We start from the raw sequence: 71,511 nt of genomic DNA on the forward strand, positions 1-71,511 counted from the left end.
ATTATTCACACCGCCAAGCTCTTGTTTTATCTTCATTTTTATGCCACAAACATGCCGGCCGTTAGAGAGAAATTTGGCTCTGGTCTTGAAAAGAGTTTCACGCTAATGGACTATTTTTAATAACAATTACAGTGAAATGTTTTCTTACAGGCCAATAAAATAACATTTAATTAAATGAAATTAACGTTTACAGGTCAAAAATCAACTGGGTGAGAGTTTGCATTTTATTTTACCGTCCCCCATCTCAAATCCTTTTTATTCCCCGTAAATTACACTGTGAGTATTCACTTCTCATCAACAAACCCCAAAACGTTTCCGTGTATTTGTAAATTGATCCGAAACTATTAACAAATGTATTTTATTTTAATTTAATTTAATAATACTATTGTTAAAACTAAAACAAACTGGTGTTGCCTATTTTAAAAGCACTGGGCTATTTTCCATATAGAAATATGACAACAACAATAACAACAAAAACAACAACAACAACAACAACAACAACAACAACAACAACAACAACAATAATAATAATAATAATAATAATAATAATAATAATAATAATAATAATAATAATAATAATAGCTGGGTGCGATAGGCTATTTCGCGCTTCCCCCAAATAATTATATCAAAATATTAAAATATTTGTTTTAAACTACACAAAATATGTAAATAGCAAAAAATAAAATTAAATACTTACTTAGATAAACAGAAAAAAAATCATAAAAACCATTCCCATCTTTCCTGCGTTAAACTGTGGTGCAGCCAATGTCTCCCTAGAGTTCCCAGTGTTCCCAGTCAGGCTTCTACTTCCAACTCGTCCACATTACTTCGTTTTATACCAATATATAATTAATATTGCATCGTCATTACTTAATAATTTCAAAGCCCATGCACGGTGACATGAGGGCATCCATAATTAAAACCGTGCTAATTAGAGAAAGGGGCCATAAGTAGCGTGTAGAGGGCGCACACAGTCAGCGCTCTGCGGTGTGAACATCGCTGTAGAAACGGAGGCCCGTCTCTTTCTTTGGTCCTTGTCGGCTATCATATACGACGATACATATTTAATTCCAGCAGAGGTCTGGGGATTTATAAATAAAACAGTCTGACGAGGTCCCATAAAAACAAACTGTTTACAATGAAGTTATGGCCCATTGGTGAGGATTTCGGCCTGCGATTTGTTCGTCACGGTAACGGCTCTTGCGCTGTAACTTCAAGAGTAAAATGAATGCAGCTTCATAAGTCACAGAAATAAAGTCGCCCCAGTGGGATTTTAAAAAATAACCGATAATTTATTAAGTTTAAAATTCACACATGTTTTTTCCAAGTGAAATCAAGAGTGAGGAAAAATAAATACTTAGATCAGGTGATGGAGGCCTGTATACTGGATATATCTCACCAATATGATAAATATACAGCTCACCTGTAATGGTCCAAAACACGTTCACATCAAAATATTAAAATATAGCAGCAGCCAAAGCCACACGTCTGTGCCTCATATATATGTAAGACGGTGTCATTTTCATTTCTAAATAATTAAAGATAGCCAGACTCACAGTGTCATATACCTTGTGAAAGAGTCACTGTTGCTTGTGCGTAAATTACCTTCACACAGTTCACGAAGAGAGCTGATTAGTTCGCAAAAAAGAAAAATAACAAGAAAAAATAGTGATTTAAAAAGGTGAACACATTGAGGACACATTCCACTGAAGTTTTCAAAAAGAAAAGAGGTGAAAAAGAAAGCGGTGAAAACGACATGTAGTTCAGTGTATATAAGCCAGTGATGTGGAGGACACTCAGGTCTCAACCAATTATCTTACAAAATCTTATTTTTTCTTTTCTTCTCGAATTCCGGAAGACTCTGTCTGTCTCTTCAGATAACATCAGTTTAACATTTAAACAGCCCATAAATTCAGCCTCCACGAACTCCAAGTAATGGTTTATAAAAAAGTGAGTTAATAATCCCTGAATGTGACAAATTGTCAGGGTGAATTTCCTAAAAATCCACATTTAGAGTGTGCAAGATACAAGACAAACAACATCAAAGTCATCCTCCTTACAGATCTATAACACATTTATCAGTCCCGTATTAATAACAAAATCGAAAAAGTGCAACAATGAAGAGGGCGTGACACGAAATGGGGATGAAGTAAAAGTCTTTCTGGGAACAATCCAAAATGAGACACGTTGCAAAATCCCTGTTAGTTAGGTTACTTAGGCTATTATTAATCACTCGATCAAAAATGTAGTAGGCTATTTTATTCATGATCTGTGTAACTCAGTGCACCGCAGAGTATTTCATTCGTTTCTGTTTTTGCCGCTGGTTGCAAAACCACACTCGAACCACGTTCTTTTTCAGGTCCAGTTTTTCGGCGATCGCCGCAATTTTTTCCGAGGAGGGTCGGGGCTGAATGGCAAAGTACGCTTCCAAAGAGCGCTTCTCCGGCGCGGCGATGGACGTGCGCTTTCTTTTCCTCTCGTTCCCGTTGAAAAGGTCCGGCTTGCTGCTTTTCTCCCGGTAGGCAGCTTCGGCTTCCTCCAGCCAGGCCTGGAGAACCGGCTTGAGCGCGATCATGTTGTTGTGGGACAAGGTGAGGGACTCGAACCTGCAGATGGTGCTCTGGCTCAAAGACCCCACTCCTGGGATCTTGAGGTTGGCCAGAGCTGAGCCGACGTCCGCCTGGGTCACCCCGAGTTTGATCCTCCTCTGTTTGAACCGCTCGGCGAAGGCTTCCAGCTCCCTGGGATCCGACTCTACGTCGTTGACGCAAGCCATACCGCCGTGAACGGACAGGGAGTGAGGGTGGGCCATAGTGGCCATCGCCTGGTGCAGCTGCCCCATAGTCTGCAGGTGGTGATGAGGGTGCTGGTGGTGGTGCGCCGGCGTGTTCATCCCTGGAGGCTCTGGGGCACCCATCCCGGTCACAGCCAGGCTGGTGGAGAGGTGGTCCAGGAGGTCTCCGGCCTCCAGGGTCTGTCCGAGGTGGTGGTGATGATGAGAGGCGATGGTGGAAGGAACGTGGGAGATGGGCACGGTAGTAGAGGAAGAAGATGAAGCTGAGGTGCAGGGGACACTGCTCATGGTATGGTAAGTCACGTCTGGTTTGAACGGGTGACTTTTGCCGTGAGAGACAATGCTGTCAGCAGCCGCCAGAGCCTCTGCCCGTGCCAGCAGGCTCTCATCAAAGCCTCCGAATATATTGCCCTGCAGCTGCAAGCAAGAGTGCGCATACTGGAGTCAGTGGGGAATTCTGTCAGGCAGCTCTTAGGATCTAAAAAACATTTTCCAAAGGCAAGCAGCGCCGAGGAGAGAAGAGAACCCTCCTCAAAGCGCAGGTCATAAAAATTAATATGAAAGCAAGAGCATTGCTTGAATAGACATGTGGATGAGATGGGGAGGATGGGGTTGGGAGGGGGAGGGGGTACAGACAGAAGAGAGAGGGAGAGATAGCGGATAGAACAAAGTCCTGTCAAATCAACTTTACAGACATTTCCAGTGTGATATTTTCCCCTTTCTCTCACCCAGTATACTCCAGTCATTCTCCCCTGACCTGAACGTACCTGTGGGGCGGGCAGACAGACTCTGCGCATGCCCTCCGAGCCTGAGTGCAGGCCGGGATACTTGGGCTCGTGCAGAGCCGGGTGCATGGAGAAGTGCTGCTTGCCGTTCATGGTCATCATCATCCTCCCTGCAAGCACCTCGCTAGCAGTGTAGCCCCTGACATGAAAGTCGGGGCACGGACAGCTACACGGCTCCTTTGCTCTCCTTCACCAGACTGAACAGTTAACACCAGCAGCGCCTCCCGGCATTCCCCTCTCCCACTTCCTCCCCCTCCCCTCCTCCTCTTTCAGTCTCCCTCCTCCCACCCACCCTCTCTTCTGCTCAACTTACAGGTTGCAGAATCGTGGACTCTGTGCGCAAGCGTCTAAGAATAAGCAAAACCAAAAAGCCCCACAATTCTTTAATTAAAATGCTGTTTATCGACGGCATCCTTGATATTTGGAGTCGTGTAATTTCCTTTCCCCTGAGATATAGACGTGTATTATCACACCGACATTTACAGCCTATGTTATTTTTATAAATCCAGTGTTAAGTTCATGCAGGATACCCCCGAGCCCCGCACCATTGCCAACGATGAGGTCATAGGTGACAAGCAGAGTGAAAGGCTTACAGCAGGCTGCAATATAGCAATTATTATGCAGCACAAAGACCGTTTCAATCATTTCAGCACCGAGGACAGCGCAGCATTTTGAGTAGTAGTACTGAGTGTGTATTAAACCGTGGATGGATATGTTTGGATGACTTTATGGATGGATTTGGTCCTGCGTGCTCCAAACTGTATCTAAGGCCTGCTGGTTGACCGGTCGACCCAACGGCCTTGGCTTTGTCCCATCCACTGTGAACGCCAGTCCTCGGGCTGTTTTACGGTCTTCTCATGTGGCTGCCTGGATAAAACTCACGAAGCCGGCCTGGACGGTCCGAAAGAGGAGCCAGGTTGGCAGAGGCTCCCGATGACACAGCCTAGTCTATCCGATCCTGCTGCCTCTCTGGTTCCCCAGACTGTGAATAATTTAGCACCACCGTGGCAGGCATCCATTACCACACTGGCAGGTTCTTATACATTACACAGATTAAAACAGCCAAGGACTTCTCGATCCGGGCAAACTTGCAGACTTGGCTGCAAAAAGCATGTGGCCTTAACTCATATTTGCGAGTGTTGTGTTCAAATAACTCAACACAGACTCATAGAGATACATTTAATGATCTTCTTCTGGCGTAATTCAAACGCAGATAAACATTCTTTGAACGATAATTTGTTGTATATTCTGGTATTACATTGCAGGCATGCCTCTAAAATATTAAACTAAATCTTTTTTAGTTTCGAAAATGTAACTATAATCTTCTGCATCATTGACAGACTATCCACCCTGTTTGTGAATACAGGCTTCAAGTTTCCACATAGCTCTGCAAGTCGCCTTTTCAACCTGGATTGGCCTCTGGCTGAAGCGTGATGTCACAAAGCACGCCTCTCAGACTTTGAGAAACTTTTCACTTTCAGCAGAAGAAAACACCCTCCAAGTTTCTTCCTTTTAAATGCGTTAAAGAGATTGACCCCTGATTGGCTTTTTTGAGTCTGATCGCTCGTGGGATACTTTTAGTTACCCAACATGTTATTTAAACTGAGTTGTGAACACGTGCGATCTCACCAGAAGATATCATTTTTCACCAGCGTGAGAATAAAAATCAGATACAAGAACCTGAATCTCCGCATTAGTCTGTAGAAAGCATGAAACCCCTGCTTGCTATTACACTGCTGGGGCTATTCATAATTTAGTGGTCATTGTACTATGTCATCTTTGCACTCTTCATATTCTGAAGATGGCCCTGACATGTTTTATAAAGAGCTTTGTCATATTTGCAGCACCACCTCTCCAACGTGTCCCCACACCACGCCATCAGCACCGTCCATCCACCTGGCCAGCCTACATCTGGAGCTCAGTTCCACCAGACGATCTAAATACTGTCACAGCCTTCATTACACACCGTGATGAATCATTTCAGGAAAGCAACAATAAATGAATAAGCGCGCTACCAATCAGCAGCTTACTTTTGATGATATAGTTAAATACACAAGTCAATTCTCCCAGTGCTTGTTCCTTAACCTCCCAGTAACCAGGTCAGAATGAAATCTGGTAGGAATGTTGAACTGTCAAGCCCTTCAAGTCCTTTCCCCTGGGACGAGCTGGAAGTTCTTGCATTAAGCTAAACAGATTCTGAGTGTTTTCACTTGACTTCCTAAAGTAAGAAATGGCTATGCATTATTCAGTGATATTTTAATATTTCGCAGCTGCTCTGTGGTGTCTTCACTCAGATGCGTTGGGATTTGCTTGGGAACGTATCAAAGTGGACGCCCATGACCATAACGGCTTGTCTTATTGGCTAATTATTAAGCCATAAATCAGCTTTGACCCCACTTTTATGTAACTCGATCTCCTTTACAAATTTTCTTTTTAATATTACCCTTCATTATGTAATATTACAAAAATAAAAAATGCAAAAGTTGTTTTCATGTGTTCTGGAAATTCATGAAAAAAAAATCCCATCTACTTATTCGCATTATCGTTATCACATAGTGACGCTGGGCGCCGACCCATCTTACTTTAATTAATGGTCTTTAGGATGCTTCTCAAACTTGACTGTTCTTTAAATGAATTACTTTACTCTGAGGTCGCACAGTTAATGATCTGTTAGAATCAAACTACTTTTGCAATTAATAACTTGAAGTAATCGTTTTCCGTATGATTTCAGTTTCTCATTTCGTCATTTTGGAGGAATTTTTGGCCCGCTCGACTTTACAGTGCTGCTTCAGTTCATTGAGGGTTGTCGTTTGTTTATGCATGACTGTACAGTTGAGCTGACATCTGGACTTTGACTGGGCCGTTGCAGAATCTCACTTCTTTTTTTCCTCAGCTTTATCTGTTGGGCAGATGGCTTCACATTGGGATACAGAGAAGTGACTGCAAAGTGCACAGACAGTTGGTATGCTGTTAATATGTCGTGCTTAATTATGGGCACACACTCCACTTTTGTTTCCCCTGGTCAGAGGACTTTTTTTTTTTCCAGAAATCTTGTGGTTTGTTCAGATCCAATTTCTTGCAAACCTAAGCCATGCTGCCATCTTCTTTTCAGAGAGAAGAGGCTTTCCCCTGGCAACCCTTCCAAACAAGCCACACTTGTTCAGTCTTATTCTTAATTGTACTGTCATGAACTTTATTATTTAACATGCTGACTGAGGCCTGTAGAGTCTGAGATGTAGCTAGTGTTTTTTGCAGCTTCTCTACGTATTTCAGTCTGACCTTGGGATAAACTTGCTGGGACCTCCACTCCTGAGATTAGCAGCTATCTTGAATATTTTCCACTTGTGAATAATCATGTTGATGGCATGATGGACTTCAAAATGCTTGGAAATGACCTTATAACACTTCCCAGACTGGTGGCACGCACTGTTGCCTTACAGGAAGAAGGTCGGGAGTTCGACCCCACAATCTGCCTGGGGTCTCCCTGTGTTTGTATGGATTCTCTTCTGGCTTCCTCCCACAGTCCAAAGACATGCAGTGGAGATAGGTTAACTGATGATTCTAAATAGCCCATCGGTGTGAATTATTGTCCATGTTTCTGTGTTAGCCCTGTGTCAGGCTGATGACCTGTCCAGGTTGCAGCCTGCCTCTCACCCTATGATAGCCGGGATAGGCTCGAGCTCCCCCACCCCCAATAAAAACAGCTAAAATTTTGACCTAATAACACTTGGATAAATGTGAATACACAAGTAGAGTAGAATTTCAAAGTAGGTTCTACCATAAGGAAATTCAGTGTTATAAGGGGTTTAAGTGTCATTTGTGATATACTTTCCTGACACTTGTACGTCATCAGTGCCTTCACCCCGAACTTTAAGTATAAATTGCAAAAAATGCCAGATGTAGCAAATATGATGTAAATTAAAACTCATACATGCAAAACAAAATTGTCAGGAGGTTTGATAAACACACCATTTAAAAAAAAGGTTAATGCACTCGTGCATCAAAGTACTTAAAGTATAAGGAAAAAAATCTAATGGCTTTCAGTAATTCCACTGTTTAGTCATAACATTTGATGTGTTTTAAGCACAGGTATAATCTTTAATGCTATGCTTAATTGTAAGTACTAATACCGCAGTGTGAATTATTTAATTACTGAGCACGTGCAAGAAGAATAAGCCACACAAGAGAATAGGTTCATATTTTCTGGAATGCTTTTGCCTGGAAATTCCCCCCCCTTGCCAATGCCGACATGTTTTCATTTTCTTTGACTTTTCTTTTCCCTCCCAGATCCAATTTATATTTATGTATGTTTTCTGTTTTTTTCCCCTCTTCTTTTTTTTTTATGGCCTTATAAGCACCCAATTCCTCCATCTTTATTGGCAAAAGCAAACATGCTAGTAAATTAGAAATCCATTTTTACAAACAAAATACATGAAGAAAATACATCCACATCCTGCAAATATAAACAGTAACAAATCCAAAACTATTATCCAATAAACACTTTACATTTTTTACACCATTGTGTGATAGTACAAAAAGTGGGAGACCTTCTCTGAATCCTCACTCACACAAAGCAAGAACCTCGCTAGTATAGGTTTATCCCTTCAACCTGCCAGTGACCTCATTAAATTAAAAAAATAAAATAAAAAAAAACATCACATGAGAAAATCATAATGAAGTACAAAGGGAAAAGCAACAGCCTCTCTTCGCTCACACACACATCATTCTGACGCTAATGCTGGAGGTAAAAACATCAGCTTTGGGACAATGAGGTCGCTGGCAGGAGGCGTCTGAGTATCAGTCAACAGTCAGATATGCAATCCACACAAGAGCACTACCAACATTGTAGGTGGGAGGAAGACCTGCACCCTTTTAGATGCGGTGCCAGCGTGCATTAGGGAGCAAAGAAAACCAATTGTAATCACTGACTGAATATATGACCATGCAGGCCAAAATGTGCATATTATTATATATATATATATGTGCACATTTCTACACGCATGTCTTGTGTAAAGTCTGCACAGTAATAAGTTAAAGTCTTTCTTCTCCTATGGTGCTTCATTCAAACTGGATATGATCAGTTTAGCTGAGTTACGAAAAGCATAAATCAAACAAAACGTCATTAAGCTGCATGTAAATGTATCTGGTGGAAGGGAAGCAACAGGACTAATTCTTTAACCAAATACATTTGTGAGTTTTAATGGTTTTAGATTCCTCCCACCTTGAGGATTCTAAAATACAGTATATGGGCAAAAAAAAAAAGGCAAAACAGAAAATAAAAATATTTATCATGAACTCACACACTGTGGTTTTACTCACAGAGTGGCTTCGGAGCACAGTTTGACAATATTCAGATAGAGGCAAAGCTGCACTTAAGCTAAATCATGTTGTTATGGGCATGACTCAGTGTCTTTCAGAGTGTTTTCCACAGCTCGGAGCAGCTCTTATATTTCGTAAAAAAACAAACAAACAAAAACCTACTTAAATGACAAGTTTAGTCAAATAACAATATGAACTGGTTGAACTGAAAATACAAAATTCTTGCGACTAAAGCAGAGATGCTAAGCTCTCCTGCTCAACATTTTCTACCTGATACAACCTCATCAGTCGTTAAAACCAAAAAAAAGGGAAAAAAACAAAAAAAAAAATTATTAAACTTAAAGAAAAAAAAAAAAAGAACAGTAATTTCTCTTTCAAGCATTTACAAAATTTACAAAAGTAAATCACGTCCTGTAAAAACTCAGCAATCCGCTGACTGTGTAAGGCAAAGAAATTATTTATATATTCTTTTTTTTCTTTTTAAGCATTACATTCAAACACCTGTCTATGGATCTCACATTTTTGAAATGGGTGATCTGATCTTTGTCCCGTCAGGGCCTCTGAATGACCAAGTGACAGAAGAAAACAAGTGAAAATGTTACGCACTCTTAGCAGATGAACATTACAACATGTGTTTGGGTGTGTATTTACACAGAGTGGCACTGGACAACTGAGTGAGCAACAAAATACAAGTGTGTGGGGGCGATTTTTTCCCGAACATGACTACATGACTGTATGTGAAGTGCATGGAAGTTTGTAAACATTGATTGTGTATTTTTTTTTATTGCACTGGTATCCTACTGTACCTGCACTGGCTGTATGGCCACGGTACAGCATCTCTATGGGTCTGTCTGTTTATTAGGAACACCAACATGCATGTGCACTGGCAAATATTCATACCAGCACACATTTAGGAAAAAAGAAAGACACAATCCTTTAACACGTTGGGCTTTACCACATCAAAACTATGAGCAAAGTGAAAACTGTACCATACTTTGCCAATATCGGTACGGCACAGTGCATTTATGCAGTGTGGAAAAAGAATAAATAAATTTCTCTGTGGTAGCGGCAGAGAACGTTCTGTTGGTGATGGAATGGCTGTCCCTGAACGGAGGACAAGATTCTACAAAAACTGGTGAGAAAAAGAGCTTAAATACAGTATGTATAAAAATACCTATTCACAGTCGACACAAATGTTGTGCATTACTGATATTGTCCATCTGGTAAGCACACAGAAACTTACATAAGTTTTTCTAGCTATAAGAACAACTAAACATGTATCTTTCTCAGCAAAAGTGAGATGTTTTAAACAACTGTTTAGTTGAGGGATACAAAAAACTGTTGACCATCTACACTTCTTTTCATGTACAATAAAGTAAAGACGTTTTTTTCTTTTACTTTGATTAGAGTCTAAAATTACTTTGAAAATACTGGAAAGGGGGGAAAAAAAGTGAGTTCCTTTACATCAATTTTAATCTGCGTGGGAGTGGGAGTGGGGGACCACTGATTCTGCCGGAGAGCAGTTAATGATAATGACGAATGTCATTATCGCCTCCAAGATCGACTCTCGTACTCATCGTCTTCATCGTCATCCTCTTCCTCCTCCTCTTCTTCCTCTTCCTCACCAGGTAAATAAGAGCTGGCTTCCTTCTGTAGAAATAAAGACCATGTTAGCATTTATATTTATGCTTTTTATGGAAACTTTAAGTCAGCTTTACTCCTGGCAACATGCATGTTTAGAACACAGCAAACAGAAAGTGATTCAAAGTGTAGCAGAGGGAAATTATTTAGCCTGATATTAGCAATTTTTAAAAAATGTTAGGTAACTGTTTAAAGAAAAAAAAACAATCCAAAAATATACTGGAATATCAGATTTTAAAATCACCAAATATTGGTACTGGTCTTAAAAATCCTATAGTGGTCAGACTGCCTGCTTCTGATATTTCTTATGCTTTAGATTTAGACATCCTCCATTCTATTGGTTAACCATCGGTGAATCCACCATGACGGGTGACTAGCTGATCAGTCTCAGGAAATTAATTCTAATCTCTGCCAGTCAAACTAGTCTGTAGACCTGTCCAGAAATCTGTCTGTTTCAGCTCCTGTGAGAAAACGTGATGAGCATGAAGTGGCTATAAGTAGATCTGCAGTCAGAGGAAATCTGACCACAAATCTAAGCACCACAAATTTCTACCTGTGCACAGACACATTTTCAGAATGGCAACCGTACCTTTAAAAACAAAAGTTACATATAAGAAATGGCACAACCTCAAAGGGGGAAACAAACCCCTTAAATAAATACAGCATAAGGATTTCACCTGACAGTAATGCAGTTTTACTCATGGGGCCAAGATGCTCTTAGTACTGAGAGGCTAGCACTCATTTTCCTTTGGGAGCTGCTGTTAAAAATTAACAAGCAGCAGAAAGAAATAACCAAGTAAAATTTTGTGAATGTAACTAAAACTTCAAAAGTTTCCCCAACTCAGATTTTCAAGTTGTGTTGTACACAACGCCCTTTCCTTAATTTGTTTTAGTTACTGGGAAAACATGAAGCTGTGTGTGTATTTGTCATACCGCACTGTCATCATCTTTAGCCTCTTCTTCCTCTGGCTCCGTTGTAACAGAGGGTGTCTTGGGCTTGTACCAGGAAATCTGCAGAACACGACCTTTGAACTTAGCTCCCTGGTTTGCTGCCTAGAACACCAAAGAGAGGTACAGCTCTTTTAGATGCTATACTGGAGTATTTTAATCATTTTAATTTATTAATTTATTCTATTATTATTATAAGAGGATCAGAGGAAAAGCAGCAAGATTAAGAGAACATGTAGCCCATACACATTTGGAGCCATGTGACTTACATTCTCTGCTTCACTCCGTGTCTTAAAGGTCATGACGACACTGTTGGCGTCTTGGTCACGGAGATCCTCGATTTCACCAAATTTCTAGGTTTAAAAATATCAGTTGGCCAATCAGGATATAGTTATACACATCAAAACATTTATGACTTATCACAGGGAAAATTATTCACTTAACATATGTAAAAGATATAAGAGGGAATAAAGTGGTATTTATTACTACAGTTTTTATTACTTAGCAACAACATCGTGCTGTATTACTGGAGGGAGAGATCCTGTCATATTCTTACCACAAAGTGCGGCATTAGCTCTTCTTTTTCCTCCTGAGTGACCCCTAAAATAGCCAGGGCTCTGGGTCTGTGATCAACCACCATGCGGTTCACAGCCCCACCGCGCGCCATCATTTCCCGGTTTCGACTCCGGCCACGGCCCACGTGCATCGCACCAGGATCTGGGCCCAGCTTTCCTCGGCCGCGACCTCGTCCTGCTGGAGGCCGGATCAAACCCAAACGTGTTGCCTAAAGGAGGACAGAAAGGGCGGCTGACTGGATGCTGTTTGATTTCAGTACACAATTACACACCACTGTGTGTCTAATTTATATATTGAATAACTTAAAAAAAAAAGGTTTATGGAAAAGTACAAAAACAACAAAAAGGAGCAGGCCATCACAACCCTTCAGAGCTGAAACATTTCCTACACACCCTTACTCTCTCACTTTCTGCCCTTTACCACTAGTTGTCACTCCTCCATTTTTTAAAAACATCTCCTTCCTTCTCAGACACTCCACAAGCTCACAACCACTCTCCCTTTAATTGTCATCCTGCGATTTTCTTACAAGGACCAGTGTCTCAAACTTTAATGAGGCGCAGCTCCATCAGTGTAGGACGTGTGTCTTATTTGGCTTCGTTAGCAGATGTTCCTCTGGGCTTGCTTAAGTGGCTCCAGTTTAATGTGCAGAAGGCGGGCTGAGTTTAGATGGATGGGGGATGCATATCCATTTTTAAACAACTAGCCAATTTAAGACCCTGGGGTTAAAGGAAAAAAAATGCAAAGCAGGTTGTTGCTAACAAAAGCTATGTTGTTGTTAGCCTGATCTTAAGCAACAGCCGTCTGCGTGCACAGCAAATTTAGAGGATAAAGAAGACGAAAACACTTTGTGTGTAACACCAAAAAATACAAATAAATAAATGTATGGGCTGCATGACCTAACCTGAAACCTAATTAATGACTTTTGGCAGAATCACTGGGAAGATGTGTTATTTATGTGTCATTGCTCCTTTAACCAGGAAACCATGCTAACTTACAAGAGACCTGATCCAGAATGAATGCAACAAAGATGAGGTTAAATGCAAGTTATAGAACATGAAATATAATGTACAAATACTCCAAACAAAACTGCAATACTAGTTACCTCAAGAAAAGCCACCAATTCAGTAGATAAGTGTGTGTAAGTCTACCTCCTTACACGTTGATGGAGTGTAGTAATAAAATGCTGTTTAATCTGATGTGTCAAAACCCCGAGGGGACTACAAAGCAAGCATCTGGAGGATGGCGACTACTGGAGCCGACTAAGATAACAGTACAGAGGTAAACTGAAAATTTACCATAAACCTCTTTTTTTTAAATTACTGAATACAATTCAAGTTTATTTATATAAGGCCAGTTCTCAAAAACAGTCGCCTCAAGGCAATTATGCTGCAAGGTAAAGACCTCGTGACGATAGTGTGCAAACCACAACAGTCAGTTGGTCCCCTATGAGTAGCGATTGGGGTAAGCGGGAAAGAGAAACACCCTTTTAACAGGAAGGAAGCACAGGTCATTTACATCTTGTGTAGGTGTCTTGTGGTATCACCAAGACGTTAGCGTCAGATTCATTAGGACTCTTACGAAGCTTCGAGCTGAGCGAATAACACTAAACACAGCGGATCTGGAGCTTGTGCAGAAACTGCAGGATCAGGTTCCAGTTATCACAGAGTCAAATAAAACAAACAGAACATAGATGGTTTAAAAAAAACCTCTTTCTGGCTGACACATCTGACAGAACACAAATAAACTAATGAATTCAATACATTGTTTGATTTATTTTATTGGTGGACAGATACCATCTCTTTCCACCCCTTGCAGAACAGGCTGCGACTATAATCTCATCTGCACACTTCCTCCAAGGCATTTCTTGGTATCACATCCTCTAATTCAGTTCTCAACAAAAGTGTTGATGATGCAAGATGCTGTCAATGATTAACTTTGTGTCTGTTTCTATCCATGTGTATTTTCTGTGCGTGTTTGTGAGTGTGTGAGAGAGAGAGTGTATTACCTCCACCTGTAGCTGCCCCAGTTTTCTTTTGAGGTCTGTTGTATCCTCTCCAGAGCTCATCTTCTTGTGAAAGTCCAGCTCAGCATCTAGCAGCTCCTTCTGGGCCTGATCGCATGTCATAGAAAAGAAATTTGTTTACTTAATCCAGAGTAGCAATTAAATACACAAATATCAACTTGTGTTTACAAATAAAGGAGGGGGGGGTGGAGTGTGCTGTTGGTCTAACAAGGTCAATCAAGACAAAACTGTGTGAATCGAAATTGTGATAAAAAAAACAAAAAAACTTTATTCCTATGCACCCAATATTCAAACAGATCCTCTACTTCTGTCCTGTTCAGAACCAACAATTACTTTTTGATCTTTTTTCAGTTTTTGCAAACCTAAGATTAGTGTAAGAACCGTTTCTTTCAATATGGATTAAAAGATTTGTATAAGCATTCCTTGGAATTTCCAGGAAAAATAACAAACCCCCCCAAAAAGAACCAATTTTTTCATTGCATTCAGACTAAAAAGGACCCAATCCCAGGTATAGGAACTCAACATCACACAGCTGAAATTTGAAAAGGGCCTAGGACTAGGACACAACTAAATGCAAAGAGGAGAAAACAAATGTGAAAACAGCAAAGATTCGTTGAGGCTGAGCAGTTGGTATATAGGACAGCCTGTGTGCACATATCCTGTATATACGTAAATGTCTATACATTGTGGTCAAGTAGTTTTAGAGCCTTTAGAGAATGTTTTTTGACACGTTTTGGTTTAACATCAGTGGAATCCTACGCACTCTCACCAACCCTTGATGCGGTTAGCACACTCGAGGCAAGCTGTCTAACCCTAAAAAGAAGAAAGGAATGTACTCTCCCTTCCCTTTACCAGTGGCTCAGAGATATTATATAGTTCTTAAACTTAGAAAACACAGAGAAAATATTTTTAAGATATTATAAATTGAGATCTGGAGGTTCTTTCTTTCTACTGCTTAATAAAGACCCCATAAATACCTTAATACACCAGCATCTAAGGTTTAGAGTACACAAAATGTATATTAAAAAATTAAAACTCATAAACATCTACCTACTCAATGTATGCAGTTTTATTCTTCATATAAAAATGTTTTTTATGTGAATAAACGCCTTTTTAAAAAGGACCTGTGAAGTGTGAAAAAAGGCAAATAAACAACTCTACCAATGTGTGATATAATTTTCGGCCTAAATTTTCCGCCCCTACTCTCAGTTACGTACAAAGACAAAAAGGAAGCCAAACTTACATCAGTCTTGGTTTTGGGCTGGTTGTGGTTAGTTTTGGCGCTTGAGACCTGGGAGGCAGGGTTCATTTCATTCTGGAGCTGGGTGATCTTTTCCGTTAGTTCTTTCAGCGTTTTCATGATGTTGGCCCTCTCTTCAGGTTTCATGCCTCGGTTTTTCTCCAGCCGACTTATCAGCGCCTGGAAGGGCACGAAAAATGGTATCAGAAAGAACGTTGACAGTACACTGGAGAAAAAGAGGAAGGATTACAGATAAGAATAGTTTCAATGTTAAATGTCTTACTTTCTGACACTCAATCTGTTTCTCTAACATCTCCTGTTTCTTCTTTCTCATGTCTTGCTGGAGTTTTAGTGCCTCCTAAAGGAGGGGAAAAGAAAAAGGAAATCAAAAACATTCGCTGAGATGAAAAACCCCCAAACAGTTTTCTCTCTCAGTGGTAGCCTTCTTAGCTGTGGCTCCTGAGAGAAGGAAATGGCTTAGCTCTGCTATTCTTTTAATGGTCAAAATACGTAACCAAGTTAAGCAACGTGCCTGCTTTTTCTTGAGAGCTTCATGTGCTTCCAGTGCTTTTCCCGTTTTCCCAAGGCTCTTTGAGGAAGACTTGGCGGCTGTGGAAGTGTAGTGGCCCTTCAGGGTGTTTGTAGGAGCAGGCACCACCTAAGGAGAAAGGTGGAGGGGCAAAAAAAGGAAATTAATATAGAAGTAATTTCTTTACAAATACAATTTTAGCTAACAAACACACATAAATCACTGTGAAAATGTTGTAACACACATGCTATCATAATATTATACTTTTGTATATTATATAATATCCACTTTGCCTGATATTGTCTGCAAGATAAACTTAAAACATACAGCAGCCGTGTCCGTGTTTGGATTCAGGTTGTCCGACTTGGCATTTGTCGTGGCCCCAGCTGTTGCAGACAGATGATGCTTGGGTACAGTCTTGTTCAACACATAAGCAGCTGGATTGTGCTGCTTGATCCCCTGCAGATAAAACGAGTGAGGGTAAATCAATGGATATTTAAAAAAAAACATATAAAATTGTCATCAGAGGATTCTCAATGTCTCCGCTGTTAATACCAACTTTATGCATGTTGCTGTGCTGCAGCCCCTGGTTGGGCACTGACCCGGCCACCTGGCTCCCTGAGCTCTGCTCCTGCTGCTGAAGGCCTGTGGCATTAGCACCAAGCTCGCGGTGCCAGTACACGCGGATAAAGCGGTTGTTAAGGACCGCTTCTGTGCTGGATATGGCTCGTCTGGCTTCTTCATTCTTTGTGTACTGGATCAATGCTGCCTCTGGGTCTCCGCCAAACACAACCTGGATTGAGAGTGCACGTGCAAGTCCGTAAATGTTTTGAATTCATTCTCCTGCAGGCCTAATCTCTATGAACTTTGTGGGGAGCACTCATTAAAAAAAACAAACAACAACAAACAAAAATGGATGCATTTTACCTGTATATTGACGATGGTTCCAAACTTGCTGAAGTGCTCGTTGAGTTTGGTGATGTTGTTGAGCTCGCGCGGGATCCTGCGCACCTCCAACTTTGTGTTCACGTAAAAAGTCCTCTTGGGAAAAGCACCCTTATGCTGGTTGTTGAAGCTCGGCCTAAAAAGAACATTTCAGTGCTAACATCACTAATTTGGTAGTTTTGTTTTCATAAAAAAAATAAATAAATGAAGGAAAAAAGCAGATGAGTTAATCAAAATTTAGCGATGATTGATGATCTGGGATTCAAGTTTCGGCCATATTATGGTTTTATTTACAGAAGACTACTACCAACCTACAACCTGTATGACAGTTTAAATGTACTCCAAGTAGAGGTGGTGCAAAGAAATCCTCATGACTGGGATGCTTGTATCTACCTGCTTACAACTTGAGACAACACTTGCTGCTGACCTGACTCACCTCACCTTAAAACAAAGCTCCTTAGCAGTAATAAGTAATGGGGTGAGGCTCCAACTTGATTACATTTCAGCTGGCTACCGTACTCCAATTTCTTCACAGAAAACAAAACACTGTGCAGAATAAATGACATCCTAAATCAAATATGTACATTTTTTTTCTTTAATCTCTTACTTTTCCATCCAGGGTTTTTTAGGTGCTGGCCCTTCAGCTGTACTGGGTCCCATGGTCCTCTTCCTGCTGTCCTGCTCTGTGTTGAAACGAGACACGTTACTTCCAGGAGTGCTGGGTGCAGTAGCTGGCTCTGTCTGGATCACTATGTTGGCAGCTAGAAGATACGCAAGAAGTCAAATCAGTCTGAGAAGGTCAATTTCCCAGGATCAGGTTGAATTAAAACACTGTAAAAGAGTTCGTTACCTCTGGAGCCTTGACCTTCACTGGAGGTGAGGCCAATGAGGTTGGAGCGTTGAGTCTGCACCCGGGGAATAAACTGACGATATGGGTTACGTCCTGCTACAGTCAGGCCTGGAGATTCTGGGTTGTAGCCTTCTGCATCGTAGTTGTCTAATGTGTAAAAGTGAACAGACGCACATACCGTTAGGGGGGGAATATGAAAAAATGTAAAAATATGAAAAAGTGAATACAAGCAAACATATTAATAAAAAAAGAATCTTTGACTTTAAATGTAACCACTGAATATATAGCAACCTGTGACATGAGTTTAACATAACATGTAGTCCAGGATAAAGACACATTTTAAAATTGAAAATTTATGAACAAAACCTACAAAATGTGAGAAATAAAAATTACAGTTATTGTAACTGCGCAAAATAACCCAGCAAGAAACAAACAAAGATAAAAATTAACAACCAAGATGATGCTTTTCATTCTTATCTACATTTGTGACACACAAGTGCAAAATTATCAGAAAGAGGCCCTTCGCGGCAGTTGTGGTAACAGATCACAAACCCAAAGTTTGCAAATACCAAATAGACCAATTTCTTTTTAGTTCTTTAAAGTCTTTTAAAGAGTCTGTAACTGAAACCCTCATGTGCATAATCATAGCAGGAAGCACTCAACTAAATGGGTCACGACAAAATTTCCCAGAGATGCTTGGTTTTTTTTGTTTTTAGGTTAATACACAGCGCTACCTTCTGGTCCACAACTGTTACTGCAGGCTCAAGAAACACATGCCAATTGTGCACAAACAGCACGCACGCACGGCATACAACAACTACTTTACAGTGACAGGAAACAGAAACAGAACCAAAAAGTGTTTTTGTTTTAAATAACCCTGACCATCTTAGTTATTTTAGATATTTAGTAAACTAACCTTTATTATACTGTAACTATTAAAGCACAGAAATGAGAAGTAAAAAATAACAACTCAACAACATAAACACACTAAAAGGAACACCCAAATAAAAAGCAACACAGCAAAATCTCTTCCAAATACACAGTCCCAATCTGAAAAGCAAAAGCAGCCCTGCTTACATTCAGACTGGACATATTGGGGACGCAGAGACACAGATGAGGTCGAGGAAGGAGGTGGAGGAGGAGGAGGAAGTGTAGGAGGTAGGCCCACACCAGGCGGTCCGACGGGAGGAGAAGAAGTGATTGCAGATTGGTGGTTGGGGGTATCAATCCCACTGGTTGCTATCAGTGGGGGTCCTGAGGGAGACACAAGCCCAAGCTGATGTCTCAGGTACAAAAGGTCATTATAGTTAACTACAACTAAAAGCTAAAACGAGATGTGAAAGAAAATAAATTTGTCAATTAAATGAAAACTAGAAACTAGATTAAACAAAAAAGAAAGTTAAAACCAACTAAAATTATTTTGTGAACTGGGAAAATTAAAATGAAATAAAATGGAGTCCATATAACAACAAAAACTAAATGTAGCGATAAAATAATAAATGAGAAAAATCAACTCTGGAAACTAAATGAAACTCAACTGAAATCAAAACCAAAAAATCAAAATGAAATAAAAATTACCAAAAAAAAGTAAGAAAATGACAAAATGCAAAATTGCAATGACTCTATAGTATATTACATGTATAGTATTAAAGAAGTATTTCAGTGAAAATCTGACTGCTTTAATATAAAAGCAGATGCACCAGGAAACTGCGGCGTCTTCTCGATAGATTTGCTTAAACTTTATGACACACTATCCATTTATCAAGTGGAAGATAGAAATCTCAGAACTTTAACAGCCTTAAAAAGTAGCTGAAACAATTAAAGCCTATCAGGTCAAATGTTTCAGTCATCACCCCCCATGTTTGAAATATATTTAAAAAAAAAAGGCAAAATATTTTTTTTATGTACTGTTCATGATCAATGGGCAGCTATCTACTGTGTAGCACGTCTGCTCTAAACGCATGTAGATACATAAGATTTTTGAGCTTTGGATTTAAATACAGCTTTTTAAATCATTATGATGATTTGCAAAAACAAAACACAGCCAGTGTGAAACTGATCAGCAATAGTGCAACTCAAAGGCAGGAAGATTGCACAGGTTGATTTCTTCCCTTGAGAAATTCAACAAAAACTTTTTACAACTGAGCACGTTGTCAAGTCGGGCAAGTGTTTTCACACACTCTCACACACACACACACGTATACATACACACAATATTGAAGACAACTGCTTTTCTACACACCAGAGTGGTGACATCTCATTTCAATAAACCATTCATTTGAATCTTTACATATTTAAAACCTCTGGTGTCTTCAAATCAGCCATCAGAGTAAGGAGTACAGTGTCACAATACTGAGGCCACGATGTCTTACATGTGACCTGCTGCACTTTCAACAAACATTGCCATATTAGTTAGCTGGATTTTGTTGCAAGTGGGGACAAAATAGTTTCTAAATGAAAACAATTTATGATTTAATCCTACTTCTATTATATTAAAGAGATGTTTGTTAGCTCTCAAAAATTGGGGAAACTCATGCAAAAATATCTTCATAAATCAATGATACTACAGGCCAAAGGAAAGGTATGTATATTGTGACCAGACTGACAAAGGGAAGTGGAAGAACAATGCCTCTCACACAAAACCAAATGTTTGAGAGAGGAACACTGTTCTTCTGGCTTTACTATTTTGTAGATGCAAATTGTAAAACTTCGCAATATGATGAAGCTCAAACTGATGGATTAGAGGAGCATTAATACTCACCTGTCATAGGGAAAACACCTGGTGGTGGTGGCTGGCCATAGGGTGGCATAGAAGGCATCCTGAGGGAGGGAGGTGGTTCAGTGATGGGGGGCATGGGCAGCCCGGCGGGTGGCAGAATAGGTGGGGGTGGGAACGGAATAATATTTGGTAGATTGACATCGTCGACTATGAGGGGGTCACTGCCGTGATCATAGAGACAATGGTCACCACGGACACAAAATCCTTTTTCTGTGCGAGGGAGAGAAGCGATTATTCATAAATATCGTACACAACATGGAGTTTATATAAACTGCTGCTTTACAGTCACAAAACACACATGCACACACACGCATTAATAAAGCCAAACAAACAAAAAGACCCCACACACAATAACATAAAAAATTCATGGGAATTAAACAAAATGAACAAACATCTGAGTTTAAAGCAACTAAGTCACACAGTTCATGTATTTACACCAAAGCCTCATTAAGGAACTGGGTCCCAAGTGGCTGTGTTTGAGCACTGTGACAGAAAGCAGTGTACTTCAGGGACAGTGGGTAAGTTTAAACTCTCCTGAGCCTCAGTGTAGAGGGGAGTGAGAGGGAACCAGCTTGCTTTTCTACCTTTCACTGGGGACAAGAGGATGAGTGCTAAGCAGTGGTCATTAGTGAAGAGACCAAACAAGGCACAGAAGCCTCAGGGGAAGAAAGAAGGTAGTGTTTAAACTAGAGACTTGAGCAAACTGTACAACAACCATCACAAACTTAACATTTCCTTTAAATCTCATCAAAAAGCTCCAGTGTTACTCTGATCCCCTTTGAAATGCACAGAAAACATCTCCCTAATGCTACTGGGCTGTAGCAGATAAAAGGCTCTCAGATGGAAAAATAAAAAATTAAATAAAAGACACACAGACACACGAAATGACAGAAAGAAGGAATCAAAGGAATTGAGAACAGGATTATTAACTCTGCTCCTACCATCGTAATCCCTGCAGCGCTGTTTGAGTGAAGCAGCCTTGCTGAAAGGTTTGCAAACACCATCTTGCCTCGTTCCGTAGTAGCTAGACCAGCTGTCTGTAGTGCTGTCGGGCAAGTGAGCCGGTGTTGCTACCGGTACACCCCCAGCTCCTGAAGACGAGGAAGAAGAGGAAAAGGGATGCAGAGGTGTGTGTAAGGGCAGGAGAGGTGGCGGGTGCTGCTGCTGCTGCTGAGAGCCGGATGTGGTGGAAGAGTTGTATCCATCAGTGTCCTTCCTGTCTGCCTCAAACTTTGACTTGAAGTCTGTTGAAAACAAGTTAATCACATAAATCATTGTGTACTGTATCATAGCTGACTTTTAAAAGCACTACATTAAATAATAGATTACAAAAAAGAGAGAGACTTGTAATGACAAAGATGAGCAGATTAACCTTGGTGGTAAGAAGACCAATCCCAACCCATGTTGTTGAACCCCCAGTGATAGGACTGCAAAGCTGTCCACATTCTCCCTTCCTTTCTACCAACTCCCAGCAACGCTGTCCAACAATCCGACAGGAATAAAAACGAGAGTCGGCTACATCCGTAATTTCTACAAGTCTTCTCATCTAAAGCGCCTCACACTAGCATGTCTCCAACAGCACCTCACCGTCACTAATGCACCGTTTAGCAGTGCTGACGAGAGATTCAGGAGCTTCTTCGCGCCTCAATCTTTGTTCCCCTGTGCTGTTGTTGTTATTGGTTGTGGGAGGAGGGACTTTCTCACCTCTGCCTCCTCTGTGCTCCCTATCCCTGCTCTTTCCACGACTGCCGCTCCTGCTCCGGCTGCGGCTCCTGCTGTAGCTTCTCCCGCGGGGGCTGCCCCTGCGCCGCTCATGGCGCTCCCGCTCCCGGTGGGAGTCGCTGACGCTTTTCCCGTGCCGATCAAAGTCACGGCGCTTGCGCTCGTCTCGCCTCCTCTCATCGCGGTTCCTGTGTGGATGATGAGAAGTTAGAGGCGTTGCTGATTTTAAATGTATAAATCACACAGGAATACTTCACAGGTTTTCAGACACAAATGTGGGTCTTCTTACAACAAATGAAGACGCAAGGATCATTTCTTTCTGTATGTCTTTAACATAACATGAACCCTGAAATAATGATCTTAGTTTGAGAGAAGTACGCTTTTAACTGAAACAAGTTATTAGGGAAAGGCTTAATTACCTTTGTTTTATGTGTGCACAATCCCATTAAGTCCCCAAATGGGCTGTTTGTGTTAAAACTATTGGGAAGTGCTTAGTTTCATTAACAGAAGCTTTTCACAGCAGAAGCTCAAGAAAGTAAAAAAATAAATAAATTAATGACAACTTAATTTCTAAAAAATATGCAGAAAATGCAAAAATGTAACCTGCATATTAAAGACGTAACTCTTTTCAAATTACGTTAATCATCATATATCAGTGAATGAACTCTCCCATCTGAAGCAACACTAGATATGCGAAAGCCAAGGGACACATTAGTGGACACGAGGGCCTAATCAAGCCAAAAGCAGGACTCGGAGGATTGGAAATATAGCTGCTTGGTAAGATCGCTATACAACTACACAACATCAATATGTACTAAACAGTTCAACAAGAGCATCCTACCTGCAAATGTTTTAGCTGCTTATAAAGACAGAGTTAAATGCAAGCCATATACCTGGACTCATTGAAGTCAGAGCGATTTCTCAGAGGACTTCTCCTTCGCCTGTTCTCTTCCTCGGGTGTTTCAGCCTTGAGGAGAAAAAACAAAATAAACAAAACAAAAAACATCAGCTATAATATAACTTTAAAACTTAGGCTACATCCACAAATACATGGGTATTTTTGAAAATGCGGCTTTTTCTATGCATTTGGGCCTTTCTTTAAAAACGCGTTTCTTCCAGAAGAATGGCGAGATAATTTTCACAGGTCGAGGACTTCACTTGGGCTCTTTGTGAGCTACTTCTGCGTTTACATGTGGACGGAGATAATTTTTCAAAACTGCACGTGTGGACGAGATATTTTTTCGTTTTTTAAATGAAAATGAGAAATCTCAGTTTACAAAACTACCCATGTACGTGTGGACGTAGCCATAATAAACAAAAAGGCATTCAAAATAAGTGATTTTATCAAAAGCTTTGATTTCAAATTGAAATGCCCATTCCAACAAAACCACTCAACCAGCTTAAAAAAAAAAATTGTGTGTGTGTGTGTGTGTGTGTGTGAGCACACTCATTTTCAAAAGGCGAGCTATTCAATTTCAGGGTGTACCTCAACAACTTCAGCCTTGATTGCAGGCAGTTTAATCTCCTCTTTGGGAGTTTCCTTGGCAGCAGGATTTCCCAGGTAGTTCTTGGTCGTCAAACATTCAAAAAGCTTATCAACAAATCCCACCGTCTCTGCAAGGACAAAATTAATCACGAGAACACATTAAAAACTGCATGCAGTTTTCAATCTTGTGAAAAAGGGCCAAAAGTCTAAAAGCATAACACACACAGAAAAAAATAACGCATATGAACACTGCATCCATGAAATGTGGGAAAGCTACCTGATTAAAAAAATGTAACATTAAAAAATTCTAAAGTGATCCAGGAGACATATGTAATAACCATCAACATGTTTTCCAACTAAATTAAACCCCTAAACTAATTTTAATAGTGTAGAGCTAAAAATAAAGAGACTGAATCAGGACACATCACACTGGATACAGAGTCACTATCAAAAGATGCAACACTCCCTCTGGTGGCCACATGTGGGGTCCACAAATGGCATCCACGAGGAAGATAGCATTGCTAATGTTCCAATTCAAATTTAAGACGCTATACATTTCATTGTATTCTGCCTGCCTCACTATATTTATACAGGTGATATTTCATTAACATGGCCTGTTACAGAATGCAGGCTACATAAGTGTGACTGTTAATAGGTAATACATATGAGTTCTGGGGGCTGAAAAGCAGTTTGTGTTGCAGAAATGTTGAGCCTGTTTATCTGACATTCTTCCAAAGCAAATCTTTCAAAAATCCCAGGTAATGGCTAACATTATCAGTTTAATTGGAAGCCAAGACGACACATCAATTGGATCAAATGCTTCTGATCAGCTATTTCCATATTGGTCATTTTCTAGCCTCAATCAAGTTTTTTAACATTGTTAAGACAAAGAGCCTGTTTTACTATATCAAACAAGTTGCATAATTTCAATATTATTTATGATAACCACATGTATTCCATGTTTGAGCTACTTAAACTATATAGTACAGTCTTGGTGGCATATGAGGGGAAAAAAGAAAACTAAATCCCCTCTGCAGGGGTACTGCATTTTTTGTATGCAGGAAAAAAGCTAAACTTAGCAACTAATTTTTAATAATCAGTTTAGTCACTGACCTCGACAATGCCACCAGGTCTGATTCCCAAAGGATTTGTGACCTAACTGCAAAGCCTCTATTGTCTGACATGTGCAAGGGGAGTACGAATAAATCCCTTGTTAGCTTAATGATGGAGCAAAAGTTTTTCCTCCACCTTAACCAGGAAGAGCTACAAAATGTCAAAATTGCCTGCTGACACTTTAGCAGAAAAACTTTATATAGATAAAATGTATACCTTTTTGTAGGAAGACATCAAGCTGATCAGCACAAAGTGCTTTCAGTTCCTTCTCTGGTTTGTCCTTCTTCACAAGAGCAACTACATAGTTGGCTAATGCAGAGGGGTCAGCATCACATCTGCAGATTAAAATGTATATATTAAAACATATCTATCTATCTATCTATCTATACACACACACACACTCATTCATATATCTAATAAGAAAAATCTGTTAAAACTGAGAGAAATGTTTTAGTTGAACCAACTGAAATATAATGCATATCAAATTCATTTACATATCTATGTATGCAAAGCGCAAAATTCAAAGGGGGACAGATCATTGCCACAAAACTTAAACAATCCACCAAATGCATAAAGTAAAAGAAAGGTTATTATTCTCATAGGTAAGAAAGGAGTACAGGTTTCCATGGTAGCATTTCTTAACATTGGTAATATAGCTTAAAATTTAATTATGATTACAACTAAGTTTGATGACCATTCTTTGAAAACTCTGCAAATGATGTGCTACAATGCATGCAATGTAGGGGTTTTTGAGCATGTGAAAGAAATGACACAGGGCAGTGACTATGTCTGAAGTGTCGTTGTGGTTTGGCTTTTTACACAAGCGTTGCAATTCACTGTGTTACAGCTGGTCACCCTGGTCACCCTTTCTGTGGGCATAAAGAAAATGCTCAGATGTTTCTGCAAAGTAAGCTAAATGTCAAGACAAAATGAGGGACATGTCAAGGTGTGTCTGTCTAACTTACTGCTAGCTTTTCAAATAATAAAAAAAAAGTGTTATCTACACTGTTTTTAACCTTTGCTTACCCAGGAAAATGTGACTCTTGAGATTAAAACTATCTTTTACAAGAGTGTCCTGGCCAAGACAGATAGCTGTAAAATCACAATAGTTACAGTTTAGCCATCAAACCTATTTTATTCTTTTAAACTGAGCCAATGGTTGAGTTTGTTTGACATGTTTGAAACATTACAGTCTCCTAGGGAAAAGATGTATTCATCTTAACTAGTTGGCTTCTTCTTCTGCAGTTACCACTGCTGTTTTTTTAAGAGTAATTTGTATTTATGCAAACTGACAGGATGAATTTGTAATACTTCACTGCAAAATGCAAGTAAAAGTCTGTGGCTGGTTTTCAGTATCAAAGTTATCAGACATATAGCACTGGACCAATGCATTATGAAGCTCAATAAATCAATTAACAGCAGAGTAATCTTTGCAGTTTGAGCATGAATGCCTTTTTTTTATTTAATATAAAGCCTGGTAAAACGATTTCAGTGTGTTTAACTGCACTTTTTCAAAAAAAAAAATATGAGTTTAAATGTTCCACTTACACAACATTTGCTTTTTTTAAACTTAAAAAATAGAAATCAGGCTAAAAAATCTCCAAGCCTGTCAGCTATGGAACTACTGGAAGCGAAACCCCCCCCCAAAAGTCTTGACAAAAACACTCCCTAACAAGTTCAAGTAGGGCTGTGCATATGACCAAAATCTCATATCCCGATAGAAGAATTCTATCATCCGATAACGATACAAATCACAAAAATGTAACATTTTCGGAAAATTCTATGAATCTCGGGCAGCTCAACTTGCGGGAAGTGTTTCCAGCTGCGCGTCATGTAGCTGGAGTCGAGTGTTTTAACCGATGCATGAAACGATACATTTTTAGACATAAGTTGTAACAGCCCCCGTTTTCTTTGTGAGCATTTATTACACGGCGTGCTGCGGGGAAAAGCCTGTTCTAACGTTTGAGTCTAAGGTTTATTTTTTAGCACCTGGCGGCTCTTTTTTTACTTATCATCCGTAAATAATCTGCTCTTTCACGTGATTCAGTTTATTTTGAAAAGTCTCAACAGGATCTTGAGCTTAATTGTGAAAGGTTTATGTGGAACACAAACAACCACAACGCATAAAAACAGGCGCTTGTCCGTCCATAGTGTGGTTATATAAAATATAAGAGAAAGAGAGAACTTTAAGAAATTAATATAGCCACTACAGTGACCATCAAAACGATGAAAAAAATATTGCCGTAAACAGTTTATTTGCGACACCACGAAACAAACGATAGCGTAAAATGAAACGACAGACGTTTTTATATCGTCATCCGATATATATCGTTATATCGAACAGCCCTAAGTTCAAGCAACAAGCTGCTAGTAGTTAATTAACTGCTGACTCACTAAAGCTACAGTCAAATTTGACCCTTAACTACAGGATCATTGACCATGGAAATACCCAATGATTAATAATTACCAACAATATAAATGTAATAACAATGTGAATGAAACTATGCCTACTTGAACTCCAGCCTTTAGTTAAAGCAGCTTAAATACGCCTCACTTTGGCTCTGCAAGGACTTTTTCTCCCCTATGCAAAAAACTCCTTGTTTTTAGAGGATGAACCTCGGACACACTACGATAATATTGTGGAGTTACTCCATTAGTTGATTAAACAGTGACTGTGTGTTGTCCCAACAGTACAAAAAAGAGAGGGAGGGGGTAACTTAAATCCTTTAATGCACTCCATTACCCATTTGAGCTCGTCAACATATTTAAAAGAATTTTAGGCTCTTGTGTTAGCAAAACAGAGAGAAAGCGTAACGCTTACAAAGCATGTGTTACTATGGAAACTCCAAAAGCAAAGTATTTGTGTGCATTTAACTATGAAGTATGTCGAGCTAATAGCTACAGTTTTAATCAGTAACTTTTCCCAGAGATACAACAGCTGTTTTAGGCAAGATGGGCTACACGTTGAAGGCTAGGAGCTTGCTACAGAACTGTGATAAAGTTACACTACCGTGCGCCAACTGCGTTCTTAACTACCATAGTGTCAGAATGCAAGAATTCGCAGTGCATCAAACGCAAGCAAACTCACTACATCATGCACAATCATAACTAATGAAAAGTAAAAGTGCCTCTCTGTGCTTCGAAAGGCCAACAAGCGATGGTTAGCTACTCGTGCAAGAATCTGCCATTGATGCCAGGCTAACCCAGCGGCTAGCAGGCTAAAGCAGCTACGTAGCATGCACGCTAAATGTCATTTCATTTCAATACTCACATCGGCTCCAGGAGCTTTGCCAGCCACGATTTCAAGGCTTCAACATTTTCTATGATCATTGTGAGAAGGACTACAATACTGTCTACAAAAAGAAAGAGCGTTTTGACAACCCTACTTTCATCGTCTATAAATTTATAAGCTTTAAGGCCTTCTGTCTCTCTTCACAGGCAGGTCGTACAAAATATTTTACGGCATGGCAACATGGTCAAATTGTCGTAACGCAAGCACGACGGCGGATGTTTATTATGCATTTAAACAAACAAACAAACAAACAAACAAAAAAGCCGCACATATGACGGCTTGCATCTGTTTATCAAAGTAATTAAGATTAATAAATCTTAGCTATTCTAATTAATGTGCAAATACGACAGATAGGTTAAAATACGTCTGAAAAGTCAGATGGACTACATTTCCCAGAAAACCAAGCGAAAGGTGTCATCAGCCAGGCACCGGTGGCGTGGGTTTCTCTTGTCAAACTAGACACTATTTCTTCTTTTTGAACAGTATAACTAATTACTTGCAGTTTTAGACAAAATGACGGTAGGTCCAATCTTTTAATTACTCGCAGTATGAAATGGTTAATGCTAGTTTTTTGTAAAAAAAAGGAAATTTCTGCCTTAGAGCGTTAATTCAATGTGGCTATTAGCAAAGTTAGCTAACATGAGCTGTTGAGACAATTACAGAAATAAAAAAGTCTGACTCTGTTAAGCTGGATATTGCGGCTGTTATTGTTATGACATTCAGTTTGTGATTCTTTGCTCGACGGTACATTTCAGGAGCGGAAAGGAACAGCAAAGCTGGACTTTCTGAGAAAGATTGAATTGGAAATCCAGGAGAAATGGGAGAGGGAGAGAACATTTGAGCAAGATGCACCGACAACAGTCGGGGAAAGTACAAAGTGAGTATCTTCAGTTTTCAAGAACAACCACGTGATCAGTTTTCTGAACAGTTTTACAGTATTTCTCAAATTGTTCCAGATAGAGAATATCCAACTGTAAGCCCATATATAAAGAAAGATTTCCAAAGATTTGCAGCACACTGGAATGTGAAAGCAGTTTCTGTAGAACTTCCTTGTAGAACTAAATATAATACAGTTATTGTTTTATATTGCAATAGATATGTAGTATGTAGTACATTTTTTCTTTTGTTGCTGAATCATGTTGTCTGATGTTGTTTCATAGTTCACACTACATTCTTGGGAAAACCTGTTGGGTTGCAGCTAAATTGTTTTTTTTTTTTACCATACCTTTTTTTTTTTTAACCTTCTAGTAAAAACAAGTACCTGGTCACCTTTCCCTATCCTTACATGAATGGCCGTTTGCACCTTGGTCATACATTCAGTTTGTCAAAATGTGAGGTAAGTTAAAAGGCAGACATCGACCTGAGTCACCACCTGTTGCAAATAAGTTAAGATTGAAACATTTTGATATGTTGTCTCTTAGCTATTGTTGTTCATTTCTCTTCCTGCAGTTTGCTGTTGGTTACCAGTCTCTTAAGGGAAAGAAATGTCTCTTTCCATTCGGGTTGCACTGTACAGGAATGCCGATCAAAGTAAGTAATGTTGTTTTTTTTTTTTCTTTCTTTTTTTTTCAGAAACTTTTCATAAGATTTCTAGGTGTCTATAATCTGACATAATCTTATCACTTTTCATCATATAAACATGCAATTACAGTTTGTTCTTATTGTCCCAAAATCAACTTTTAACATAATTATTTTATGCTACTATCTATCTGTCATAATCCATCTCTCTTAAACAGATCTTTGTGTTTTTTTTTCCAATATTTTTAATCAATAATTGTATCCATCAGGCCTGTGCAGACAAGCTGAAGAGAGAGATGGAGTTGTATGGAAACCCTCCACAGTTTCCAGAGGAGGAGGAAGAAGAGAAACAACAGCAAACAACATCTGATGAAATCATTATCAAGGACAAAGCAAAGGGCAAAAAGGTTAGGATCACAGGGCAGAAATGCTACTTTCAAAATGAATTTATTATACTTATGCTATCATGATAAAAGCTTGAGCTGTTTTTTTTTAATGCCTTTTTTACCCAGGACAGAATTTGCAGAGTTAAGATGAAAGCAGTACCATAAAATTTGGTTTGAAGGTGTAAAAAATTAGTCTGTTATCTAAGTAGTGTATGGCTTCTCCATTTTTTTCAGATAAAAGAAAGTTTGTTAACATTCTGCAATCTCTTTCTCGTTTCTTTGCCAGAGTAAAGCAGTGGCCAAATCTGGATCCTCCGCTTTCCAGTGGGACATCATGAGGTCTCTGGGCTTAACTGACCAGGAGATTGTCAAGTTTGCTGATGCTGAACACTGGCTGGATTACTTCCCTCCTTTGGCTGTCAAAGATCTCAAAGGGATGGGAGTCAAGGTGGCTTTCTCTGTTTGTTTGTTTTTTCTTTCTGTGCTTTGATTAAAATTATTTTTAAGACTAAACTGCACATACCTTTTAAACATTCATGCAGTTTCATGTGGCAAAACATTGTAATTTTTAAATAAGAGACACAAAAAGTACAGTGACATTGATGCATCCATGTTTTCATGGCTAAAGGAAGGCACTGAATTTATTTAGTTGTGCTGACATGCTGTTATGTCATTACCTCATAGGTGGACTGGAGGCGTTCATTCATCACCACAGACGTGAACCCCTTCTACGACTCCTTTGTCAGGTGGCAGTTTGTTACTCTAAAAGAGAGGAAAAAGATCAAATTTGGTAAAAGGTGAGATGCTTTCACGTTTTCTTGTCGTCTACCACAAGGTTTTTTGGGGTTTTTTTTAATGATATAGGGAAAAAATCATCATAGTTTATATATTACTGACTTTTTTTAAGTGGCTTTCTTTCTCAATTCTGTTTAATTTGATGTCTTCCTTTTAGTCTTCTTTGAGTCTATTCTGAGTCTGTATATTCTGTTTATATTATTGAGTCTATATCGTGACTATTCTGAACTCGCCTGCAGGTATACCATCTACTGTCCCAAGGATGGACAACCATGCATGGACCATGACAGACAGACAGGAGAGGTAGACGTCCTCAGCTTGACAGAAAAAATTATTTATTCTGAAACTGTAGTACTGTTTAAGATTAGGTACACCTCACTAGTGACCCCCCAACAAGTTTTTTTGGTCCACATTGACATGACAGCATCACATAGTTGCTGCAGATTTGTCAGAACAAGAACTAGCAGGAGTGGGGCCCCATGTGGTCTTCTGCTTCGTAGTTTCGATATGTTGTGCATCCAGAGATGTCCTTCTGTCTGTAACAAGGGCTTATTTCAGTTGTTGTTGCTTTCCTGTCAGGTCGAAGCGGTTTTCTACTTTTTGGATCATTCTGTCTTTAGAGATGGTTGTGTCATAAAATCCAAGTAGACTAATAACAGCAGCAACAACAATGCCACATTCAAAGTGACTTAATACCTAATAAAGTGACAATGTTGAGGCGTATTTAACCACAGATTTACTGCAGGAAATGCTTAAAAATGTTTGTTTTACTTATTTTACCACAAAACTTTCTTACAATTTAAATTGTAGTGATTGAGGAACTTTTATTTATCAAATTTTCTTCCTTGACATTTGTATCTCACTTATAGGGAGTTGGACCTCAGGAATACACCCTGGTCAAGATGAAGGTCGTTGAACCCTACACAGCAAAATTCAAATCCAAGGTCTTTTATAGCAGGTAACAAATACTTAACAATGTACTTCCACAAAAAACAAAACAAAACTTTCTTGGAGATGACATTTTTACAAAGAAAGACTGATTTTATCCTCTTGAATATAACTGTCATCCTTTTTAAATCCTGCCACTAAGCCTTAGTTTCGGTACTTCCCCACAGCGGTATGAAAGGCAAAAACATCTTCCTGGTGGCTGCTACACTTAGACCAGAGACCATGTTTGGTCAGACCAACTGCTGGGTGAGACCTGACATGAAGTATGTTGCTTTTGAGACAACCAATGGGGACGTCTTCATCTCCACCAGAAGGGCTGCCAGGAATATGTCTTTCCAGGGCTTCACCAAGGAAAATGGAGTGGTGCCAGTAATAATGGAAGTACTGGGACAGGTACTACTTTTTTCATGTGCTGCTTCCAGCTACAGCAAAGAAGTTCAGATCATTTAGATGGATTTATTTAATTTCAGTGGAATAAAAAATAAAATGTTATCTAATATTAAACCAGCGGTTCATGTATCTGATTCAGTGGCCTTTTTTCTTTTTTTTGGTCTTTGTAGGATATCCTCGGCTGTGCCCTGAGTGCTCCTCTGACCTCCTATAAGATCATCTATGCTCTCCCTATGCTCACCATCAAGGAGGATAAAGGTATGAGCCAAAACGCTAGGATTAGATTTGTAGCTTAAATTTCAGTACATTTTTGTTCTTGAGAAATTGTGCCGTTTCTTTTGAGGCAGAAATTTCTCACATTTAAGCATCATAGTTGTAGATGGACGCTGTTGCTGATTGCACTCAAAACAGCAGGAATATTCCTGAGGAGTGGCACCCTCCTCTCTTATGTACTTGGCAATCACAAGTAGGGCTGTTCGATATAACAATATATATCGGATGACGATATAAAAACGTCTGTTACATTTTACGCTATCGTTTGTTTTGTGGTGTTGCAAAATAAACTGTTTACGGTAATATTTTTTCATCGTTTTGATGGTCACTGTAGAATTTCTTAAAGTTCTCTCTTTCTCTTATATTTAATATAACCACACTACAGACGGACAAGCGCCTGCTTTTATGCGTTGTGGTTGTTTATGTTCCACATAAACCTTTCACTATAAAGCTCAAGATCCTGTTGAGACTTTTCAAAATAAACTGAATCACGTGAAAGAGCACATTATTTATGGATGAGAATTAAAAAAGAGCCGCCAGGTGCTAAAAAATAAACCTTAGACTCAAACGTTAGAACAGGCTTTTCCCCGCAGCACGCCGTGTAATAAATACTCACAAAGAAAACGGCGGCCGTTACAACTTATGTCTAAAAATGTATCGTTTCATGCATCGGTTAAAACACTCGACTCCAGCTACATGACGCGCAGCTGGAAACACTTCCCGCAAGTCGAGCTGCCCGAGATTCACAGAATTTACAGAAAATGTTACATTTTTGTGATTTATATCGTTATCGGGACGATAAAATTCTTCTATCGGGATATGAGATTTTGGTCATATCGCACAGCCCTAATCACAAGTAGTTCTAAATAGTTCAGTTTCTCCACCTTTTGCTGTCTTCTGCACAGAATCTGACTGAAATTTGATTTATCCTCATTTATAACAGTCTTTTTTTGCTTGAGTTATATAGAAAAATCCTTGGGACTCAAAATAGCAGGACAAGGTCAAGGTAGAATTCAGAAGCATTGTTTGCAATGTCAAAAGATGGATGCTATAAGTTCTTGTTTCCCTCCAGCACATAACATTTGCAATCATTTAAAATCGACCTTATTGCAGAGTGTTTCTATTCTGTTAGAAGTCAGACTTCTCTATTTTTCTTGCCTGTGTTGCTCCAGGGTAGTAGTTTGTCTCTTTGTACTCATGTGTCCTATTGATGAATCTCTGTAAAGTTAGTAATAATTGGAATTTCTCAATGACTAAGTTGATATGTCACAATTTTAATAATAAATGCCCCCTGTGTCATCATGTTTCTGAGGGTTATGAAGGGTAATGGAAAAGAATAAAAAACTGCATTATCATTTTATAGATTTTATGCATTGTTGTGTCTTTCCTGTCTGTCTTAGGTACTGGGGTAGTTACCAGTGTACCATCTGATGCTCCTGATGACATTGCTGCTCTCAGGGACATCAAGAAAAAACAGGTGACGATATAAACCTACGAAAAGGTCTTGAGCCATCCTGCATTTCTTTATATTTTTCAAAGTTTTTCTTTGGATATTGACTTTTTTTGCACTCATTTTTTTATCCAGTCTTTTTGTCTGATCTGATCAAAGCAGAAAAAGGCATCTAACTCCAGGGATGAATAGTTTTGTGTCTACACATGACAGTCAACATATCGAAGAACTTTGTTACTTCAGGCATTTTTGATACTAGCAGCTTGTCAAAAAAAACGAGTTTCTTGTGTTCTGAAAACACAAAAAATGCTAATGATTGAACAGTTTCACAGTCATAAAATATTATTTTTGTACTAACAAGGTGATTTACAATAAGCTTTTAGAGGAAAACATATTTGGACACGGTGTGCAGTATGTCCTGAAATTTGCTTTTTGAGGAATCTGGACAAGTGGAGAACACAACAAGGAGTGACAGTCCTAAAAATTATCTATAGCAGTTAAACATGATTTAAAAGGCATTTCTTTAAGAAATGTGAAAAACTACAGGAAAAACCTGACACAAGAAAGGTGGCTGTCAAGATGTCATTTTTAAAGAAAACAGGGAGAAAAGGCTGAGGTATGCCAAATTACACCACATGATGGAATCAGTGGCGGCAGGTCTTAGGAAGTGATTCATCCAAATTGGAATTTTGGTGTCAGGAGACAGGTACAGCAGAGAGTGTGAATAACTGTAAATCTGTAAAACACGGTGGAGGCTCTGTCATGCATTCCAGCCAGTGATGTTGGTGATCTTGTTAAAACTGATGGAATGATGAACACAAAAAGTATCATGACATTGACAGTGTTAATCCACCAAAAAAAAACAAACAAAAAAAAAAAGGAAAGTTTTTTTTCTGTGGTAATGTCGTCATGTTTTAGAATGACCATGATCCCAGACACATTTCAGTAAATTAATCATGAATAAAACCGAGTAGAACACCATCAGTCAAGGGATGGACTCCCCAGAGCCTGGAGCTCAACATTATTGAAACTGTGGAATCCTACTAACAGAGAACAAAACAAAAGGCAGGCAGCATCCAAAGAAGAACTTTGAATGTCCTCCAAGAAGCCTGGAGAACTATTTGCGAAGGCTACTTAAAGAAACGACAAGAAAGTTTGCCTAAGAGAGTTCAAGTTGCATTGAATAGCTCATTAGAATTGTGCAGACTCTGTTTTTGCCTTATCTGCTGTATTTCCATTTATGTGTACAGATGTATCAATAAACCACTACACTTATTTACCATTTTCATAACAGAATCAAAAGAAATATAAAGGTTCTGATACCATCCAGCAATAAGTTCAAAATTTCTGAACCTTTCACATAAGTGCGTAATATTTCAATTTGATGTTAGTTTTGTGGACAAAATGTAGACATTTCTTCTCACATCCTCTTTGTTGATGTCACTGTTCTTTCTTGAACTTGGAATAAAAGGCGCTGCGGGAGAAGTATGGAATTGAGGACAAGATGGTTCTACCTTTTGAGCCGGTAAGCTGAACTAGTAAAGTCCATTCATTTTACTTATGCTGCACAAAATTCATGCATTCAGTGTCACCATGCAAAGTCATTGTGCTTTTATTTGTGTGCAGATCCCTATCATTGAGATTCCAGGATATGGCAACCTGTCTGCTCCTCTGGTGTGTGATGAGCTGAAGATCCAGAGCCAGAATGACAAGGAGAAACTGGTTGAAGCCAAGGAGAAGGTTTATCTGAAGGGATTTTATGAAGGGGTGAGTGCCATTAACATTCAAAGCATCTATGTTAGTCTAGTTAATTAACAAAATGCAGTCTGTCTGCAAAAGCCCTGCAGGTATACCTTTTTAGGTTTGAAGCTTGTATTGTTTATCTCCCAGGCACAAATCAAGTAATTCGAAGCTTAAGGCTAGCCTAAATCATTCATCAACTGTCTGTGGATTTTTAGGTACCCTCAGGTAGTTTTCTTCTGTTTACCATTGTTAAACACTGAAGCAAGAAGAAGTTCTGTAACCATTTGTGAGGCATAGCTCATTTGCTGGTAAATCTTGTAAATAGTTCAAACAGTGCATCAGTGTGTTTGACTTTCTGCTAATAATCTTCTGTCCTAGATCATGCTTGTGGAAGGCTACAAGGGCCAGAAGGTCCAGGATGTCAAGAAGCCCATCCAGAAGATGATGGTTGAAAGGGTAAAAAATATGCAATGTCACAAAAAGTTATTGTTTATTTATTTCTGTATTATTATTATTATTGTTGACTCTATTTTCATGTATTCCAGGGAGAGGCCATGATCTACATGGAGCCAGAAAAGCAGGTCATGTCACGTTCAGCTGACGAGTGTGTGGTGGCTCTTTGTGACCAGTGGTGAGTGCTGCAGGAACTGTAAAATAAAGTCGTAATTGTTGGTGTTTGATACTTTGAATTACAAAGTGACAAAAAGTTAACAGCTGGTTAAGTTTAAACTAGTTTCAGCCATTCTGGTCATGAAAATCTTGTAATTTTAACTTTTTAAAAACATTTTTAGTGTTTACTGTCTTCAATAAGCCTTATGCAAATATTATTTGTTCATCCCACAGGTATTTGGATTATGGGGATGCTGAGTGGAAGCAGCAGGCCAATGAAGCCCTGAAGTCTTTGGAAACGTAAGATCTCTGATGCAATTGATTTGCATTATATATCAAATTTGTCTTTTCTAGTGTTTTTGTGGGGGATCTTGTAAAGGTTCAGAACACCAATTTATTATTTGCCTATAAGCTTAATGCTGGAAATAAAATGTTTCAGTCCAAATTCTTGCCTAATTCATGTTTTATTTTGTTTTTTATGTTTCATTTTGCAACACCATACAGATTTTGTGAGGAGACCAGAAGAAACTTTGAGGCAACTTTGGAGTGGCTGCAGGAGCATGCCTGCTCACGTACCTATGGTCTTGGTAGGTGGTTTCTCTCTCTCTGTGTGTGTGTGTGTGTGTGTGTGTGTGTGTGTGTGTGTGTGTGTGTGTGTGTGTGTGTGTGTGTGTGTGTGTGTGTGTGTGTGTGTGTGTGTGTGTGTGTGTGTGTGTGTGTGTGTGTGTGTGTGTGTGTGTGTGTGTGTGTGTGTGTGTGTGTGTGTGTGTGTGTGTGTGTGTTAAATATTTATAACTAACCACCACTCTTATTTATCTTTAGCTTTGCTGACACTTTTAAGATCATGATTGTCTAGTTTTTTATATATAAAGATTTGAACTTGTATTTGAGCGATGCTCTTGGTCTATAGATGGAGACAAAGGACTAATGATTGGACACCTAGCAACACTCCATCTCTGATGGTTTTTATAAGAATAGATGCAGACTGAAGGCCAGCTGGCATTCAGCGCAGGACACTGCAGTACAGTCTAGGCTAGCTGTAAACTGTTCTTCACTGTATAAATCTCTCCACATGTTTTAAGAATAAAAAACACAAAGTCTGTCCAGTCATTTTACCAGACAATTAGCCTGTAAGATGTTTAACATTGTCACCAACCTGAGTTTAGCTGATCTGAGGCTGCTTAAATAGTCGATCTTTTGTAAATTCTTCTAAACAGGGATTCCAAAATCCTAAAAATCTAATCTGTGGAAAAAAGTGTCAAACTATTTGTGTGAAAGCACAAGTTACTTTGGTGTCTGGTTTGATTTGGTTTATTTGACAACAGAGTTACATTTTGGCTTGTGTACAGAAGATCACACAGTAAAGCCAAGACTTTGTTCTACATTTCCTCAATATTTGGCACCAGTGTGCAGTTTGACAAGAAAACATTGTGTTAAAACAGATGAGATGTCGGTTGTCATAAAATGAATAATTTTGGTTTTCTTTCTCCTTCGTGTGTGTGTGTGTGTGTGTGTGTGTGTGTGTGTGTGTGTGTGCGTGCGTGCGTGCATACATCCCCTGGTTACCATAGGAACGCGACTGCCTTGGGACGAGCAGTGGCTGATTGAGTCCCTATCAGACTCCACCATCTACATGGCTTACTACACCGTAGCCCACCTTCTGCAGGGAGGTGTGCTTAACGGCCAAGGAGAGTCCCCACTGGGCATCAAGTATGGATGCATCACACGCATGTGCACACAAATATGCAGAAACCAGTCCTTTCCAAATCATTGTTCATTTAAGTCTCGTCCCTTCTTTTGCACTAAAATAAATGTCAAATTAAAATGAACCATGTACAGTCAGCTATTGAATTATATAAAACGCACACAGTCACACCAAGCATTCAATTTCTTCTTTTCACCTCACTTGAACACAATAAGTATCTGTTTCTAGCCTCATTTATGTCTTTTTTTCTTCTCTTTTTTTCTCTACCACAGGCCAGAGCAGATGACTAGAGAGGTGTGGGACTTCATCTTCTTTAAGACTTCTCCGTTCCCTAAGACCAACATCCCTAAAGAGCATCTGCAGAGGCTTAGGAGGGAGTTTGAGTACTGGTACCCTGTGGATGTCCGTGTATCTGGCAAAGACCTGGTGCCCAACCATTTGTCATACTTCCTGTACAACCATGTGGCCATGTGGCCCAAAGACAAGTAAGTTTGCCCACTGGACTGACCAGAACAAAAACAGAGGACAGGAATGAGGGGCGACAAACAAAATTTCGAACCTCCAGCTATCAGCTTTGAATGACACTCTTATCATGCTACAAAAATGATGTTCTCTAGTGTAATTGTGACATTTTTTTCACATCCACTTAGCTGATGTTTCATAAAAATGTGATTGACAGTTAAATGAATATTTTTGGCAAGTGTGCTCAACACAACAAGCACCTCTAAAGAGCTCTAATTAACACATTATATCCCATTAGTTTAATACATGCAAAAGTAAAAGTGTAAAAACATTTCAGCAGTTCACGACTGGTACACTGGTCTAATTCTTGGCTTAGACGAGTAACTTTTTGGAGTTTCTGGTGGTTGCCATGGAAACAGTCCTTTTGAGTCTGTTTTATACCCTTATTTGATGTCACTCTTGGCTCGGACTCACTGGATTTGATCGTATTTTGTCGTAGTTTCCGCAACTCTTTCTGTATTTATGTACATAAGTTAAAAGAAGTTTTGGGTTTTTTTTACATTATGTTACAGTGACACTACAGCAAGGTGAGATGACAATAATTCAGATTCAGTAATAGAATATTTATAATTATGTCAGGTACTATATGCCTTTTTTTTTTTTTTTTTTGCATTATCAGAATGTGATAATACTGTGCTTTTTACCATTTAAGATGTAAATCAATAATCACAGTACAGTGTGATGTTACCAGTGTCATAATGATGTTTTTTTAACATACTGCCAAGCTTCCTTTTGTTTTGCCGAATGGGTATGATTTTTTTTTTTTTTTTAAATAAACTGAGCTCAGCTTTGCATTTGGGTAAACTTGACTATGATCATGGCAGTAATGATGAAAATAACAAGATAATACTAAAAAAAAAGATTTTTTTTTCTCTCTTTTTTTATTTTTTACAGCGGGAAGTGGCCACAAGCAGTGCGAGCTAATGGACATCTGCTCCTCAACTCTGAAAAGGTATGTGAAGTATTAAGCTGTATGTATTACTTTAAAATCATTTAATTTGCTATTAGGTTATAACCCTGTAAGTTTAGTACCATGCCCCAAGTCTAACATACCCCGTATATAAACAAACAAGGATATTTTGTTGCCATGATACCAGGTCTCTCTTGGAAATGAGATTTTTAATCTCAATCAGATTTTTTTATCTGGATAAATAAAGGACTAATAAAAAAATATCTTTCTGTTATTGCAGTTTAGTCAAGCAGGTCACATGAAGCAGTTTATCAACTCACTAAAATAACATAGGGTTTCCCAATCTAGCTAAGTGCTTGTTGTCAAGGAAGGATTGGCGTTGAGAGCCTCTGACCACTGTACCTTGACCACTAATGCCCATCATAGAAATACAAAGATATTAGATACAATAGAAAAATTTTAGACTCTGCTACTCTCTACGCACAGAGGTCCCCCCCGTTAGAACTGCCTTCACAGTCCAGGAAAGCTAGGGCTAAAGTTACCTGGTTAACATGAAATCTCGCTTCTTTCTGGTTTCATTTGATGGGATCTTTTGTGTTCCTTGACTGATCGACAGATTTTAAACATAACAGCCAAACATTTCTCAAATAAGCTTTAAGTTCTGAATGGTTTTAGGAATGCCATTTTCTGTTTTTGCTGCTGATTGTATTTTGTAGTTGGGTTCTTTTGTGGTTTTAAACACAGAAAGACTGTGTGGGTGGGCAGACCTGAAAGATTGCGGCTGCTAACATCTGTTTCTTTTATCGACCAGATGTCTAAATCAACTGGAAATTTCCTCACTCTCTGCCAAGCCATTGACAAGTTTTCAGCAGACGGTATAATCAGTTTCTTCTTGATTTATCTCTCCTTCTGTCTCTTTTATTTCTTTCCCTCTTCATAGTTTTCTTCTCCATGGTGCTTTCATCTTACCATGAAACCTGAGAGAAAACACTTCAGGTGTACATTTGGAACTGATTTCAACTGTGTTTTCCCAGTGCATGGGCTGTTATGGTTGATTATATTGTTAACATCTCTTATCCCCTGGTGAAGGTGTTTAGAAAATGAACCCATTTTCATAAGATAGATGAGGTTTCGATGTTGCGTATTATGAGTTGTTGTGTTTGTCAGGTCAGTCAGTGAACTGTAAGTAGGACATTTCTGTATAATTATGTAATATGCACACTTTAAAATAGAGAATGCATGATGTTCTCAATATCAATGTGTGCTCTAAGATGAGAAGCTTTTAATTAGTGTTCAACAAAGTTGTTGTTTCTGTCTTAAAGCTAGGAGGGATGTCTGCTGAATAACTGACGTTTTCTCAAGCTTTGGAATTTTCCACAGAGCCTCTGTACTTCACCTTTTGTTGAACTTTTTTGCAGAATAGAAAAAAAATGCTGTGTTCATTGTATATCCTGAATAGAGGATTCAGATAGTTGGATATTAAACTGGAGCAAATTACAAAAGCAGTTGCGTTTGTGAGAGTGACTGTATATCAGTTTTACATCTATTATATTGTACCTGTACAATCTGCTGTTTTAACACATGTTCTCATTTCCATTCTCAGGTATGCGTCTGGCTCTAGCGGATGCTGGAGACACAGTGGAGGATGCTAACTTTGTAGAGACCATGGCTGATGCTGGCATCCTGCGCCTGTACACCTGGGTGGAATGGGTGAAGGAGATGATTGCCAACCAGAACAACCTGAGGACGGGACCTGCAGACACCTTTAATGATCGGGTTTTTTCTAGGTAGTCTGAGAATTTAAAAGGGTCTGGAATGAAAAGGATTTACAAGTTCTGAAATGTATTGAATTTCAGCCTTGATAAAGCAAAAGAATCCACAGCTATGTCTGCATTAATAAATGTAAGGCAAAAGCCTGATTGTGGTTAAATGTTTTGAAAGTACATTTTTTTTAAAAATAATTTTCTTTCCTGTTTAGTGAGATGAATGCAGGCATCCTAAAGACAGAGCAGCACTATGAGAGGATGATGTACAAGGAGGCTTTGAAAAGTGGCTTTTTTGAATTTCAGGTAAATTAAATTTATAAAATTTCACCTCTGAGAGTCCTTAATCATTTTATGAGATCATATAAGAGACACTGTAGCATGATTTCAAGTACCCATAATCTACCAACAGTAGTAGAGCATTTAGATTCCAGATACTGCGGTCATCGTTAAATCAGTAGAAGAGACTGACTCGAGTTTCGCTGATGAACCTTGTGTTGTTTTATTGTGTGTATTTAGGCAGCCAAAGATAAGTATCGCGAGCTCGCCATCGAAGGCATGCACAGAGACCTTGTCTTCCAGTTCATAGAAAGGCAAACTCTGCTGCTGGCCCCCATCTGCCCGCACCTTTGTGAATACACTTGGGGTCTGCTTGGCAAGGTAAGAAACACATGGATTTAGCGTCATATTCCTGTTTTCAGGCTCTGAGTTGGCTCTGTGCTCTGACTTGACTCATATCTAACTTCTCCTTTCTGTTCTTAGTTCTTATCTGTCTTGTATATTTCAGAGTAAAACAGGAATACAGTCAAAAGAAACATTTTAACATCCAGTGTTTGTTTGTATTCATGAGTAGAATTGGGATCAAGGAGCTGAAAGCTACAGCTTTATGTAGACCTGCAGTAGCTCTGGGCCCGCTGCTTATTACCTGTGTGAAACGGTTACTGACTTTCTCACCGTTGATGTACATATCCACCGGGAGCATATCTTCGCACTATGGACCTTTTTCTCACTGCAGCATGAAGCAAATGCACACACAGGTGCACACTTCAAATAGCACAGGGAGACAAATATATTTTTAACACTCAAATTTATGAATATGAAGGAGTGCAGCTGTGATGGAAATGGGTTTTTGGCTGTCGCTAAGCAACAAAAAAAGCCCCAACACCAGTATGTTCTCCAGTCATGTGTTCACTACCACTAACTAAAGAGCTAAGAGGTACTCGGTACATAGAGAACTTACACATGCCACTGTTATGATACCATTGTGACCTCTGGTTGTGTAGTTATGATAACACTAAAGTTTGTGTAGCAGTTACCAAAACCAATGCTACCCAAATGCTTCACAGAAACACAGAGTAAGAGAACAAACTAGGAGAAAATTAAAAAGAAATTACTAATCAATTTAGCATAGGCCGTGCAAGATTTAACTACAATTTCAAAATTGGAATAAGATACAGTGTGATTCCAGTTGTAATGAATCACTTCAAATTAACATACAAATCTAAAAGTAAAAAGAAAACAATGGAGCTAAGAATGTCAAAAGAAATCAAATCTATACTAAAATGTATATTTTATAAAAAGCCTTACATATGAGCTTTTCTTTTTCTCAGAAAGCTTTTCTTTTTCTCAGAAAGCTTTTTTTTTTTCTCAGAAAGCTTTTTTTTTTTTTTTTTTTTTTTTTTTTTTTAATAAGAAATGATTAATAAGAAAACACTAATGAGGCAAGCCAGATTTCCTGGGCAGGGCTAACAGCAAACACTTGATTGCCTTTTTATCTTTAAACTTGAGGTGGGAACAATTAACAGGTTTCTACTTGAGGATCTGAGGCTGCGTACTACTTGGTATGAGAACAGCAGTCCCAGCAGATATTCTGGAGCTGGGCCCAGCCATGAAAGTTTTTAAAAGTTTACACTGCTCACTAAGTGACTGTTTTTTCTTCTCTATTTCTGCTTGACAGACTGGTTCTCTGATGAAGGCATCATGGCCTGTGGCCGGGCCCGTGGACGAGGTTCTGATTCGTTCCTCTCAATATTTGATGGAAACTGCTCACGACCTTCGTCTTCGCCTCAAAGCCTACATGCTTCCGCCTAAAAGCAAGGTAAGATATGAAGTTGTCTGTACACTTTGCCTTCGTGGATATGCTGTGACTTTTTGAGTTGCAACATAAAACAGACTGATGTAACTCTACAGCAGCATCCTATATCCTTTCTGATACACTTGCGAGCTTATGTCTGTGTTCACAGCAGGAAAGCCAGTCTATTGTTTGTTAACAGTTCCGCACTTCAATAAGTGGCTGTAGGCAGCTTAGAGAAAAGCAAAGCAAGTATTGACAACATCTAAGACAGGCAATATCTCAGGTTTCCAGGCCCCCGTTATTGATTTACTGGAAATGCTTTGTTGCCATTGAGGTAGGATTGGAAAGATGATGGGAAAAGAGAAAAGGAGAAAGGAAAAGGTTTTCTTTTTTCTTTTTCTTTTTTAAAATATAGTTGTTATTTTTTCATACGATAAGCGTTCTCAGCAGTAACACCTATGTTGTTAGCATGTGAGTTCTAAATCAGCCCAGAAAAGGGGATTTGTGAGTATGTACAAAAAATTAAAAATATAATAAAACCAAAAAGTAATAAAACCAAAAAATAAATAAATTGGGAACCTGGCCAGGGTATACTCCACCTCTCACCTTACGATGGCTGGGATAGGCTCCAGGCCCCCTAAACCCCACCCCCACGTAGAAAATATGGAATATTTTATCAAGTAACATACAGTAAAATTATTCAAACAAGAAATTCCCACAGCAGCATATATTCAGTATTTTCCCATTATAGAATAATATCTGTGCAACTTTTTACATACTGTGACAATATAATATGAAGGTACATTTGTGAAAACAAACATACAGTACAATTGTCAGCTGTCATGTAAAACAAGTTCACAGATCATTATGTCTGCTAAAGAACGCACGCGCACACACACACGCACACGCACACAAAAACCCCACTTTTTTCCTTGACTAATCTAAACCCTGTTGGAATCTGATTGAGGCCACCTTGTTTTGTGGACCTGATGTATGAATAAACAAGATGAATGTGAAAGGCTTCTTATAAACACAAACATTAATCCTGTTTTCCTTCCAACAGAAAGGTGACTCCAAGCCTCCAGCCAAGCCCTCCCACTGCACCATCTACGTGGCCAAGAGCTACCCTCCATGGCAGCACAGTGCCTTATCCCTGCTCGGCAAGCACTACAAGGTGGGGAACGAACACACAAAGCCCAACATTATTCACAGCATTAGGTTTGAAGATTTATTGTTTGCTGAAGAACTGCAGGTCTGCCTAGTGGTGCAATAATACGCTCATTTCTGTAAATCAATAATTTCAGAATTAAATGATTATGTAATTGAATTCTTTCAGTTTCTCTGTGTCTTCCTATCGATGCTCCTGTTTGTTTAAGTTTATTAATTTTCTTTTTTTCTTTTTTCTGTTCCTGTTTGTATGTCTAGACCAACAACGGGGTCCTTCCGGACAACAAAGTGATAGCGAGTGAACTAGGCACTCTGCCAGAACTGAAGAAATACATGAAGAGAGTCATGCCTTTTGTAGCCATGATCAAGGTAAAAATATTGAAAGGCCAACATTAATGTTTCACTATGAAGACGTACACAGCCCACTCTCCACCAATGATCATAAACCATTTTGTCATCTTTATACATAGATGAAATTTTCCAGAGACGTTTTTTCACTTGTGATTTCCTTTTTAATAAGTCTCTTATACAACACCCATAAGTTGACTGTTTTTTCATACTGATCAACTTATGATTGGTGGAAAGTCTTCCCTGATAATTTGTTGGGAAGATTGGAGTTGAAAAGCTATTTTCTTTTTCTTTTTTTCTTTTTTTTTTTTTTTAGTGCTTTGTGTTAAATAATAACAAAACTGTAGACAATACAATGAAAAATTTGAACAAGTGTTACACTGACATTACAGAGAAATTTCAGGAATACTTGTTCTGCACAGTTTAATGTGTTTATTGATTGAAAAGAACACAAAAGACTTTTGATGGGCTGTGTCAGCCACTTTTGATTTATTTGCAGCATCCACAAAAAATCTGTTCACTGTCTCGGCCGCAGGTCTGCATGTCTTGATTTACAATTTTCATCCCCACCTTTCATGTTACAAAAACGTTTCTAAAAGCAGTAGCCACCAGATGATACAAATATCACAAATAACATTATGCCTGCAGTTGCTGTTTCTGTTATATAAAGCTACATATTCACTCAAGATCAAGTGGTGCTAATAAATGATCAGAAGCATTGTTGCTTATTAAAATTTTAGAAGCCAGTTCTCTTGTGCTCTGGGCTTTGTTCAGGTTTCGCTCTTTCACTGCAGTGATCAAAAAGAATGAAGCTAATAAATAGTCATGATGAGCTTTGTATTCATCCACGGTTTGTCTCTCAAGCTGGTCTTGTATCTTTCATGTTGATTTATCTCCCTGCGTTATTTGTTTGTTTTTAACTTTTTTGGCTCATAAACATTTGTTTCTTGATAATCTTGTGGTGGTGGCATCAACATAGCAATGAACTTTTTGTGTGCGCTGTATTATAAACTAAAGCACGATTGCCTCAGTAATGAGATGAATTTTTATATTTCCAAATATCTCAGCTTCTGTGTAAAATTATACCAAGGAAATCCTCTGCACTTCCTCAATGGAGTTATTATTCATTGCCTTGTTGATCATTCGTAATGATAGCTCTGATTCTTATCATGTACAATGGGATCTTCTTTTTTTCTTTAGGAGAACCTGGAGAAGAATGGACCCAGAGTTTTGGATTTGGAGCTGGAATTTGATGAGCGAGCAGTTCTCATGGAGAACCTGGTCTACTTGACTAATTCTTTGGAGGTAAGCTTTATGATCCAACCTTTACCCCACGTTGTTGGTGTCTAAAATTTGTTGGACAACAACTGTGCAGCAAAGTGTGCAGAACTTTGGTTCATTGTGTCTTCACGTAAATGTCAAACTCGCACAGAGATGCTTTAAAGCTGAGTTTTACTCCCTTTGCAGAAGTAAGTTGAGGAAATCCTGAGCTCAGTTCTCTGCAGAAAATCCCCTTAATACCACTGTCTGCACAAAAGCTTAGCCTAGGCGGGGAAAAGGGGGGAAAAAAAGCCCAAACTCCCCAGGATACTTCTGCGAAACCAGCAGATTTAACCACAGAAAAGGAAAATTGCACTTAATGTACATCAAAGCAATAGCTCGGCTTAAATTCTCATGTTTCTGATAGATCATAGCTAAAGATAAGTTGATGACAAGGAAGACATAATGAAATGAAATACGCTGTATCATGTAGGACTAAAAAAGGGTGATACATTACCTTACTCACAAACTAGCTCTAAGAAGTGGGTTAACTGGTGTGGCTTGAAATAGGCTTGTAGATCATAGGACAGATGAGGAGAGAAGCACTTTGTCTGTTGCCATTTGTGGTCTTTAAAGACCCAAGTACAAACTAGTTTCTCATTACTGTAGCATGGTTAGTATGCCCAGCATTTGCCGGTGTGCATACCAAACGCACCTGTAAACATACTCCTTGTGGAATACACTGCTGAGCTGATTATCTTTTTTCCCCTCCATCGTTTCTCTTTGACAGTTGGAGCAGATTGACATCTTGTTTGCTTCTGAGGCTGATGACAAAGTGAAGGAGGACTGTTGCCCAGGGAAACCATTCAGTGTTTTCAGATCAGAGGTAAATACTTTTCAATGCTTATTAGCTTTGGCCAGATTTTGTGCGTGTTAGAGGATCACTTTTAGCTTTTTTTCCCTCACTAACACATTTGTCCACAGTTTTCATATGTTCTTTATGGCTGTGCTCATTTTACTGACTTATTTCATTTTGTGCAGCAGCCAGTGATGAACAAAGTAATTTGTTTTATACTCAAATCAAAAAGCCAGTTTTGCATTTTTCATTTCTCCTCGTTTTTTAATCCCTGTAGCCTGGAGTTTCTGTGTCCTTGGTCAACCCTCAGCCGTGCAATGGCATGTTTTCTACAAAGGTTGACATCCGACAGGGAGACAGCAGAGACAGCATCGTCCGCAGGCTAGCCAAGGTCAACAGACTCATTAAAGGTTAGTGAGACAAAAATAAATAAAGCCAAAATTATTTTTAATGACTAATTAAAAAGAGGATAAACGTATTTGCTCAGTTTAGTTGAAAGCATTTGGGTTCAGTTAACCAACATCATGTGATGTTCAACACACATTTGTCTTCTATCTTTCTGACCCATCTTTTCTACTCTTTCCCAGCCTGTTGTAATCATATAGAAGGAGTGGGGAAGGTTTGAGTGAACAACAGAAAACATCTAAAAAAACAACCCCCCGTAACAAAACAGAGTGACAGAGTGAATTGACTGGGCCAGTGTGATGGGTATGAAACCATACCTCAAGTTTTAAATGTCCCCAGTTACACAGTGGCCTTAACATTTGTGAAAAGTTTAGAATAACATGACTGAATAACTGAGCTAGAAGGGCCTTTATCACAGGGGGTTAAATATACAGTGGGGAAAATAATTTCTTGGTCCCCTGCTGAATTTGTAAGTTTGCTCACTTTCAAAGAAATAAACAATCTCTAATTTTATGCAAATTTCATTTTAATAAAGAGAGAGAATATCAACCCAAGCTTTACATAAATTACATAAAAGTGATAAATTGATTTGCGTGTCATTGTGTGAAATAAGTATTTGATCTCCAAGCCAAACATGATTTAGTACTTAGTGGAGAAACCCTTGTTTGTAAGCATAGCGGTAAGATGTTTCTTGTAGTTGGTCACGAGGTTTGCAAATATCTCAGGAGGGAGTTTGGCCCACTCCTCTTTACAGAAAGTCTCTAAATCATTTAGGTTTCTTGGATGGTGCTTGGTAACTTGAATCTTCAGCTCACTCCATAGATTTACTATAGGACTGAGATCTGAAGGCTGGTTAGGTCACATGACCTTAATGTGCTTCTTCATTAGCCACTTCATTAGCCACTCCTTTTTCATTAGCCAACTTCCTTCATATCATTAACAACTTTGCTGAGCAAAGTAGCATTGGGATGATCCACCACCTCGCTCTCTTTCAGCTATTTAGACAGCCTCAGTGTCTCTGCACAAAGACACTTACTGTAGAGCGTTCATTTACCTTCGCTTCAGTCATCTTTAATTCCAAGCTAATTTATGTGAGCTCTCTGATGACAGCTGACAGCCATATCATGCCGTTAAAACTGTGGCAAATATCTCTGCCAGTGTGTTGCTAACACAACAACCACCAGCCATCCTTCATCAAATTTGTGCGAACCGCTTGAGAAAGCTTTCCGCTGTGATTGCACAACCAGGCACTCTGCCTTTTGAGAGGTTCTGCTTCTGCTGTTTCCATATTGTCTTTTATGTTTGGCTTCAGTTTTGTGTTATGCTTTCAGATTTGAAAAGAAAAACTGAATAATGTTGGCTTAGAACAATTCAATATATGACCCAATTTTCTTTGTAGCCTGTTTTCTTTCACTTCTCTGTTCTCTGCCTGTAATGTCTCATCTCAATTTTTTTTTCTGTATATCTCAGTGAAGTCTCTCTTTCTTTTCATTTTTCCATCCTGCTTCTTCTTTTATATTCTGCTTCTTCTTTTATATTCTCCAATTTCCCCAATCTCAAGCATAGCTTTCTGTTTCTTACTGGTTTATCTATCCCACCTCCAGTACTTCTGCATTTTCTCAGTTGTTTTGTTTCCCATGTTTCTTGTCTCTCTTGCCTCACCTCTATCTCTATCCACCTTCACTCCACCAGATCTGTCCAGAGTCAAGTTGATGAGGTATGAGGACCCTTTGCTCGGCCCTCGCCGGCTGCCTGTCCTGGGACAGGAGGAACAAGGCAAACTGCTCATCTCCAACAAATCTGTGTTCAACATCAATCTGGAGGAGAAGAAGGTCACTCTGGCTGACAACGGCCTAACTGTAGACATTGGCGACACTTTGGTTTATCTGGTTCATTAGAATAACATTGATCACACACACACACACAGAGGTGAGGGGGCATGTTCAGTAGTTGTTGAGCTTTGTTGAAAATTCAAACACATCAAGAAATGTTACAGCAAAACAACTCATTTTGATTTAAAGCATCAGGGCAGCAACTCAAAGCTGTATCTGTTTTATAATTGATATTTCTGTTTGTAAACTGATGAGTGTGACATCAGGAAATACTGAAACTAGCTGGACCTAAAATGATGGTTTCTGTCTTCTTTTCTTTAAAACAAATTCTATATTTGTAGTACATCCACATCTGCCTCTGGGCTATTCCTCTGGTACAGTTTTCTCCTTAAGAAGTCAGTATTGCAAAACAGTAATAACAAAATACTGCAAACTTATCCTAAAAGTTTTGACCTTTTTTGTCATGGTTGCAATCAACGACAGCACTAGAATTTGTCATCTGTTTTGCAGGACTCAGGAACTCAGTCAGCGGTGTCCATATTTAAAATCGTCTGTAGAGTTTATTCTTGTCACAGAAAACCACCGTTTTGATGTATGTTTATGTTGTGAGACGGCTCCTGCATCCTCCAGAATGCCTGATGGTTTCATACAGAGGGTAACGTGCCTTGTGTTGTTTTATACATCCAAGGTGAGGCGCATCGTTCCCTTATGTTTGTCAGCCTGTCAGACAGCTTTCCTGTTTTCTAGCTGTGGATGGTGCTTGTCTGGCTTTTCCAGATGAATAATAAAACCTATGAAACATTAAACCTCTGTGGTGTTTGTCTCCCTCTAACCTCTATGCTGGCAGTAGCGCAATAAAACGAAATATGTTTACTTAAGAGTTATGCTTATGGGCATGTTTGAGATATCTGTGCTTTTCACACCTCTGTTAGCTTCTACTACATCACATCTCACAGGGAACTAAAGCTCAAGTGTTAAAATTACAATTCACGAGTTCAATCTAGATGTCTATAGTAAAAGGTTAGAGGTTATTTGAGGAGTAAAGCAGCCTGGATCCAACTACTGTATAGCCAATATCTCTTCTGTTAATTCACCAATTCTTTGTTCTAAAACAAAATGTAAAAACACACTGTGCATGAGGTTACTCTACCTCTTTGTCAGAATCAACCAACAATCTTGCAGCTGAAAAATTGAGTGAAAAACAGCAGGCACTTCAGTGGCTACATGACAGAGTCTCATGTTAAAATGTCAAACTTGCAATATTTGGGGAAAAAATCTTTTTTACAGCCTGATGGAAATATTGATTTGATTGACAGCACACCATCCAAGGTGTTTGTCAGGCCTGAAAACTGCTCTCACTGCATTTGTGCTTTTGGTCCCTTTTGGAACATTTTTAATGGAATTAACCTCCACAGGCTGCTTATATTTAATACTTTCACAATATAGTCCAGAGCTTTTTAAAGTGAAAATGGTGAGAAAATTCTCAGATTGTTGGAATTCAATATTTATCACCATTATAATAATTTAACTCTATGCTCGCTGATATTTGCAAAAATCCTCACAACTACCAATAATGAACAAAAATTGCTTATTGCGAGTAAATCTGTGCACTCAACATAGTAACAGGACATCTTGCATGTGTGGAACTTGTAAATACATTTCCCACTCTAATATTATGACCTCCCTCAAACACTCTGTTGAGTTCTGCTCTCAGTAAGCTCAGAAGAAATTGACTGTAATTTGTTTCCTTTTAGATTATTCTGTAATGCTTCTGGTGTTTGTTGATGCAAAGGTAATATAATAATAATCACATTTATTTTCATTTATTTTCTAGTCTTCCAGACCACTCAAAGAGCTTTTAACTACAAGTCACACTTTAACTATACATTCATGCAGCACTTTATTCTTTACAGTTAAAAAAAATGTGTCCACCTTACATCCATGGCCTTTTTAGATACACCAGTTATTTTAGCCATGTTTTTGAACTGTGGGAGAAACCAACACAGGAACAGAGAGAACATGTAAACTCCTCAAGTTCTGCGCCCCATCTAAGAAGTTTTGGTTTAGGTAAGTGGAATCAATTGTTTTGTGATGCAGAACTAATTGGCAGATATGTGTGTTTGTGCATGGTGCTAGCCAAGCCTGCCAGTCTTACCTTCTTGGTAACTTCTTGCTCCAAAAAACTAAGCTGGCTTTATAGACTGACATGGAATTTGATTAAAAATAGATCCAAGCTGAGACCACTGTACAGGTAAACTTAAAAGATTCCAGTGTGGACAGAAAAGCACAAGCTTCAGGCTTGTATCTCTTAGAAAGACTTTTACAGAATGACTTAATCAGGAATGACAGTGAAAATAATCATGAAAAAATGATGCATTGCTTTAATCCTGGGGACTTCAAATTAAACAGTATAATGTTTTAGTAATTTACTATGTTCCTCTTCACTTTTCTCTTTGGGTGTACTTGTGTGTGAACCGTCTTGGCGTCCAAACCATCATTAGTTTCACTACATGTCTCTCCACCACGTACAAAGCGCTGCTTGCTTCCCTCTTTCGCTTTTCGTTACCTGCGGTCAGACGTGAAATATGTCAGTCTAAATATAAAGGTCAATAAGAGAACACAGGAAATGAACACATTGCCTCTAAACATAAACCACAAGTAATTCATTGTATCTCTCACTTCCCAGCGCTCCACTCTATAGACTTGTATTTCTACCTAAAGGGTAAGCGTAACATTTACTGTAAGTGGTTTTAAATTCATCAGTCACAGGTCAAACAAAAGAATAGGTTTGCTCTCTTCTTCGAGCTTATTCTTAACTTCCACCATTTATCAAACAATAAAATATTTCCTGCTTACTGCATTTCCCTCATTTTCTCAGTTTGTTTTTGGTAGGTTTCAGTTCTTTCTGCAAGATTTGAAGTCTTCTGACCTGCTGGCGTGTTCGAATTAAGTGCGTGCTTGCATCCACATTATTTTATTCCAGACATTCATGTTCATGCACCCTGATGTGTATCTGCCGATTCTGCATTTGCTGTATTAGCAGGGTGCACGGCAAAGTCTCAGACGGAAGAAAACTACAAGACTTATCTCTGTCACACAGCTTTTGGCCGAGCCATCTGACTGCTGGTTTATCTGCTCTGATGCACACCCTCTCACTGGGAAAGTGTCACTCCGCCCCCTCCTCCACCTCCTCATTCCTGCTGACTCCCTGCTCGCTGTCCTCTCTCGCCTCGCCGTCTTACCCCTGTCTGGATGCCAGTAGCTGCTAGTCATGGAGGATGCAACAGTCACACACGAGTAAGTGTTTGTTTTTGTTTTTTTGTCCCCACCACTACACATTGTTGTCAGCGCTGAACACAATAGAATTACAGCCAACAGCTCTTTTATCTTACCCAACTTAATAATGCTGCTGTGTTTATTCTCTTCTGCCTCTATGATAAATCATAATAAAAAAAAAGAAACAGAAGCTTTTGAATCTGTTGTTACTGCAGCTCCTGCATTTGCACTTCTTGGTTTAAAATGCCAAGCTCAATGTGATGTTTGCTTTTAATGCAGAATTACGAAAAACATGAGGCCAGGTTGCTGATTTGAAATAGTTTCTCTTGCACTTGAGTAACAGTTGACGTTTAGATGTTGGTGAACCCATCTAACGATATATTTATTCAAAATTTAATTTCAGTGCAGAACCATTAGTAACCATACCTTTAACATCAGCATTACAAGAGGAAGAAGGGGAAAAGGTGGGGGTGTTCACCGCACCTTCAACATCTGTATTACAAGGAGAAGAAGGGGAAGACGTGAGGGTGTTAAGCGCACCTTCAACATCTGTATTACAAGAGGAAGAAGGGGAAAAAGTGGGGGTGTTCAGCGCACCTTCAGCATCAGCATTAGAAAAGGAAGAAGGGGAAGAAGTGGGGGTGCTCACCACAGACTCAGCAATAGCATTTCAAGGGAAGGAAGTGGGGCGGGTCACCACAGGAAGTGAAGATAATTGGGGGTCAAACAAAGCCTCTGCTGCGTTGGAACCAGTAGTGATGCAGCCCGGCCTTGGCATCACCAAAACCACCATCACCACCATCACTCAGACTGGAGGGGACTGGAGCACTGGCCTGCTTGATGTCTGCAGAGACAAGACAACATGTAATGTAGACACACAGCCAGATACTGTATTTCTATGTAAGCCCAGGCCTCTCATCCACAAGACAGTAAGCAAATGTGACATTTCCTTTTAACCCTAAATAATTTAGATTATTTTATAAACATAATAATATTTAAAAAAAAAACACATAAATATTGATTGTTCTAAATAATAATGCCGAATGAAGGCCATAACAAGTTCAACACATATTAGACTTTTGTCTAGCTTTTGGTAAAAAAAAACAACCGGATACACAAAAACAGCAACTCAGCTCATAAAAATATGGAACAATCTAAAAGTAATGGCCATGCCGTCCAAAGAGACCATTAAAACGGAGACGCTATAAGGTCACAGAACTTGATGGTCACACCTCATATAAGAGCTCTTCTTTAACAGCAGCTCTTCCACCTTTTGAACTTTAACTTCTTGAACTGTAAGACCATCCTTGGGTTGCTATGGTAATAAAAGCTGAAAATAAAGGCCTGATCGACATAATTCCCAGCCCTCTGCCCCACTGCAATAAACTTACACTTTCTGCATTAATTCATTTGAGGAGGCTCTCTAGAGGTATGCTGTTGCCCTTCTACATAGACCTCCCTTAATGACATGCTTTCAGTTGGACAGAGGGCTGGGAATTATGGTGACCAAGTCTTTATTTTCTGTTTTTATTCCCATAGCAACAGGAGTGTAATGCAGCATAGGGTGGTGCATTGCCCTGCATGAAAATATATATATTTTTTTAATATCGTGGCTGTAAATGGTCTGTAATACATAAAATATTTCACAGAGGTCACTTTGGCACCCTCAGAGATCCTAAGGGGCTTTACTGTTTCACGTTGCATTATTCCAGCTCAGATCATCACTCAGCCTCTGCTGCTGATGGTACAGTCTCGTTGGAACTAGGTGACCATTCACCAGCTGTCCAGAACTCCATTCAGCTAAACCATCAGATGTACCATAGCATACAATTCATATATGAAATAAAAAGGTTTGAAACTTAGTCTTAGTTTAGAGCCAAGTGCAAATAATTTCAAATAGCAGCAGTTTCAGATATCCATTTACTACCTTTTTCTTCTTCCAGTGGTGCTTTACATTCTGCGTTATGTCAATATATTGAGATATAGTTAATACTATAATTATAATATTAATATTAATGAATATTACCCATTTATTTTATAGTTCAGTTGCATCATTTCAGTTTTAACAAACTTTTAATAACTCATCTCTTGCAAAACAATTTAGTATTTAAGCATTTTTTTTATCTTAAGATTATTTATTTTCAGCACAACTGCTTTAAGTAGCTTTTCTTTTAATTAAGATTACGTAGATTTTTCTAAACTGAAAATGATTGGGAACACAATGTATTTTGCTTTTCCCTTAACTTGTTTCTACAAAATGAACAGCCAATACATCATCATTGTCTCTTTCTAAATGTACTTTTGGATCTGACAGAGACATATAAGAAGGATTTTGTCTGGCGTAAACAAACAAACACTCATGTACCCACATGCTGCGTTGTGCTCGCAGGTATTCTCGGGGCTCTCGTGCCGTGCTGTTTAGACCTGAGTTTAGCTCACCAATACGGGGAGTGTCTGTGCATGCCTCTACTACCAGGATCCACTTTTGCCATACGAGTTGGGATCAGAGAGCGCTACAAGATACGGGTGAGTGTGTGTCCATGTGTGTGCAGGTATACAGTATGCTGTACTGTTGTGAGAGCGTCCTTGAAGACAGAGGAAGGCAAATTTGTCAAAATGGACCCTGTTCATAACGCCATAAAGTTTCCAATGAAATAGAAATTGCACCACCGCACTCATTTTTTTAGGGCTGTGACGTTTCAGCCGTTTTTAAAACTCCAACTCTAGTAAATGGAAAATCGACCCTTGTACTGGTTCTTTCTAAATGGTTATCAGTAAAATATGCATGTTATTTGTGTAAATGAAGTTCTGTGTTTGCATTTTTCATCTTATCATGTACCCATCCTGCTCCCACTGCATTGTTGTTGTGTGTGTGTGTGCTTCTGTATGTGTTTGCATGTAGACGTGCACTCATCTGTCCTGCATGCTTATTCACAGGGAAGTGTGTGTGAGGACTGGACTACAGTGTATTGCTGTTACCCTCTGGCTGTATGTCAGATGATAAGAGAAATGAAGTGGAGGATGAAGACTCAGACATATCATGTGTCTACTACACTCGAATGCTCCTAAAGAAACAGCAAATGAGATCTTTTTTCTTCTTTTTTTCAATTTATCATAAATGTGTGAAGAGCAGCAGAGATTACTGGTATGAACAATAGGATGAATCATTACTCTGAGGTTTGAACTTGCCCCCGAGGGCTTCTTGAATAATAAAAAACAAGCCTGTGATACAAATACTTAAAAGTGATAGAAAAGGGAAAACTTAAAGTAATGGCATACATTAAAGGTACATCTGTAAGACGTGAACCAACACAGATGAGTTTCTTGCCTTTGTTCAATTGCAGATATTTTTTAAATGTAGTTAGTTCAAAGATCATTAAAAGCCATTAAATCTGGATTAGTGCATATAGAATAATGCAGAGCAGTTTTTTTCTATGAAGGTATTGGTCTGATTAATTATATTTGAAAGATCGGCTTAACCAACTTTTTACTGCAGCATTAAATTCCAGCACTTATAATTCTTAAATCATCTATAATTTTGGTTTTAGAAACAGCCTGGGTTAACTTCTGTGACTGAGGTAACTGCGCGCCATTTTACATAATGAAAATTTAGAAAGACTCAAGTAAGTTTAGCTTTTTACAATGCCTGTTACCTACACCACTGAAGCCGCTATCACACAGACACTTTTAACAAACCAATAACTAGAACACACGCAGAAACAAGATGAGCTCCTTACAGTTAAAAAAAAAAAGGATGTGTGATTGCATTAGGTATTTGTACTTAATATTGGGAAACTTTAATAATTGAGAACAACAAAACACATCAAAACAAACTAAAACACACATTCATTTAAAAAAACTAAATATATTCCTTCTCTTTTCGTAATCTCTTGTCAAAATATGCAGTTTTACTTTTTAATATTTTTTTTTATATATAAGGGAATTTTACTGTTTACCGGTGTTGGCACTAAGTACCAGCCCTGCACAGGTTGGCACATAACAGAGTGAATTTTTTTTTTTTTTTTTTTGATAATGTAATGTTTCCTCATGTGGCCATTCTGTTAGTGCATAATCATGCCTGTCTAAACTGAAAGATGATTTTATACAAGATTAATATAATGTTTGTAATCAATACATTCATTGACTATAGTAATATATTCTTACATGTAACCAGTCTAGACTTTTAAACATTGTTCCAGTGGTTGTTCTACTCACAACAAAGCTTAACTCTGTCTGCTATGTTTTGTACCTTTTGCAATTTCTTGATGTAGTTTTAAACCTTATTGCTGGGCAATAATGAGATGAAAGCACAGACTCCATATAAAAGATATGTTTGAACATGAAGTCACCCTCTGGTGAGTGCAGAAAAATTGTGAAGCTTCAAACTGAGTGTTTTTTTTTTTTTTGTGCTTTTACTGTCTGGGTGTTTTGAAACCAGATATGACTGATGGTTGATGTAAGTATGTAAAATGCAATTTTACTGCATTTTTTTAAAGAAGAAAAGTCACAGTATAACTTAAAAAAGATGAAAAGGTGTTATATATAGATCAATAGAATGACAAAAAGCAGACTTGCTGCTTATCAGTAGTGTCCACTGATCCAGTGGGAGTGAGTGGTACAACCAGGATGTAAAAGCTCACTAATCTGAACATAAGGAGTTGTGAAAGTAGTCACCAAAGTCTCACAGGAACACAGAACCATTGCTCGGACAAAGGAATAATTAATTTCAATAACAGAGGTGTGATGGAATTAAAGCATGATCATTTCCATATCAGATGAAACACAATGTAATAAAGCTGGGCAATGCTCTGCAGATAATAAAAACAGTATCATACAAGACAACCATCATGTTTTATCAAACCCGAACACCTAATCAAATGTAACAGCCAGACCTCTGAGGGAGGGGAAACCTCAGGATCAGATGGGTGAAGGATTGTCATTCACTATGGGATCCTAACTGTTTGTTTGTTTGTTTGCATATTTAGTGGCATAGAGTTAGGTGGCTCTGACTAAGAACCTTAAGAATACTGCAAGCTTACTGACCAGCAACTTGCCATTTAAAAAGTAAAGCTCACCTTGCTTTGTCCTCCTTTTTGAAATGTTTATTTGCATTTCAGAGCAAAACCCCCATCAGCAACCCATCAGGAGTTGCCCCCTGCTTCATTCATAGTTTTCACATGACATCAAAGCTACTGAGACACCACGACATTAATACTACTGGAATTTTCTGGCCCTACAGTGTAAGTGTCAAAGTAAACAAAACATTAGATCTTGTTCTTTACCTTCCACATGGAGCCATTATTTACCCATCCAGATCGAAAAAAACCCCATGTAGCTGTCTGTACTTTGAAAGCTTTCTTCGTCGCAGCAGTGTAAGGTGAGTGATTCTTTTCAAGATACACTTAGATGTCACTGAACTGGAGCTCTGAGAGAGACATCCCACTTTCAGGGATTTAAATAAAGCTGCCGGGCAAAATATGGATCACAAGCGCCAAAATTCCTAGTTTCTCTTGATATCTTAATATTTCCTCCATGGATAGATGGTACAAGTATTCTTGGCTTGATACAGGCAAAAAAAGCCCCCCAAAAAACTTTTGTCCTGCAGTACTACCGACTGTCCACTATTGGCCATCATGATGGAGTAATGTTTTGCCCTCCAGGGTAGCGAGTTGGTCAACGCAGCTGTAAAACTATGAATTAGAATGAATATAAACTTAAGGCACTACATTGGCTTTAATTTTTTACCATATCCATTTTTTATATACAGTCTATGTAGGAGAGCAGTCTAATTAATTTTTTTTTTTGTGTGCGTGCGTTTAAAATATAGCAAGTGTTTTATTGACCTGTTTTGTTTAACATAATTTACTAGGATAACAAGAAGTTTGGTCTCACAGGCTCATTCAATACATTTATACACATATATTTAATATATGAATATATTTAAAGCTGAATTCTTTGTAATATAGTGCTTTGAAGTCATGTGTTTATAGCTTCTTGTTTTAAACACATTCCGAACCAATTTATTATTCTGCATTACTTCAACTGCTTGATTGCACCTCTAAATTTAAAGCCAAATTCAAATCACTGACACCGAGCCACATATATATTAAATACTGGCTGCAGTTGGGTGGTCATTTATAAAAATAGGATACAACAGGAGGCACGATGTCTTTCCAAAAGCAATGTCCCTCGTGTTTTGGATATTAGATGTAGCTCACTGATAACAGTTCATTATTTTTTTAGCTTGAAGGTTGTTATAAATTAAGTAACTGTGAAATCTCATATGTGATATGTGTGACTCACCCGGTTAATTGTGTCTAGAATGCCAAAGGTCACCAGACCCATTAATGTGATCAGTCCCCCTGAGATGTGAAGGAAAGATGAAGTGAGGAAACATAATGCTTCCCAGACCTTGAGGCACAAACTGTGCAATGAGCACAGGACCCTATCTGCAAATCTCATTTTAATGTCCCATTTAAAACTAAATCCAACTAAAGCCAGGGAAGAACAGAAAGCTGTAAGCCAATTAAGTCTGACCCAAGCAGTCATTTGGTTACTTATGTAAACATAATTGCTTTGAAGAGTTTGAAAAATATACTTCTGTGTACAGGATGAAACAAGTGTGTGAGTCCATTTGATAAACACAGCCAACTGCCTCATTAACTGACTACTGACTGAATAATACCACTGAGTAGTCCTGCTTACAGTCAGTTGTTGAAGTATATCATGAATATCTTGGTCCTCATGTGTAACGCAATGTAAAGCAAAACCAAAGACACGAACTCAAACAGACATTTCAAAAAACACATTTCACTTTATAGAACAAGTCTAGACAAAATGTCTCTTTTGTGATCATTTGTATTTAAACTATCCTATTTGACAGTTTAAATTAATCTCCTGCTTCTAAACTGCTTTATGCAGCATCCTTGAGTGAACTTTAAAAGAAAAAGAGTTTTCAGAAGTCGTAATTCTTTGAAACTTGCTTCTGCAGTATGAACATATACCAAGAATTACATCACAGTATTAATAAAAGAAATAAATTGAATGAATAAATTGAAATATTCCTTTATGATTCTAGTATTTCATATCATTTCAGATTTTATTTTAAATCTTCATAAGGACACCGCTGAGAGTGATATACAATAGAAACATTGACTTGTCATTCAGGGACTTGGGTTGCATTTTAAAAGTTCTTTTAGCCTAGCCAGGTTTCCAACTGAGTAAAATCACCTGGAAGTATCTAAAGTTATTGAAAACTGGTCAAATTATTTAAAAGAACGGATTCAAATGCTTTGTTTCTTAACCTCCCTGAGCTTGGTTTTGCTTAAGGTTTTTTCCTGTTATAAAGGAGTTTTTCCGTCCCACTGTTGCAAAGTGCTTGCTCATAGGGGGTTTTCTCTGTATTATTGTACGGTCTTTACCTTGCAATATAAAACACCTTGAGGTGACTGTTGTTGTGATTTGGCGCTATAAAAATGAAACTGAACTGAATTAAATTGTTGAAAATAAATAATGCCATTCCTACGCTCTCTGGCAGCAACACTCAAAATGACACTTCATCCTTCTGTTCATCAGTTTTCACAGTTACATAGTTACTTTATGTAGGCCACTCAGAGTCCATAGTGGACTACATACAGTCCACAGAGTCTCTGAGCAGGTTTTTGGACCTTTTGACATGTAATACTGGGTTCATTCAGAAAAAAAGCACACAACCCCCCCCCCCCCCCCCCCCCCCCAAAAAAAAAAAAACAAACAAAAAAAACAAACAAAAAAAACAGAGGACATAATGTTCTTTTAATTCTCAACAACAACTTCAAGTTCTGTCCAGTCACAAAGAGGAAAAGTGCAATGTTGTTGCTTTTGTGGTTTTCTTGTATCCTTTTCCTTATAGTTGGGCTCTGTCTGGGGATGTTGTGTTTTCTGTTCTGTAGTTGTGAAATGTTGATATTTTTCGCACCTCTGGGCCGCTAATGGAATGTGATTTCCATATTGTTGTTATTCTTTTATCCATGTATTCCTCGATTCCTCCTCTGGCATTCAATCATATTATTAATCTAGTCTGATTGCAGTGGCTCCCTGAACCTGAAATGCCAACCAGAAAGAAGGGATATGAAAATTTATTTATCCGCCACACAGATGGGTCCTCAAAGGGCAAATTTGTTAAGGCTTTCCGATGTGGTCTCCCACCTGGCAGCTGCCTCGAATGAAATAGGAGAATAGAGAAACTGATTTGCTTTCTAAAGGGAGCGATGTGAATATTAAAATGTAATCATATATTACACAAAGTCCAATTCCCATTTCAATAAGTTAATTTGCTGAATGTAAATACATTTTCTTATCACTGCTATTCTTAAGCAGCCACGTCTTTCTTTTTGGATTGTATTTTGTGCATTTTTTGATGTTTTTCCAATCCTTCTCCTTAACCAACACTTAATTAATCACTATTAGACTAAGAGTGGAATAGTGCCCGTTACATAGAAGATTTGCACATTCATTTTAAAGCAGGAACAAATAGATTAAACACAGTGATGTGCAAGCATTTTCTGCCTATAATTGCTGCATATAAAACAAAACAAAACATTGCTTTGCATTTTGCTGGGGTTACCTGCCAGTGTGCATCCTACTGTGGACACTGTGATTTCACATTCTACACAGACGACCATAAAAACAGCTTGAACCTTGCTTCTGTGTACCCAAGCACATCAAAGAAACAAAAGAAAACAGATGAAGGCTGGCAACAAAGCTTACAAAGTCCCATTTGAAAATAATAAAATAAATAAAACCATTTCAGCCTAAAATATATCATTCTGGTGCAGACGCAGACTCTGGTGCCATCCCTGTTTCTAAACAATACCAAGTCTGTACTATAATTGATAACACCCCACATTGTTAGTAGCTCTGTTGTTTTTGTTTTGTTTTTTATTACAGCTCCACCATAAAATCGTTGCCACCTTAGTACAATCTTACTTGCTTTATGTCTGGATTACACGCAGAGATTGATAAATCCTCCCACGGATTCGCTGCTCAGTACCTATTGGTGAACTGGAACTGCCTCGAGCCAACTTGCAATGAAGCACTACTGCAATATCCTTACATACTTGTGTAGTAGCCGTGCTGCTAATATTTCTTCTGTTGTGCCAGATTTACTCAGCTGAGCTAATGCATTTTCTTAGAGTCCTTTAAATGTAATAAACTTTTGATAAACTTTATTATTTTGTCAGCCCCATTTGTATCAGTGAAAGGATAAATGGGGCTCACTATACTTTCATTTGAAATAACCATAAAGGACAATCAGCACCCGAGTAAAACAATTGCAAGAGAAATTGAACAAAATGACCTTCACAAAATGAAAGGTTTACTGCCGGACTGTATGATCTGACTGCATTCTTTTCAGTTAGGTGCACATAATAAAATGGCAACTCACCGTATAATGAATTACTTAGTGTTGTTTTATGGAGCAGGCCACAAAATGTCAAGTGGTATCAATTAAACGTTACAGGCTTACAGTTAAACCTCAAATACATTTTTAACCCATGACTAGATCAACGAGCACAGCCTTGCCTTACGTCATCTCTAACAGATACACCTCCAGGTCTGAGCCATTAGGGGACAGTGTTGCCCCAGATCACGGTACATCTGTCTGCTTGTGATTCCTGCAGCTTCTCAGTGGGGTGAAATCAGTCTTAAGTGCTGATTTGGGGTCACAGTTGGGATTTCCAGAGCAGTAGTAGAGGTCAAGATTTGGAACAGTGGAGCTCTATCTAAGTCAGCAGTCAGACAGGAACCATAAAATATATCTCTGCTGATGCTCTTTCCTGCTGTTTCAGCATGAAGACGACTATCCCTACAGATGCATCAGGTGCAGAGCACAGGCTGTTATTGACAACAGCCCCTCAGGGAGTTTAGTGTTTGTGTTTGTGTGCGTGTGTGGGTGGATGTGGAAATGTCTGTGTGATATATGCAGATGTATCATGAATGTGCTCTTAATGAACTGTTACAGAAACACCACCATTATACTGACACATAAAGTACAAAATGTGCTCCCAAAAACAAGAAGCTAAGGGTGGCGTGTTTGGGCTTTCATAAACCACATATCTGACATACATTACCATACACTTCACCTCCCCTTTTGCTTCTTCTTTTCTCAAATGATCAAGCTTTTCTCTTCCATCTTGCGCATTTTTACGTTAACATTTTCACACCAGCTAAATCCAGTGCCCCTTTCTGTCAGTAAGCTCAGTCTTCTTCCCTTCATCCCTTAATTCCTCCCTTATTGTTAATGTTTTTTCTGTTTCTTACTCCTACTGCTGTGTATCCGGGAAAAAAAGAGAAAGAAAGAGGTGTGGTGAGACCTGCTTAGCAGGAGCAGCCATCCCCTGGTGATGCTTCTTATCCAGGACAACAAGTACTACCTGGGGTTTACATAACACACACATACACGCACTTCCTCATACCCTGTCTTTATATCACTTTCTCTGTGATAACCTTCTGCTCATCTTTGTCCTTCACCTGTCTCCCTGTGTTTTTCATTCTTTCTCTCACACATTACCATTGTGGAAACGGGAGGCATGGGGAGGTGGAGGGCATTCAGCTGCTGTTCAGCCTAAAGCTAAAAGCTTTGGCATGTTTTGGGTTGTATATTTTTTTTATGTATTGACTCAGAATTTAGGTTTAAAAAGGCCAATGAAAATTTCTTATTTTCAATTGTATCAAATGTGTTTGATTTGACTTAATAAAACAACAACAAAACATTACAATACTGAAGATTTTCTTGCTTTTTCAATATTTGTCCCTCAGCAGGAAATTGTGACAAAAAGCCAAAACTTTCTGGACAAAGATAATCTGTCTGTGAAGGTTCTCAGTCATCCGGGTCATCTTTGTCTAAGGAGCTTGGAAAGAAAAGCGTCTGGACTTCTTTAAGTTGCTTGAAAATGTTCAGTTCTTCAGTTCTAAGGTCACATGGTGGAGAGTCCCAGATTTAACCCCCGTGGGAGTAACCCCCCAAAGAGGGACAAAAGGACCCCCTGATAATCCTCTACCTAATCACATGAGCCAAGGTGTGAAAGCGGGTGTGGGTCACATTCAGCCAGGGTTTCGGGTGTAACCTGGCCCCACCCTATCATGTGATTTCCTGAGGTCAGACGGCCCAGGATGTGAGTGGGTGTTAAGGCGTCTGGGAAGGGATCTCAAAACTGGATTATAGATGGCAGACAGTTGGTGTCGTAAACCAACGCCTCTGTTCAAAGATGGTCGCTCACAGTGGACATAGATGGCTTGTTTCACTCCTCTTTCAAACCATCTGTCCAAAATGTGGACATTGGCATCCTCGAAGGAGTGACCTTTGTCCTTTAGATGCAGATAGACCGCCGAGTCTTGTCCCTTGGAGGTGGCTCTTCTATGTTGTGCCATGCGCTTGTGAAGTGGATGTTTGATCTCTCCAACTTGTGGTGTATGCTGTACAGTGTAGCAAGGAATGCCCAGACCTTTGCATTAGAGAGACCAAACAGCCACTCCAACACAGCTGATTCAAATGGCTAAATTACCTCCTCATCATATCTTGCGACGTGTCCAAATTCATGGGCTGCATCCTCCTGAGGCCGCATTTGTAGACCGATTACGTCACAGCGACGCGCTGAAGGCTGTCCAAATTCGTAGACTTCTCCGAATGCAGCCGACAAATGCGTCCTCCTTTTCCCCGAATTTGAAGGATGGGTCGGGTGTGTCCTTCGTGGCCTACCATATCCCAGAATTCATAGCGCGGCCCAGCCAAACTCCAGTTTCCAACAATGGCGGCCGCTACTAAGTTTTAAAATTACTCATACTAATCTTTCTGGGTCACAAAATAAACTTTTAACATATTTTGAGGCGAGAAAGTAGCTGTGTAAACATCAAGTATCTGCTCGGTTTATCAAGATATCGCATATTTACAAAAGTGCTTCGACGTTTTCGGAGACGTTTGTTACCCACCAGCTCGATAGCAAGCCGGGAGCTCGAGGGTCACTGAAGCCGCCGAGAACGGCACAACTCCCGGTACATCATTTTCAGATCACCGCGGATTTTGGCTACTAGGGTTAAACGTAATATATAAGTCACTTAGACAACCTAAAAATGTTATTATTGGGCTTTTTTCAGTGTTTTGTTTGTTCGTGAGTAAATTGGTTTGGCTGAGATTCCACCTCATTTCATTTCTGTATTTTATGTATATACGTTTAGATTAGTTATTTATAGTTGGTTTACACAGCTTTGTGTATGTATGTGTATGTATGTGTAATGTGTGTATATAGACACGTGTTTGTGTGTGTGATTTACATTGGTGTGCTTGAGAGCCACCATCTACCGGAACCAAATTCCCTGTATGTGTCTGCACATATACTTGGCCAATAAACACGATTCTGATTCTGATTCTGATTCTGATTAAAGTTATTAGATTAGATTAGATAAAATAAAACTTTATTAATCCCCCGGGTGGGTTCCTCCTTGGTTTTTACACAGCTGACTAAACGTCAAACAGAAAACTGATTAAACAGAAGTATGAAACGATCGAGAATTTACGCCAGTGTCCTGTTATATTTTAGATAGCAAGGAGCAGACGGCTGAGTTTATTAAACTCCACCGAGACAGCGGTGACGCTAATCAGAAGGCTAGACCGTCCAGTTTCCCCAGCCGTTTACTTCCGGCCTACCCGACCTTCTGAGGACCCGGCCCACGTAGACCGCGAAGGCCGGGTCCTCAGGAGGATGCAGCCCATGAATTTGGACATGACCCAAGTTCTCCAGAGGTCTGGTAATGAACTAATCATTTGATTGAGGTGTGTTGACCGAGGGTGATATCTAAAACCTGCAGGACCCTTGAGGCCTGGAGGTTTTAAATATCACCCACCCCTGGTCTAACAGGTAAACTGGATTATGCAACAAAGCAATGATGCCAAGCACAGCAGGAAATTTACGACAGAATGGCTGAAAAAGAAAACAATCAAGGTTTTGCAATGACCCAGTAAAGGCCATGGTTCTTGGTCAGTGTTTTGTGTTTTTTGGACTTTTTAAACCGATTCTTTGCAGCTGCCAGTAATTTACAGTAATACTGAACTTTTTTTAAAATATAATACCATATTATTTTATATAGTTTCACTGTATTTAACGATGCAAGTCCATAATCAGGTTAATGGAGTGTGTGTTGTTTTCATTAATTCATTAATTTTGTGTTTTGAGTCTGGGTCTATGTTTCTGTGTTTATTATGTTTCCTGTTTTATTTTGATAGTCCTTTTATTGTCTTTTTTGGTCACGTTTGCTTCCCCTGTCTTGTTATATTGATTTGTTCCAACTGTATTCCCCTGCTGTCTCCACTCACTCACCAATCACTTGTCTGTGTATTTATTGTTTCAGTTTCATCAGCTCATTTGTTCAGTGTTTCCCAGCTCCTCGAGTCTCCTAATGTTTGCTTAATTCAATTCCTGTGATTTGACATTGTTAGTTTCCTTTGTATGTCATGATCTGTTTATGTACCTGGACATTCAGCCAAATAAACATCTCACCTTTTGCTAAGATCCTGTCTCCATGCATCTGTATTTGAGTCCTCTTTTGCTAAACCCAAGGAAAAGTCCAGATTTCATGCAAATACTGTGGTAGGAGAGCATTGCAAAATTGAGTTCCTTGCAAGGCATAATGAACTGAAGACATATTGAAGAAAGGAAAAAAAAGGAGCCAAAATTCCTCCATAATGATATGAGAGACTGATAAAGTCAGAAAAGGATTACTTCAAATTATTGCTTCTACTTTTATTAGGTCCTGATATATAAAACCTTAGAACTCAAAGAGGATATATTTTCTTCTCTGACTGAATATGTATTGCTGATGCATTTCTCCATTTATCATTTGAAAAAGGGAGGACCTTTTTCTTTTTTCTTTTCATGAAATAAGCTATGCATCATTCGAGGTCATTTAACAGTGATGGTTGCCAGAACTTCATCCAGCATTAATTAAAATAAACAAATATGGCCATGTTTACAGTTTTACCATGGATCATACTGAATTACATAGCTGAATTTGTTTAAAAAAAAAAGGCTTTGAAAGCATTAAAACATGTGATAATGAATCTAGCAACAACAAAATACGTTGTGTACTGTGGTGAATGTATTGGTCATATGCCACGTCACCTAGAAGCTAGAAGAAATGTGGACATAAATCATTTTTATATAACTAAGCTAGGGCAGAAAAATCTAACTTCAAAGTTAAATTTCAATTAGATGTACAGTATGTGTCAACTTCAAACACTGTCTGATGTGACCACATTTTGTGTGTGAGCTGAAGCAACATGAGGCAAGGGATTGAACTCAAAGGAGTTCAAAAAGATTGTGAGGTTTCTTGCAGGGGGAAAAAAGTTTTCTAACTATGGAATAAGTTCCTTTTTCCAAAAAATAAAGAGAAAAGAAATAAGGAAATAAAACATGATATTAAACAGGATCATGGCAAAAAAAATTGTCAAAAATAGTATAAAAAACTATCACCGGGATCGTACACCAATCAAAACGGGAACTGTCACGTTTAAAGATTTGAATGTACAAAAATAGCAGAGTGGCAAATGGCAGGAATATCTATGGCGTCCTAGCACATCTGTGGGAACTGAATGCCTGTGTTTTTAGTCAGAAAGGCATCTCCGATGAATGTCAAGAATGTCATCTATTCTCATTTGAGCACCCTGGAGAAGGGGCTCTTGCATGAATCTATCTATTGTGTCAGGGTGGTGATTTACATACAGCACTTAAGTCTCTCTCACTCTCTCTCTCTTTTCGTCAAAGTGTTTCCAGTGTTTTCATATCCACTGTGGAGCAACAATATATAAACTGAAGTGCTCATATTGCACTGCTCCCTCCACAGTTCCTTTGGTAAAAGCATATTTTTTATGTGAACATCGATTATAAAGTGCTTTCTTTTACTGCTACTGGTCACCTTCTGAATTCCTCCCAGCTGATTTAGAAGGTCCATACTGTGTTGGGAGCACTATTTTTTCCCTTTTTTTAACAGCTAACAGAAAACCGTAGGGGATAACCCTTCCATTTGAAAGTGTCATGATGGCTCCTTTCTTGTGCCAACTTCAAAGTAAATGTTTAGGTCATTCCTTCCGTTTGCCAGAAGGACATTTTGCCATTTCACTTGACAGCTACAAGTTACAGACTTTCAACAGAGGCCCTTGCATGCAGGTGTTACTTCACCCTTGGTTGACCTGTAACCTGTGAATTAAACTTGCTTCCAGCCTTTATGCTAAGCTAAGGCAATTCGGGGCACCAGTTTAAATACGCTATGCACAGATGTTAGATTCATATGAAAGTCAGAGTTAAGAAAATATACTTTTTTTTAACTAGTCTTTTAAACAAACCAAGATTGTGTGTATTATAGTAAGATATGTAGTTAATTACTTATTAATTTCATCATAGCAGTGCGTCAACATAATTCACCAGCCTCTTCACATGTCAGTAATACTACACAGAAATAATTTCTTCTTATAAAATAAAAATGGCAAAAAGGGATTTTAAGGAAAGCGAGTTAGCAAGTTTAGCAAACATTTTTGGTGCCTAAAAATATAATTTTTAATATAGTGGGAGAGATTATAAGTAATGAAGAATTCATTGGAAAATTTGAAATTTATGGGGCAACTTCTACCTTATTATTAACATTTGTTTTGTAGCTGTTAGTCTTAAAAAGGAAAAAAAAAAAAACCATTGCATTAATACTGCATTATATAGTCCTATATAGCATAATTTCCTAACATTACTGTGTAAGTATTCTGAAGTATAACTATTTATATGGAACAGTACTTCTTATTGATACATAAATGTATGTACAGTGAGATGAGGAAGAAAAATGCTTTTAAAAAACAAATTTTAAAAGAAAAGCGGAAGACAAAAAATCTGGATACCCATGAGGTTTCAGAGAAAGGAAAAGAAATGAATGAATACTGCATCTGTAACCAAGAACAGCTTAAAATGACACCCCCGGTAGCACTTTAACAATAATTTATGTATAAATTTTTTATGTAGTACACTAAGTGCAAAAATTCATTTTGACCAGATAGCTGTCACAGTTTGCTTTTACAGATGTATGAAGTAAGCTTTTTTTATTCCCTTATACTTGCCTGCTGTACACTAAATGCTGGTTAATGTGACACAAGAGGGTAGAAAGCAAGCAGCTTCAACAGACTGATGCTTCAAATAAGCTCTTGGACCTGTGTCCATAGTAACTATTGTCAGTGTACAATGGTAGAAGACCACTTGTTGGAAAAGGTCAAGTGTGCTGCATTCAATTTGATAAATGAAGGTATTTCAATAGCAATGCCATTGTGTACCTATGCTACGGCCTACGCTATGTAAGGGGGCATCTTACTAGGTGAGCAAGCCAGCATGGTGCTTATGAGATTCGGTGTGTTAAACTTCTACGCTGTGTGTTTTATTTGAAAAGCCCATGAATCCCTGAAATTCTTGTGAGTTTTTTCTGTCATTGATTTCTCTGATAAAACACTAATGATTCATAATGTGAATATGTGTGGGTTTCAAGCTTAACTCTGTTTCACTCTGGGCTACGCTATGTATTTATATACCCTCGGCCTGGGTAATATTTAATCCATTAACTACCTCATGATGTAGTCTTTTGAAGTTTCCTGATGTTTTTCTCTTGTCTATAATTCACTTGAATGAAACACATAGATGAGTCTCCGCTATGCCGTTAGTGCATTATTATCGTTCTCTACTGTACGTCTTTTGTCTTGCCATACAAATGGACCTTATACTATGTGATCTATAAATGCTCATTCGATAATATATGTAGCTGTGCCTAATAGCTGACATAACGGGCTTGTGGCTTGTGTTGCATAATGTTTTTATCTCTATTACACACACACTTCCACAGTCCTGCCATTGATGTGGGTGTTCTTTCATCTACTGGCGCCTCAGAAGTGTGTGTCTGTGTGTGTGTGTGTGTGTGTGTGTGTGTGTGTGTGTCTGTGTGTGATTACTACATGTCAAAAGGCTGCAGTGCAGAAAATGTGTAGGTGTGTGCTGTGAAGCCAGTTGCAGTGGTCCAGAGAGGAAAAAAGAGTGAGTGTGAATGAAATCTTGGGGATTCGTCTCTATCCTGCAACCTTTATGCACTTCTTTCCTGCATCTTCCCTCCTTTATTCCTCCCATGCTTGTGATCACAGGGGATCTTGACCCATTTCTCATCGTAACTTCCCCAGCTGCAGATCATCAATGATTTAACTATAAACCCTCTGATTCATATTTGCAACATTTGACATAATAATTATCAGGAAAAGAAGGAATTTATATACAGCCAACAACACATGTTGTGTTTTAGCTAATACGCACATAAGCACTGGGTTTATATAACAATATTTATGGTCCTATTGTTATGGACCAGGGCTTACACTAGTAATTTAACATTGAGCGCATCTGTGTTGCGTTCTAACTGTAATGGTTCACCGTGTGTTTTGCGAAGTGGCTCTCGATTTTATTTTTACCAAAGTCCTGTTATACAGCATAAAGCAAATCAGGAAGGGAGGAAGTCAGACAGAGAGAGAATCCAGTCTTTGCAATAAAAGACCCTGTGCAGAGTGAATGAATCAGTTTCTCAAATCCCCCTGGTGTAATTTGAAGCCATGCAATAGCTGAACAAAGTGCAGTTGGACATGAAATGTCAAAAACTAACACCCAGTATATTCCCAGAGTTAGAGTTTTGGTCTACCATTGGTAGTAATTTGTCTGGGTTGGCATAAGAAATAATGAGTAACAACCAGACTGGATAAGAAGCCTACTCACACTTTTATAATTCCCTCATTAAAGTATCAGAGGACATAAGATATTTTTTTAAATTTAAACTGAGCCCGACTAATTATTTTACTTTGTTTTTATTATGGTTTCTATCAGAAATCAGTGGGAGGGTTGAATATGTGAACCAGAAAAATTCCATACCAGATCATCAGGTCCTGGATGGAAGCTGATGATACACTGCGGTGACCTATTCTAATGAAGAAAAGTAGCTGTGGTAGTTTCTGTTTATGGCTCACTTAATTTGAAGCCAATTTTCTATTAGTCACTTAAAGAACTGTAAAATTAATGAGGTGAAGTCAAACTTGACAAAGGCTGTGTTTATATGCACATGATAATAGGATTATTAGAGCAAGGTACAACTCCAATTACGTTGTTTATCCGGACTGACTGATTAATATTCCCTTTTCTATGCTACAGCCTGCACTTAATGTTTGAATGTGGTTTCTTCTTGCAACACTAAAATGTCAGTGTCATTCCTTTATTCAACCCAACAACCTAATGTTTCACTCACTGTGCCACACTCTCCCCTTGTCACAACATTCATGAACTATGTTTTATTTAGCTGTAGTTTATGTACTGTGGAATATAAACAGAGATGTCTTTCAGACAAGACTTCCCCATAGCAACTTTTACAGAATGTTGGTTTGTAGCCCTGAGAGTATTAATAAAAGATGAAACATAGTAAAGGACAGAGTGAATGCTGCAGGCCCTGATAGTATCATCACCAAAGTTCTGAGGACCTGTGCTTGCCAGCTGTCTGTGATCCTGAGTCACAATTACAGCCTGAAGTAATCTGAAGCAGAGAAGGCACTGGCACTGTGGAAATATCCGTTTTAGTTTCCATAGCGAAGAAGCTGACAACATTAGAGCTTAATCAGTATCGACCGGTTGCTCTCATATTGGATGTGATGAAGGTACTGAAGTGACGGCATGTAGAAACATCTCTAGACACCTTCTATATTGCACATATACCAAATCGGGGAGTGGATGATGCAATCATCTACATGGTACAGAGAGTGTAGCCCCAGCTAGATGCTAATGGCTACAGAGTGTGAATCACCTTCTTAGAGGGCATTTAATAAGTTTGAGATGTTGCTATGGGAAATGTCAGTGAACACAACCATCTTGTGGATTACTGACTATCTGATAGAGAGGCTGCAAGATATGAGACTGGGCGGTGCTCTGTCACTTGAGACTGCAGCTAATGCCACCTGCAGGAATACTCTGATAATCCTACAATGGATGAATGTAGGAGTGATGGGCAAGTGAGGAGCACTAGTGGTCTGCTGGGGGAGCAGCATTGGAGCTGGTGACACCAACAGACTGAATAAACTGATCAGAAACACTGGCTCTGGGATTGGCTACCCTTGGATGCACACTTTTAAAGCTGTGGTGAAGACTTCAAGCACCCTGAGGCAGC

The 71,511-nt window shown here is 38.8% G+C and overlaps 4 protein-coding genes across 5 annotated transcripts; 2 read left to right on the forward strand and 2 right to left on the reverse strand.

The window, feature by feature from the left end:
- Positions 1-1,271: 1,271 nt before the first annotated feature.
- On the reverse strand, positions 1,272-3,762 carry pou4f3 (POU class 4 homeobox 3). Its single transcript, XM_006784954.3, has 2 exons — positions 3,562-3,762; positions 1,272-3,211 (listed from the first exon to the last, which is right to left on the reverse strand). Exons 1-2 carry the CDS (start codon positions 3,682-3,684, stop codon positions 2,279-2,281), a joined length of 1,056 nt encoding a protein of 351 aa, XP_006785017.1. The 5' UTR covers positions 3,685-3,762; the 3' UTR covers positions 1,272-2,278.
- A 4,014-nt stretch (positions 3,763-7,776) lies between these two features.
- rbm27 (RNA binding motif protein 27) lies at positions 7,777-28,187 on the reverse strand. Of its 2 annotated transcripts, XM_006784955.3 has the most exons (21): positions 28,022-28,187; positions 24,967-25,085; positions 23,638-23,765; positions 23,045-23,118; positions 22,134-22,339; positions 21,371-21,673; positions 20,412-20,639; positions 18,728-18,904; positions 17,651-17,797; positions 17,408-17,561; positions 16,783-16,936; positions 16,415-16,648; positions 16,183-16,314; positions 15,859-15,984; positions 15,610-15,684; positions 15,330-15,506; positions 14,069-14,173; positions 12,044-12,271; positions 11,757-11,840; positions 11,473-11,592; positions 7,777-10,548 (listed from the first exon to the last, which is right to left on the reverse strand). In XM_006784955.3, exons 1-21 carry the CDS (start codon positions 28,078-28,080, stop codon positions 10,444-10,446), a joined length of 3,135 nt encoding a protein of 1,044 aa, XP_006785018.1. In that variant the 5' UTR covers positions 28,081-28,187; the 3' UTR covers positions 7,777-10,443. The 2 variants fall into 2 exon arrangements, with proteins under 2 accessions (XP_006785018.1, XP_006785019.1); XM_006784956.3 differs by lacking the exon at positions 18,728-18,904.
- A 255-nt stretch (positions 28,188-28,442) lies between these two features.
- lars1b (leucyl-tRNA synthetase 1b) lies at positions 28,443-49,802 on the forward strand. Its single transcript, XM_006784957.3, has 32 exons — positions 28,443-28,561; positions 28,798-28,919; positions 29,291-29,378; positions 29,492-29,572; positions 29,830-29,967; positions 30,233-30,394; positions 30,631-30,743; positions 30,981-31,044; positions 31,611-31,699; positions 31,857-32,082; positions 32,250-32,337; positions 33,753-33,829; positions 35,274-35,327; positions 35,429-35,569; positions 35,924-36,001; positions 36,091-36,176; positions 36,389-36,454; positions 36,659-36,741; positions 37,726-37,864; positions 38,132-38,344; positions 39,276-39,333; positions 40,103-40,166; positions 40,895-41,078; positions 41,270-41,360; positions 41,574-41,714; positions 43,012-43,152; positions 44,192-44,302; positions 44,554-44,664; positions 45,844-45,948; positions 46,694-46,789; positions 47,037-47,169; positions 48,857-49,802. The coding sequence occupies exons 1-32, from the start codon at positions 28,556-28,558 to the stop codon at positions 49,060-49,062; spliced, it is 3,555 nt and encodes a 1,184-aa protein (XP_006785020.1). The 5' UTR covers positions 28,443-28,555; the 3' UTR covers positions 49,063-49,802.
- A 2,404-nt stretch (positions 49,803-52,206) lies between these two features.
- On the forward strand, positions 52,207-57,341 carry plac8l1 (PLAC8 like 1). Its single transcript, XM_087847412.1, has 4 exons — positions 52,207-52,293; positions 52,676-53,136; positions 54,662-54,798; positions 55,210-57,341. The coding sequence occupies exons 1-4, from the start codon at positions 52,268-52,270 to the stop codon at positions 55,339-55,341; spliced, it is 756 nt and encodes a 251-aa protein (XP_087703538.1). The 5' UTR covers positions 52,207-52,267; the 3' UTR covers positions 55,342-57,341.
- Positions 57,342-71,511: the final 14,170 nt, after the last annotated feature.

Source organism: Neolamprologus brichardi, chromosome 10 (genome assembly GCF_056152115.1).
Source record: "Neolamprologus brichardi isolate AB-2024 chromosome 10, ASM5615211v1, whole genome shotgun sequence".
Classification (NCBI taxonomy): domain Eukaryota; kingdom Metazoa; phylum Chordata; class Actinopteri; order Cichliformes; family Cichlidae; genus Neolamprologus; species Neolamprologus brichardi.

Bases quoted from the DNA above. Each gene is read 5' to 3' on its own strand.
- pou4f3 (XM_006784954.3), bottom strand. From the start codon at position 3,684: ATGATGATGACCATGAACGGCAAGCAGCACTTCTCCATGCACCCGGCT. The intron at 3,212-3,561 runs GTACGTTCAGGT...TCTTGCTTGCAG, and splicing joins TCTGTCTGCCCGCCCCACAG to CTGCAGGGCAATATATTCGG.
- rbm27 (XM_006784955.3), bottom strand. From the start codon at position 28,080: ATGATCATAGAAAATGTTGAAGCCTTGAAATCGTGGCTGGCAAAGCTC. The intron at 17,562-17,650 runs GTAACGAACTCT...CGTATCTTCTAG, and splicing joins TGAAGGTCAAGGCTCCAGAG to CTGCCAACATAGTGATCCAG. The intron at 14,174-15,329 runs GTAAGTTTGGCT...ACATGCGATCAG, and splicing joins AGCCCAAAACCAAGACTGAT to GCCCAGAAGGAGCTGCTAGA.
- lars1b (XM_006784957.3), top strand. The intron at 38,345-39,275 runs GTAAGTTTGCCC...TATTTTTTACAG, and splicing joins GCCATGTGGCCCAAAGACAA to CGGGAAGTGGCCACAAGCAG. The intron at 40,167-40,894 runs GTATAATCAGTT...TTCCATTCTCAG, and splicing joins TGACAAGTTTTCAGCAGACG to GTATGCGTCTGGCTCTAGCG.
- plac8l1 (XM_087847412.1), top strand. From the start codon at position 52,268: ATGGAGGATGCAACAGTCACACACGA. The intron at 52,294-52,675 runs GTAAGTGTTTGT...ATTTAATTTCAG, and splicing joins GATGCAACAGTCACACACGA to TGCAGAACCATTAGTAACCA. The intron at 53,137-54,661 runs GTAATGTAGACA...TTGTGCTCGCAG, and splicing joins CTGCAGAGACAAGACAACAT to GTATTCTCGGGGCTCTCGTG.